We start from the raw sequence: 63,052 nt of genomic DNA on the forward strand, positions 1-63,052 counted from the left end.
GTCACCCGACCACGTGGACGACCTTCTTCTGAAAGAACATTTGCACTTGAATCGAACCACCATTCTGCCCGGACCCGTGCACCACAAGGACCGAAACTCTCAGATCCACAGAGAATTGATTCTTTCAAAGCAAACATGGAGCCGAAGGAACGTGTTGTGACAAACCCTCGAGAGGCGTTCGATGAAAAAGAAACAAACCATGACATGAGTTGGATTTTAAGAAGAAGCCTCACGACACACAGCATTTTCATACTTTGATTTAACCGTAGTTTCCTAATGTGTTACACACTCTTTTAATGTCTAATGTTCGACAACACACAGATAAGTTGGCCCTCGATCCACCGTCTCATTCATCTACTCATGATCTCTTTTATCGGAAACCCATTCAGACAAGAATCGCAGAAGAATAATATGAGTCTCGGTACACGATATACTTTCCTTAAAAAGCAGAAATGTATCGTCTTCTAGCCTTAAACCATCAACTTTAGGAATTTGAATCATGAAGTTTTTTGGGGACAATTTGAAAGAAACCCAAGTGCAGATGAACAATCTAGGGTAGACACAAGATCGATGCCATTGGCAACACAATTTACAGTAGACTAAAGTATCAAAGTGCACAATAAACACCAAATATAAGGAGTCCAATCTCTCAATCAATGAGTCCAAACTGAAAAATGTCCGAAAAATTCACCAAGTCAGGGGTAAAAACCAGGAACAGTTGATCTAAAAGAGGCTGCTAAGAAACCTTTTTTCATTGAAAAACTCTTTTAATTGTGGATTTTGAAAATTACTTTTAATCTTTTTTCTTTTTTCAAATTTTATTTTTAAAACTCTACACTTGGAGGTAATGTTTGACGAAAAGCGCAATATAAATAAAATGAATTATAAAGTAAACCACTTAAAGCGATAGAAATTAAAATTTAACTTATTTTATACTCCAAGGGTTGGGATTATTTTCAGAGTAATGTGATCTTTTTAGAGTTACAGACAAAAATGTTTGTTTATTTTAATGTAGCGACTGGAGCTCAGTTGTCTTCCTCTTCATCTTCGTCCAAAAAGACACTTAAAAACATCCAGATACCTTCAAACTGCTTGACTGTAACGTCCATCTTGTCTACTCTCGACACTGGGGTTTTGCGCGATATTATCCGGAGGGTTTCCTGTTATTGAATTATTATGAATATTAATATGACATATTTAAGTTTTCTCTGAACAATTTCTCATGTCGAGGCTTCAATCCAAGAGCGTCGTTACAGACGAGCAGTCTGGAGGTATTTGAAGGTTTTTAAATGTCTTTTTGGACGAAGATGAAGACGACGGAGCTCCAGTTGGTACATTAAAATGAACAAACATTTTTGTATAGAACTCTAAAGAGATAACTCTGAAGATAATCCAACATTAGTCCACATAAGAGTAGAAAATGAGTGAAGTTTTGGGTGAGCTAACGCTTCAGTGCTCAGTCACTGGGCTTTAAGGCAAAAATAATAGAAGAATCTCACGGAGTAATACTAAGGACACTTGCAGAGTATTACCACAGGGCCTGGCATAGTAATACTACGAAAACTGGCCAAGTAATACTTCAGAGCCTGGCATAGTTATAATACGAAAAACTTGCGGGTTATAAAACGGAGACTCGCAGAGTAATACTACGAAGCCTTGCAGAGTAATACTAGAGAGACTTTTGGAGTATTACAAAGAAACTTTGTAGAGTAACATTACTGAGACCCATGGTACAGGTTCTTAGTTTACCAAACATCCTGACAGATTTTTTAAGTGCTGTGTATCACATAAGATCTGTTGAAGGTTAGTCAGTAAAACCACAATGAGACGAGATGTCGATTTATGAGATAAATTAAAGGATTTTAAGTGCGCCTTCTAGTCCAAAAAATACGGTAGTAATAATAATCGTTAAGAAAGAGTTCAAACCTTCGATCGATCCAGTTTGAAGGTAAAAGGCGACAAAGCCAATCAGTAATGACAACAACAACAACAACAACAACAACAACATTAAGTGAGAAACTTGAATATTGATAGTCGCTCCATGAGTGACAGGCGATATGAGAAATATCACAGAAAAATAACAACGTAGCTTTACGGTTGTTTTCCATCCTCCCTCGTTTATATTAAACTTTTCCATCTCATATGAGTTTCATAACGTCTGATGAGTTTTTTTGATTCTTTCTGAAGCCCGGCTGAGATCAAATACTGATGTGCATTATTTGTTTTGTCAGAACAAGCCGGAGAGGGAGGGCGGTCGCCGTGTATCATCATATTTGATTCTTCTTTTTCTTCCTGCTATCACTCCCCTTCTCCACTCCAACGCTAACAGACAGGCTGCGGAGGAGCTTCTCTCTACCTCGGCTCATTATCTCGTCCACGGCGTCTATATCTGGATCCTTCTCCTCCTCACTCCGGCGAGATTTGGATGATGAGAGACGCCGGTGGAGTAGGTGTGTCAACACCTCTTGACATGTAATCCAGCCCGGCGTCAATATTCCCTCTTCACAGAACAAGCATCTGCAAACAGACTTTCTCATGGGTTATGGTTACTTCCTGTCGCACTGGATCATCGAGGACGTGTTCATGTCTTTTCATCTCTGACGATTTCCTCAAAAATCTCGTCTAAAAATAACTCTGGATGCTGGTGGAACATGTTTCCTCAGATCATTATGAAGGAGGATAAATGACATAATTAATACGTAACTATGTATTCCAACCAAGGAAATAGTCATGTGTTGATGAAGCTTCATGAAACAGTGTCATGTTGTTCAGAGGTCAGTAGGTGGCGCCATCAGGTTAAAAATGATGTTTCATTAGAACAGTTGTTCAAAACAAAGGAAAATAGTGGAGAAATGCCATCTAGTGGACTCTGAAGATAATGACACTGTTTCATGAAGCTTCATCAACACATCACTACCATCTAGTGGACTCTGAAGATAATGACACTGTTTCATGAAGCTTCTTCAACACATAACTGCCATCTAGTGGACTCTGAAGATAATGACACTGTTTCATGAAGCTTCATCAACATATCACTACCATCTAGTGGACTCTGAAGATAATGACACTGTTTCATGAAGCTTCATCAACACATCACTACCATCTAGTGGACTCTGAAGATAATGACACTGTTTCATGAAGCTTCATCAACACATCACTACCATCTAGTGGACTCTGAAGATAATGACACTGTTTCATGAAGCTTCTTCAACACATCACTGCCATCTAGTGGACTCTGAAGATAATGACACTGTTTCATGAAGCTTCATCAACATATCACTACCATCTAGTGGACTCTGAAGATAATGACACTGTTTCATGAAGCTTCATCGACACATCACTACCATCTAGTGGACTCTGAAGATAATGACACTGTTTCATGAAGCTTCATCGACACATCACTACCATCTAGTGGACTCTGAAGATAATGACACTGTTTCATGAAGCTTCATCGAAACATCACTGCCATCTAGTGGACTCGGAAGATAATGACACTGTTTCATGAAGCTTCATCGACACATCACTACCATCTAGTGGACTCTGAAGATAATGACACTGTTTCATGAAGCTTCATCGAAACATCACTGCCATCTAGTGGACTCTGAAGATAATGACACTGTTTCATGAAGCTTCATCAACACATCACTACCATCTAGTGGACTCTGAAGATAATGACACTGTTTCATGAAGCTTCATCAACACATCACTACCATCTAGTGGACTCTGAAGATAATGACACTGTTTCATGAAGCTTCATCAACACATCACTTTTGATAAATGCATGTGTAAATAAATATAATAATGTTGAAATGACTTCATGTGTGCATGTGTGTGTGTTTGTGTGTGTGTGTGTCCTGCATGTGAAAGTATCTCCTACTATTCCAGTCACATGCTTCCATTACACATTTACATCTTCCGCTGCAGTATTCCGCAAAGCCTGAAGTCATAATCTACATCAAACAGCTTGAAATTATTGCCACGGAATCATTTAAACATATTTTCATATTTTTGTCACTTCCTTCTACAGTAGAGATGAAACTGTCAACATTTTTCCTTCACGGGTTCCTTAAAATGAATCTATCGTAGTAGATGTTGAGGTTGAGTAAAGTTTTTAAACTGTGTTTGTTTTATAAACTAATCTGGAGAATTTAAAGAGATGGTTCCACCAAAACACACACAAAATAATCCATAAACATAGTCGACATGAGTAGAGAATGAGTGGCATTTGAATTTTGGGTGAAGTATCACTTTAAGTCACCAGATCATGTGATATATCAGTGCATTAAAAATAAGTTATTGTTGTTTGTTTAGATGGATGGATGGATGGATGGATGGATGGATGGATGGATGGATGGATGGATGGATGGATGGATGGATGGATGGATGGATGGATGGATGGATGGATGGATGGATGGATGGATGAAGAGATGGATGGATGGATGGATGGATGGATGGATGGATGGATGGATGGATGGATGGATGGATGGATGGATGGATGGATGGATGGATGGATGGATGGATGGATGGATGGATGGATGGATGGATGGATGGATGGATGGAGGATGGATGGATGGATGGATGGATGGATGGATGGATGGATGGATGGATGGATGGATTGATGGGTGGATGGATGGATGGATGGATGGATGGATGGATGGATGGATGGATGGATGGATGGATGGATGGATGGATGGATGGATGGATGGATGGATGGATGGATGGATGGATGGATGGATGGATGGATGGACGGATGGATGGATGGATGGATGCTAATGTGAGAGGTATATAAAACATGTTTGTTTTTTTTAACTAAATAACATATTAAAGGATCTTAAATAAAGATGAAAAAACTAGAGTTCCTTAGTATTTTTTAATGCTGGTCTTTTTCTTTGTAGGATTCAAGGCCGACTCAGACGGAGCTTCCATCATCCACCTTCAACAATCAGCGTCTAGTCCAACTACTAACCATTTGTAAAACAATTACCTTGAAAGCTTTTCAATGGCCCTAAACTCACTGCTGTGTTCCTCATGCTTGTCCTGGTATTAGAACCCACAACCTCTTCCTCAACAACACACAAGAACATACAAACTCCACACAGAGATGTTGGCCTGGAAGTGAAGCAGCAACCTTCTCGCTGTGGGGCGTCATCTTTGTGTAAACAAGGCTCCGTGTGGACGTTTTACAGATGAAACTTGTGCTTGAAAATGATCTTTATTCAGGTGGAAAAAAAAAGAAAAGAAAAATCTTCTTCCATCTAATATAATAGAAGACAAACTTAATTAAGTAGGTGAGCCCCGGGGGTTCCTCTCAAACGCCTCCCCGAGCAACAGCGCGGAGCAAGAATGACCCGCGGCTACAACAGACCTGCTTACTGATACAGAAAAGATGATTGCTTTTCATATTCCAGTGCATTTTCAACATTTCCTGTTTCACCTCGGGACACGAGGAGGAGCGAGAAGGGGGCGGTCCTGGTGGGCGTGATTAGCCAAATGAATATGAATAAATAACACGTAATGAAAGATGGAGTTAAATACCGGTGGAAGTATGCGTGGCGGATAATAGGATACGGCGGCGAGCAGATGAGTTTAAGGAGCTGTGTAATAATACATGTTCAATTTATATGTAAATCAATCCCGACTAATGGAATGACCTCCGCCAGGTGCTGCAGGAAAAGGAAAGCCATCCGCCCCGAACACGCCGTCTTTCAATTCACAAATCTCAGGAGCGTTCTTGAGGAAAGGAGAAGAAAAAAGAAGGAAAAAAAGCAGTGACAATAATCCATTAGAGGGCCCGTTAATGAGGTGATTTACTCCTGCTCCCGTGGGAACGCCGGGAAAAGTTGGAGACAAAGGATGGCGTCGATACCGACCGCCGACAGCGGCGAGGGATGACAGCACACGCCCAGGCCGTCCGACACCGGTTGTTCCTTGAAGACGTCTCCGGTGACATCAGTCACACTCGCTTGTTAGAGAGACAGTCGAGGATAATCACAGCAGAACAAATGATGTGCAGTCAGGTTCCAACAGGGCGACCCTTGACCCTGGAAGTACAGAAATAGAACCCACGAGTCATTCACTTTCTGGACAGTGTTGAAAGACCCTTGAAGTCTTCGGAGCGTTATTGTAACTAAGTAAGTAAGTAAATAAGTTAGTAAGTTAGTAAGTTAGTAAGTTGGTAAGTAGGTAAGTAGGTAAGTAGGTAAGTAAGTGAGTAACTAAGGAAGTAAACAAGTAAGTAAGTAAGTAAGAAAGTAAGTAAGTAAGTACCTAAGGAAGTAAGAAAGTAATTAAGTAAATAAGTAACTAAGTAACTAAGTAACTAAGTAACTAAGTAAGTAAGTAAGTAAGTAGGTAAGTAAGTAAGTAAGAAAGTAACTAAGGAAGTAAGTAACTAAGTACCTAAGGAAGTAAGAAAGTAACTAAGTAACTAAGTAACTAAGTAAGTAAGTAGGTAAGTAAGTGAGTAACTAAGGAAGTAAACAAGTAAGTAAGTAAGTAAGAAAGTAAGTAACTAAGTAACTAAGTACCTAAGGAAGTAAGAAAGTAAGTAAGTAAGTAAGTAGGTAAGTAAGTAAGTAAGTAAGTAAGAAAGTAACTAAGTAACTAAGTAACTAAGTACCTAAGGAAGTAAGAAAGTAAGTAAGTAACTAAGTAACTAAGTAACTAAGTAAGTAAGTAGGTAAGTAAGAAAGTAACTAAGTAACTAAGTTACTAAGGAAGTAAGAAAGTAAGTAAGCAAGTAAGTAAGAAAGTAAGTAAGTAAGTAAGTAAGTAAGTATGTAGGTAAGTAAGTAATTAAGTAAGAAAGTAAGTAAGTAACTAAGTTACTAAGGAAGTAAGTAAGTAAGAAAGTAACTAAGTAAGTATGTAGGTAAGTAAGTAAGTAAGTAAGTAAGAAAGAAAGTAACTAAGTAAGTACGAAAGTAAGTAAGTAAGTAAGTAAGTAAGTAATTAACTAAGTAAGTAAGTAACTAAGTAAGAAAGTAAGTAAGTAACTAAGTAAGTAAGTAAGTAAGTAATTAAGTAAGAAAGTAAGTAAGTAACTAAGTTACTAAGGAAGTAAGAAAGTAAGTAAGTAAGAAAGTAAGAAAGTAACTAAGTAACTAAGTAAGTAAGTAAGTAAGTAAGAAAGTAAGTAAGTAACTAAGTAAGTAAGAAAGTAAGTAAGTAACTAACTAAGTAAGTAAGTAAGTAACTAAGTAAGTAAGAAAGTAATTATTATTTGTAAAGATCTTTCTCAGACCAGGGTCACAAAGTACTTTAAGAATAAAAAACAATACACAGTAAAAATATATACTTTAATGAGTCAAGACTCATAAGACAAACACAAGAAAAACACACACTAGGGTTAATCATGGCTGCTGTGAAAAAGAAAAGAATAAAATACAAGCAATGATTAAATATGTTTGTGTAAGTAAATGTAATAACACACTTGAGCTCAGTATTTCTCAATGAAATTCAATATTTGCCAACAGTGTTTAATTTGGCGAAATTAAACACTGTTGGAAAAGCACATTTTACTTTCATAACTTGTCTCCTGCCTAAATGATCTTGTCAACAGGGGTTGACTTGATTAGAAAACGATCTTAAGCTCCGCCCACCGTAACCCCACCCACTCTGCTGTCATTGGTCACGCAAGGAGGTTTGTCACCGCATGTCATCAATCCCAGAAGTCCCCAAGGGACTCATTTTATAAACAAAGCAGGGCGTGATTACAGCTGGAGGACGAGTGAAGCCATTATTACTTCCTAATGGACTCTCGTAACCTCTCGTTCGTCCAGATTTCAGAGCAACTTTATTAAGTAATAAGTGTAAAACATGGTCGTGATGAGGAACTTACTGCGTCTTCAAGAGACTTCAACGTCGACTCCATGGAGAGTTGATCATTAGCTGACCTTTAAGAAGATTCAGTTGCGACAACACGTTGATTGATGGTCGAGACTCGCTCTCCGTTCCCTCAATTAAAAGTTTCTGTCTTTGATTTTCCAGCGAGCCGTCCATTCGTCACTGATCCTGTGGCGCGAGGGGAGGTCGGGACTCCGGCGTCTGGCGCCCGATAATGAATATGATGAAGATGAATAATGGTGGATCTGTCATGAAACGCCGCTCTCAGCGAGGGGAGCGAAAACACCAGTAATTGGGATCCGCGATAGGAATCAGTAGATGTTATTAACGACGCACACAACGGCGACAAAGTCGACAATTACCTCCGAGATGGCGTTTAATTGTGACTTGTATACGAAACAAGGCTCTCTGGCGCCGTCTCCTTCTCTCGGGCGTGTCGAACTGATTCATCATTTCGGTTCCGCTTGGCGAACCACCACGTTTGATTGCCTCTTTTCAAACAATGTTTTTCAATAAAAACACTGAAAGATAATCAACAGCAGCGAAGGGACTGTGAAATCCTCTCAGCCTTCCTTCAAACCCGAGCGTGTCCTTACGAGTCCCCGCTGCACTCTCACAACAACAGTTGGCTCGCATTGATATTCTCCTCACTAAATACACAGAGGGCAGTGAAAAAGCCTCACCGATGTTATCCATCACTTCTCCCTGCTTTATTTGGATTGTCACTTTGATTCCCTCCGTCTTGGCCGCGGCGACACAGATATTGATTATCCTCCAGCAGGGACCATTATCGCCACCTCTGTTGTTATTTCAAAAATGTTTTTTATGAGGAATTCTGATGAGATGGTCTCCTATGGAAGCAAAGTGTTCTCTTTATTAGAGACCAATGTGGCCCCGACATAGAAGGTTTCTTCTGCGAAAGATCATTTTTTATTTAAAAATAAAAATGTTCAAGCTCCTTTGTGTAATGTTTTTGATTGATGCAAGATTGGTTATTATTATTATATATTATTGATACTTTCTTAAGTTTTATTTTATAGATACTTGAAGCGGCTTATTTTTGATAGAAACAACTTTCTTTTGATTGAAAATGTGTTTTTGATTTACGCAACATTTTTAAAGTAATGTTTTCCTGATCCAATTTTTTTTTAGGTTGATCCAAAATATATCTTTAATGCAACTTTTTTTTTAATTGAGAATTGAGAATACATTTTGCATTTAAATGTCTCTTTTAATGAAGCAACATTTTTTTGTATTTAAAATATTTTTGATTGACGCAAGATATGTTTTTTATTGAAATCGTTTTGTGTGCAACTTTTTTGATTGAAAAATGTGTTTTTGATTGACCTATTTTTTCTTAATCAACTTTTTTTCCATCTGAAATATTTTAGATTTTTGATGATTTGATCTTTTGATCGTCGCAATACATTCTTATTGAAGAACATTTTTATCAAAAATATTTTTTGGATTAAAGCAACATATTTTGCTTTGAAATTTCTTCTTTAATGTACAATTTTTTTTGTATTGAAAATATTTTTGATTGACATTTTTACGTTTTTTAATTGAAATATATATTTTTATTATTGATCCCTAATATAATTTTTATTGACGCAACATATTTAATAGAAATATTTTCTCAACCAACTTGTTTTCCTTCGAAAACTTATTTGAAAAGACTCAACATATATTTTCTTTTATTGAGGCAAATATTTTTTCATTTAAATTATTTTTATTTCATTGAAATCATTTTATAAGCAACGTTTTTATTTAAAAAAAAAAAGTTTTTATTGAAGCAACTATTTTTTAAATGAAGAAACTTTTTTTTAACTAAACCATTATTTTAATTGAAAAAACAACATCTTTTTAAGGCAACTTCTTTGATTAAAAACAAATATATATATTTATTAAAGCAATTATTTTTTATTTTAAAGTAGCAACACATTTTTTTGGTTATTGATACAACTTGAAGTTTATTTTATTCTTTTAAAATGTTTTGATCCTAAAGAATCAAATGCACCTTCACAGTCTCTGTACGATGAAGTCTCCGGCGCTGATGAACGATCTATAGGTGGTTGTCCTGCAGGCGGGGGGGGGGGGATTGGGGGTCTAAATATGGGTGGGTGTCCGTTAATGACCATCTGCTCAGCGAGCAACCTTTTTTAATGAAGACAGATGTGAGCGCCATCAGACCAGGGGGCTTCGACAGGGGTCTAATGACACCCTCTCCGTCAGTCGGACCCTGGAGGTCGCAGGAACAGGCTGGTTCGTCCCAAACACTCACCAGGACATTCCAGCCTAACATCGACCCTTGACCTCCTTGGAAATACAAGTTCCTGGGGCCAGAAAACAAAAGCTGTTCACGTTATATTTACTCCAGTATGTGACTAAAACTCAAGCACGACAGATAGACGTTATTTGTTTATTTAATACTTCATATTGTTTAATACTGTAAAAAAAATACATGTTTTTATTAGTGTGTCTCGAAATGTTTTGGCGACGGTGCCACGTTCCACAAAGGGTTCTTCAGAGAGCAGCTGTGTCCAATAAGTCCCGGCAGACTTTTAGCCTCTAAGAACTCAATGAGACGTTAACCAAAGGTCGGCAGAAGGTCATCCTGTGATTTCTCAATCTCACCATTTGGGCCTGAACATGTATTGTGTTCTACCTGGTTTGACCTTGACGACGAGGAAGCAGCTGAAGTCACGGCGAGGTCAATGTTTTCTATGGGCAAAAAAAAAACACTTTTTGAAACGTTTAACTTGTATTAGTTGAATTAAATGATTTATTAACAACAAATACATTTATCTAAAGTACTTTTTCAACAAAAATATCATCCAAATATTATCTCCTTAACAAAAGTATGGCCCGTAAAAGTTCTGAATTCAGATTTTTTCCTCTATAAATACTTTATAACACAGGCATGAAGTTATTTGACCTCACACGTCCGTTATAACTCTATTATGCAACCAGACATTTTTAAGAAAGGGATAAAAAAATGTTTTTAAATGCCATACGTCAAAGCCTCTGTATGGAGGTAGTTTTGTTTCTTAATTAAAAAATGTTTCATGTGAAACCGAAGTTACTTAAATAAAACAATTTATGGTTAATGGAAAAAAACTTATAAATATTTTTGAAGTGAAAACGTTTTTGGTTTTTTTTGGACTAAAGCATTGTTTCTTTGGATTGAATAATAAAGAAACAAATCCTCCACAAACAATTGGAAATATGTCGATGTTAATTCCAAAAATATAGGAGATTTTCGTTACGAGTGTGTGTGTTTGTGTGAATGGTTGTCTGTCTTTGTGTGACAGACTGGTGCCCTGTCCAGGGTGTCCCCTGCTTCATGCCCGAAGAAACTGGGATTGACTCCAGTCCCTCCCATGACCCCATTAGGGATAAACCAAAGAAGTAAACTCCGACCTTGAACTTCAGGATACTAACTAACCAATTTTCCGCACTATAAGGCGCACTTTAAAGCCTTTAATTTTCTTAAAAAACAACAGTGCGCCATATAATCCGGAGCGCCTTATATACTGTATGAACATTACTTGGTGTGTGACTTGTTTACAAATGCCTTCATGACTCTGGGCCAACTGAGCCGACACGCTGTGGGCGGGATTGCGTCATTGCGTCATCACAGGGTGGGATTTATGACAAGCGTCAAATCATGGCGTACTTCTATGGAGTAAGATTACTGCGACCGGTTTGAGCGAGTGTGTCTTTGTTGTTGTACACTCTAAATATTTTTTTTTGCGTAAAATCACGCTGCTGCGCACTCAAGCAGTCTTACACATGCTCTCTAGCTGTCATACACGCGCTCAACTTCACTGCTGCTCGCTCAACATTTGTGAAAACAGTTCTAAAATAGGCCATTCATTGGAGGTGGGCCATATAGTGCCGAAAATACGGTACGCCGAGTTTGTTTTCCGGGGAACCAGAGTAAGATTCTTAAAGGCTTGCGTAACTGCAACGAAGATATAACGGCGAACTAACAGCTCTGGGCTTCAGAAAGGATTCAGACACACATGATGTCCTTCGATTCTCCTTGCAAGTAAAAAATGAACGACTTTAAACCTAATCTTTTTCATCTCTGAGTCAGTTTCTAATCTAAAGAATTTCCATGAGTTACAACAAATCCAGATCAAAGTTTGCCTCACGATCAGTGACGGTGGGTCACGCAAGACCCGACGACTCACATGCAATTTCCGAGGCGCAGTGAAAGAAAGAGCTCCTGGTTCCCCCCTCGGGCTTTTCCCCAAACGTGCACCTAAATTAAAAAGCCGCCGCCGGCCTAACAGCTCAACACCGGCGCTGTTGTGTCAGCAGTCTTTCACCGGGAGTCATCCTGTTCCAGAAACACAGCGGGAGGACGGACCCAAAGAAAGAGCAGAATTTATGGTCCAAAGTGTCCTTTCTTTTCTCATCAGACATCACTTGTCTGCAAAGGTTATTAGAGCAGTCGGTTCGGGATTGACGGATGGAGACGGAAGACGTTCTGAAGCTCCATCTCTCTCGCACTCATCTTCATCCGACCGCCGCTAATAACAGACGAGGTCCAACAGAGGGTGAGATGGATGACTGTGCGTCGCGCTGGCGGTGCGGAACCGCCCACTATTTATGGCCTTTTTTTACCCCAGTATTTTTGGCCCCGTCACGATCCCGGAGTCTTAATTTAATATCATCGCCTGTTGCACCAGCGGTTCCTAATGTTCAAGATGTGTAATCCGGGGCCAGGGTGTCCGGAGACACGGAGTCGGTCCCGGTGATAACGCCCGGAGAGGGTGCGGTGTGGCTAATGGCCGCCGTTCTAATGAGGGATGATACCGATAAATTGGAGTCGGCGATACTTAGCGCACTTCTTAAAAGGATTGACTCAGCCTTCACTAACCTTGTGTTTGACTCGAAACCGTGATTAGCAAATCAAAAGCACATTAATTAATCACGGACCTGCATTACCTTAAGTGACTATTGTCATATATAACCTGAAGAGAAATCACCCGCGATTTCCCTCCTTGACACCGCAATGGATGTGGTACTCGCAGGAGTGCTTGCGACTGTCATCGAGGGGCCAGCAAATGGATTCTGTAAGTGGAGGAGAGTCTATGAGTGCATTCGTTTAGCTCTTATAGGACGACTCTAATGACTCACCGCTTTTTTTTGCTTCCCCTCCTGATCCAAGAGTCTTTTGCACTTCTCTTGCTTTATCAACAGATGGAAATGTGAGACGACGTCACCCAAAACTGACTCTTGAATTGGACCGACCTGTAAGTAAGTACGTACGTTTCCAGACCAGGGTCAATTAAAACAATACTCAATAAAATACATACTTAAGATTAAGATAAATCCAAGACAAACTCAAGAGTCTCAGAAAATCCGGGAAAAGCACGAATAAAAGTGTGTTGAGATGTTTCTTGAAGGAGTCAGTAGATCATCAAACACAGATGTTTCTTGAAGGAGTCAGTAGATCATCAAACACAGATGTTTCTTGAAGGAGTCAGTAGATCATCAAACACAGATGTTTCTTGAAGGAGTCAGTAGATCATCAAACACATGTTTCTTGAAGGAGTCAGTAGATCATCAAACACATGTTTCTTGAAGGAGTCAGTAGATCATCAAACACAGATGTTTCTTGAAGGAGTCAGTAGATCATCAAACACAGATGTTTCTTGAAGGAGTCAGTAGATCATCAAACACAGATGTTTCTTGAAGGAGTCAGTAGATCATCAAAGACAGAGATTCATGAAACTGTATCAGAGCCCATGAGATGACACTCTCTGTTCTTCAATATATTATACAGCAAAAACAGTTCTGTTGAAACTTTACCTTATTTTTAAACTGCAGTGCCATCTACTGGACAAATGTTTGGACGTGTAACAACATTGTTTGTCCCCACAATCACAAGTAAGTAAGTAATAGTTATTTGTAAAGATCTTACTAGACCAGGGTCACAAGGTGCTTTAACAATCAAAAACAATACATAGTTAAAAAAAACATACAAATTTAAAAACTGCAGTGTAAATAACGTGAATGTGAAAATAATTGAATGTCAAAATTACCTGTTAAAAAATTCAGTCTGAGAAATTAAATGTATTTGGTTATTCAGTGTAAAATAATGTAACATAAAAAAGTCAGTATAAAAAAAAAGAATGTAAAAAATATTCAGTGTAAATTTATTAAACATAAAAAAAAAATCAGTCTAAGAAATACAATGTAAAAATTAATTATGTTAAACCATTTACTGTGATAAATTCAATGTTTAATCTGTGTAGTAATATCTATTACCCTTTTATTATTGATAAAATAGTCTTTTTTTTAACTTTTTTTTAAGTGCAAAAGGCTTATTTAGCATTTATTTCTTTATTAAAATTATTTTAAATCGTGTTCTCTCCTGTTAACACTAGAATTAAATGGCCACGCTGGTAAATTGAGCATGAAATAAAAATAAATACAGTATTTATTCATCAAATTAAGGTAAGGTAAGGTAAGGTAAGGTAAAACTTTATTGATTAAATTGTTTAAATTGATTTTATCTTCACGTATTTCTTCTCTTCTATTGTTTACAAATCCCGTTCTTATTAAACAATAAATAAACGACTGCCTGAGAATACAAATATGTCATAACATAAGTACTTCTAAAAAACAAACTTCTCGTGAAACGAGAACGAGTTTTTGTTGTACCTCGAGTTAATAAAAAGACAATTATTTAGGGTTCATTTCTAAAAGGTTTCTCTGTGAACAGACAGCACTCAGTGTGTAGTGGCAGCACCCCCTGCTGGCGACAGAAGAGAACAACATATATATATATATATATATATATATATATATTTAAAGTCACGTAACATGACGAGGACAATAAACCAGGAAGACATTTTAATAATGATCGTTTAAATATTGTAAGACTCAACGAAGGACAATATGTTTCTGTGCAATGAATTGCTGACCACCAGGGGTCCCCCCCCCCCCTCCCCTCCCACGTGACAGGTTTAATCATCTCAAACGTCCACTGGTCAATTTGGATAATTAAAAAAACACATGTGGTGTGTTTTTAATGTTGTCAAACGTCTTGATGTATTTTCACAATCATCGCCAACAGGTGCTAATAAATCTTAGCTTCTTTTTTTCCTCCTGGAGTGACCGTGGACGACCGTGTAATTCATATTTTCATAAGAGTAATCCCTTAATTTATGAGTTTATCCTTCACGCTGGTTTCCATGGCGACGTGGGGAAAGACTCGGCGTCCAGCGGCGAAGTGTCCTCGAGAAGATCCAACAGATGAAGTCTGACCTTCACCTGCGTTTACATGTTCATTTCATTAATCACAAATATTATCATTTATCAAGACAATTATTCTGCCATAGTTAGTCAGAGGATGCAACAACTATTACTATGATCGTACTAACATAATCATCGTTAGTACTTTTCTGTGTACTTAGTTATCATAATACAGTTGGTATAATTCAAACTAAACGTATTATAAATACTGATTTATTTCTGTCAATTTAGGTGGAATGATGTGGTGAAACAAGATAAGATGGAGAAAATATGTGTCTTTAAATGGGTACATTGGTTGTGGGTTTTATTGTGTTGCCGCTGTTAGAAAAACACGACACAGTTTTTGTTTTATTTGGAAAAGTTTTTGCAGCGAAGGGAAATACTCCATAACTTATAATGTAAATGCTCTTTTTTTAAAAGTTAAATATTAAAATGTATTTCAATTAACAAAATAAAAATGCATTTTAACCCTTGTGTTATCTCAGGGTCCCCTTAATCCTGAGATAACACAAGGGATACCACAAACACATTTTTATGGGGCCTTTGGATCACCTTGAACCTGATATAACACAAGGGATACCACAAACACATTTATAATGGGGTCTTTGGGTCATGTTGACCCTGAGATAACACAAGGGATACTGCAAACACATTTTTTATGGGGCCTTTGGATAACCTTGACCCTGGGATAACACAAAGGATACCACAAACACATTTTTTATGGGGCCTTTGGATAACCTTGACCCTTTGATAACACAAAGGATACGACAAACACATTTTTTATGGGGCCTTTGGGTCACCTTGACACTGAGATAACACAAAGGATACCACAAACACATTGTCAGACGATATGGAGAATAGTTTGTGTGTTTGTGTGAGACGAGTGAGAAGAGACGAAGAGATTAAGAGACGAAGAGATGAAGAGACGAAGAGATGAAGAGATAAAGAGATGAAGAGACGAAGAGACGAAGGGATGAAGAGACGAAGAGACGAAGAGATGAAGAGACGAAGAGACAAGTGAGAAGAGACGAAGAGATTAAGAGACGAAGAGATAAAGAGACGAAGAGACGAAGAGATGAAGAGACGAAGAGACGAGTGAGAAGAGACGAAGAGATTAAGAGACGATGAGATAAAGAGACGAAGAGACGAAGAGATGAAGAGACGAAGAGACGAGTGAGAAGAGACGAAGAGATTAAGAGACGAAGAGATAAAGAGACGAAGAGATGAAGAGACGAAGAGACGAAGAGACGAAGAGATGAAGAGATAAAGAGACGTAGAGACGAAGAGATGAAGAGACGAAGAGATTAAGAGACGAAGAGATGAAGAGACGAAGAGACGAAGAGACGAAGAGACGAAGAGATGAAGAGATAAAGAGACGTAGAGACGAAGAGATGAAGAGACGAAGAGACGAAGAGATGAAGAGATGAAGAGACGAAGAGACGAGTGAGAAGAGACGAAGACATTAAGAGACCAAGAGATGAAGAGACGAAGAGATGAAGAGATAAAGAGATGAAGAGACGAAGAGACGAAGAGACGAGTGAGAAGAGACGAAGAGATTAAGAGACGAAGAGATGAAGAGACGAAGAGATTAAGAGACGAAGAGATGAAGAGACGAAGAGACGAAGAGATGAAGAGATAAAGAGACGAAGAGACGAAGAGATGAAGAGATAAAGAGACGAAGAGACGAAGAGACGAAGAGATGAAGAGATAAAGAGACGAAGAGACGAAGAGACAAAGAGATGAAGAGACGAAGAGATGAAGAGATGAAGAGACGAAGAGATGAAGAGACGAAGAGACGAAGAGATGAAGAGATAAAGAGATGAAGAGACGAAGAGATGAAGAGATGAAGAGACGAAGAGATGAAGAGACGAAGAGACGAAGAGACGAAGAGATGAAGAGATGAAGAGACGAAGAGATGAAGAGATGAAGAGACGAAGAGATGAAGAGACGAAGAGACGAAGAGACGAAGAGACGAAGAGATGAAGAGATAAAGAGACGTAGAGACGTAGAGACGAAGAGATGAAGAGACGAAGAGATTAAGAGACGAAGAGATGAAGAGACGAAGAGACGAAGAGACGAAGAGATGAAGAGATAAAGAGACGTAGAGACGAAGAGATGAAGAGACGAAGAGACGAAGAGACGAAGAGATGAAGAGACGAAGAGACGAGTGAGAAGAGACGAGTGAGAAGAGACGAAGAGACGAAGACATTAAGAGACCAAGAGATGAAGAGACGAAGAGATTAAGAGACGAAGAGATGAAGAGACGAAGAGACGAAGAGATGAAGAGATAAAGAGACGAAGAGACGAGTGAGAAGAGACGAGTGAGAAGAGACGAAGAGACGAAGAGACGAAGACATTAAGAGACCAAGAGATGAAGAGACGAAGAGATTAAGAGACGAAGAGATGAAGAGACGAAGAGACGAAGAGATGAAGAGATAAAGAGACGAAGAGACGAAGAGATGAAGAGATGAAGAGACGAAGAGACGAAGAGATGAAGAGACGAAGAGACGAGTGAGAAGAGACGAGTGAGAAGAGACGAAGAGACGAAGAGACGAAGACATTAAGAGACCAAGAGATGAAGAGACGAAGAGATTAAGAGACGAAGAGATGAAGAGACGAAGAGACGAAGAGATGAAGAGATAAAGAGACGAAGAGACGAAGAGATGAAGAGACGAAGAGACGAAGAGATGAAGAGACGAAGAGATGAAGAGATGAAGAGACGAAGAGACGAGTGAGAAGAGACGAGTGAGAAGAGACGAAGAGATTAAGAGACGAAGAGATAAAGAGACGAAGAGACGAAGAGATGAAGAGACGAGTGAGAAAAGACGAAGAGACAAGTGAGAAAAGACGAAGACACGAAGAGGCAAGTGAGAAGAGACGAAGAGATTAAGAGACGAAGAGATAAAGAGACGAAGAGACGAAGAGATGAAGAGACGAGTGAGAAAAGACGAAGAGACAAGTGAGAAAAGACGAAGACACGAAGAGACAAGTGAGAAGAGACGAAGAGATTAAGAGACGAAGAGATAAAGAGACGAAGAGACGAAGAGACGAGTGAGAAAAGACGAAGAGACAAGTGAGAAAAGACGAAGACACGAAGAGACGAGTGAGAAGAGACGAAGAGACGAATGAGAAGAGATGAAGAGACGAGTGAGAAAAGACGAAGAGACAAGTGAGAAAAGACGAAGACACGAAGAGACAAGTGAGAAGAGACGAAGAGATTAAGAGACGAAGAGACGAAGAGATGAAGAGACGAGTGAGAAAAGACGAAGAGACAAGTGAGAAAAGACGAAGACACGAAGAGACAAGTGAGAAGAGACGAAGAGATTAAGAGACGAAGAGATAAAGAGACGAAGAGACGAAGAGACGAGTGAGAAAAGACGAAGAGACAAGTGAGAAAAGACGAAGACACGAAGAGACGAGTGAGAAGAGACGAAGAGACGAATGAGAAGAGATGAAGAGACAAGTGAGAAAAGACGAAGACACGAAGAGACAAGTGAGAAGAGACGAAGAGATTAAGAGACGAAGAGATAAAGAGACGAAGAGACGAAGAGACGAGTGAGAAAAGACGAAGAGACAAGTGAGAAAAGACGAAGACACGAAGAGACGAGTGAGAAGAGACGAAGAGACGAATGAGAAGAGATGAAGGGACGAGTGAGAAAAGACGAAGAGACGAGTGAGAAAAGACGTAGAGAAGAGTGAGAAAAGACGAAGAGACGAAGACTAGAAGAGACGAGTGAAAAAAGACGAAGAGACAGGTGAGAAAAGACGAAGACACGAAGACATGAAGACACGAAGAGACAAGTGAGAAGAGACGAGTGAGAAAAGACGAAGACACGAAGACATGAAGACACGAAGAGACAAGTGAGAAGAGACGAGTGAGAAGAGTTGAAGAGACGAATGAGAAGAGATGAAGAGACGAGTGAGAAAAGACGAAGAGATGAAGACACGAAGAGACGAGTGAGAAAAGACGAAGGGACGAGTGAGAAAAGACGAAGAGACGAGTGAGAAAAGACGTAGAGAAGAGTGAGAAAAGACGAAGAGACAAGTGAGAAGAGACGAGTGAGAAAAGACGAAGACACGAAGACATGAAGACACGAAAAGACGAAGAGACGAAGGGATGGAGAGACGAAGGGAGGAGGGACTGAAGGAATCCCAGTCACTCCCACACAAACACCCACAGAGAGCAGGTGTTCACACACACACACACACACACACACACACACTCCAGTCTTGACACGACGTCAGGTAAGTGATCGAACCACACAGACTATCAACTCTTTATTTATCAAATGACTTTTGACTTTAAATCTAAAACCACAAACAAAAATGTAAGCTTTGCCCCTCAGTGGTGTTAGCGTAACCTTTAGCTAATAGTTAGCTAATAAGCTAACTACTCTTTTTTTGTTATTATTATTTTAAGAAACTTGACATCTGAGATTCAAGTTTGAGTTCAAGAACCACAAGAAAACTTTGTTAGAGACACAACATATTTTAAGTTGCATTCTTATAAAAAAGAAGGTAAAAAAAAACGTTGACTTCATTTTCAGCCTGTAAACGATTCATGGATCGTTGACCCGCGACAAACTCACTGAAGGTGTTAGTGATTAAGAAGTAACTTCTGTAAGTGCTTGAGGATTGTTAGTGTAGAAGGAAGAAGTACGTTTTAGCTACATGCTACATTAGCAACCTTGTTAGCTGCATGCTACAAAAGCAACCTTGTTAGCTGCATGCTACAATAGCAACCTTGTTAGCTGCATGCTACATTAGCAACCTTGTTAGCTGCATGCTACAAAAGCAACCTTGTTAGCTGCATGCTACAATAGCAACCTTGTTAGCTGCATGCTACATTAGCAACCTTGTTAGCTGCATGCTACAAAAGCAACCTTGTTAGCTGCATGCTACAATAGCAACCTTGTTAGCTGCATGCTACATTAGCAACCTTGTTAGCTGCATGCTACATTAGCAACCTTGTTAGCTGCATGCTACAAAAGCAACCTTGTTAGCTGCAAGCTACAATAGCAACCTTGTTAGCTGCATGCTACATTAGCAACCTTGTTAGCTGCATGCTACAAAAGCAACCTTGTTAGCTGCATGCTACAATAGCAACCTTGTTAGCTGCATGCTACATTAGCAACCTTGTAAGCTGCATGCTACATTATCAACCTTGCTAGCTGCATGCTACATTAGCAACCTCATTAGCTGCATGCTACATAACCAACCTTGTTAGCTACATGCACCATTGGCAACCTTGTTAGCTTCTTGCTACATTAGCAACCTTGTTAGCTTCTTGCTACATGAGTATCCTTGTTAGCTGCATGCTACATTATCAACCTTGTGAGCTGCATGCTACATTAGCAGCCTTGTTAACGGCATGCTACATTGGCAACCTTGTTAGCTTCTTGCTACATGAGTAACCTTGTTAGCTGCATGCTACATTAGCAAGCTCGTTAACTGCATGCTACAATATCAACCTTGTTAGCTGCATGCTACATTAGCAACTTCGTTAGCTGCATCCTACATTATCAACCTTGTTAGCTGTATGCAACATTGGCAACCTTGTTAGCCTCTTGCTACATTAGCAACCTTGTTAGCTGTATGCAACATTGGCAACCTTGTTAGCTGCATTCTATATTAGTATCCTTGTTAGCTGTATGCTACATTATCAACCTTGTTAACTGCATGCTACATCAATATTGTTAGCTGCATGCTACATTAGCAACCTTGTCGGCTGCATGCTACATTATCAACCTTGTTAGCTGCATGCTACGTTATCAACCTTTTGAGCTGCATGCTACATTAGCAACCTTGTTAACGGCATGCTACATTAGCAACCTTGTTAACTGCATGCTACATTATCAACCTTGTGAGCTGCATGCTACATTAGCAACCTTGTTAACTGCATGCTACATTGGCAACCTTGTTAGCTTCTTGCTACATGAGTATCCTTGTTAGCTGCATGCTACATTAGCAAGCTCGTTAACTGCATGCTACAATATCAACCTTGTTAGCTGCATGCTACATTAGCAACCTCGTTAGCTGCATGCTACATTATCAACCTTGTTAGCTGTATGCAACATTGGCAACCTTGTTAGCCTCTTGCTACATTAGCAACCTTGTTAGCTGTATGCAACATTGGCAACCTTGTTAGCTGCATTCTATATTAGTATCCTTGTTAGCTGTATGCTACATTATCAACCTTGTTAACTGCATGCTACATCAATATTGTTAGCTGCATGCTACATTAGCAACCTTGTCAGCTGCATGCTACATTATCAACCTTGTTAGCTGCATGCTACATTATCAACCTTGTGAGCTGCATGCTACATTAGCAACCTTGTTAACGGCATGCTACATTAGCAACCTTGTTAACTGCATGCTACATTATCAACCTTGTGAGCTGCATGCTACATTAGCAACCTTGTTAACTGCATGCTACATTGGCAACCTTGTTAGCTTCTTGCTACATGAGTATCCTTGTTAGCTGCATGCTACATTAGCAAGCTCGTTAACTGCATGCTACAATATCAACCTTATTAGCTGCATGCTACATTAGCAACCTCGTTAGCTGCATGCTACATTAGCAACCTTGTTAGCTGTATGCAACATTGGCAACCTTGTTAGCCTCTTGCTACATTAGCAACCTTGTTAGCTGTATGCAACATTGGCAACCTTGTTAGCTGCATTCTATATTAGTATCCTTGTTAGCTGTATGCTACATTATCAACCTTGTTAACTGCATGCTACATCAATATTGTTAGCTGCATGCTACATTAGCAACCTTGTCGGCTGCATGCTACATTATCAACCTTGTTAGCTGCATGCTACATTATCAACCTTGTGAGCTGCATGCTACATTAGCAACCTTGTTAACGGCATGCTACATTAGCAACCTTGTTAACTGCATGCTACATTATCAACCTTGTGAGCTGCATGCTACATTAGCAACCTTGTTAACTGCATGCTACATTGGCAACCTTGTTAACTGCATGCTACATTATCAACCTTCTTAGCAGCATGCTACATTATCAACCTTGTAAGCTGCATGCTACATTATCAACCTTCTTAGCTGCATGCTACATTAGCAACCTTGTTAACTGCATGCTACATTGGCAACCTTGTTAACTGCATGCTACAATATCAACCTTATTAGCTGCATGCTACATTAGCAACCTCGTTAGCTGCATGCTACATTAGCAACCTTGTTAGCTGTATGCAACATTGGCAACCTTGTTAGCCTCTTGCTACATTAGCAACCTTGTTAGCTGTATGCAACATTGGCAACCTTGTTATAGAAATTCTATATTAGTATCCTTGTTAGCTGTATGCTACATTATCAACCTTGTTAACTGCATGCTACATCAATATTGTTAGCTGCATGCTACATTAGCAACCTTGTCGGCTGCATGCTACATTATCAACCTTGTTAGCTGCATGCTACATTATCAACCTTGTGAGCTGCATGCTACATTAGCAACCTTGTTAACGGCATGCTACATTAGCAACCTTGTTAACTGCATGCTACATTATCAACCTTGTGAGCTGCATGCTACATTATCAACCTTCTTAGCGGCATGCTACATTATCAACCTTGTAAGCTGCATGCTACATTAGCAACCTTCTTAGTCTTGTTTTAGCTTGTTTTAGCTTGTTTATATATATATATATATATATATATATATGTGTGTGACAGTAACGTCAAAGTAATGTCAAAGTAAAAGTATCATAGTCACCAATTATTAGTACTTAAAAGTAATAAGTAACAGAACGTGTTTGTCTCTGCAGTACTCTTCTTGTTTTGATACTTCATGAAGAAACAAAGCCAACATGAGCGGAAAAGGTTGTCAACTGCTGGCGACTCCATCGAGCGCGTCTCCGTCTCTGAGCCTGATCCATCGCTCCAAGTCCTTGAGGATACCCATGTCTTCCCCCCAACGCCCTCAGCAGAGCCCCTCACTCGTCACGGGCGGCGGGATGATGGCGGGAAAACAGCCGGACCACCACAGCGCGATGTCTGCTCTGAGTCTCCACAGGACGTTGATGAAGGACAGGAAACATGGAGTCAAGCCTCGGCAGCAGGTTCCTCTTCCACCTCCGGTGACCAGCAGGTCCAGTCAGACCGGGGTTCGAACCGACAACTTCAGAGGTAACAGGGAGTAGATCTCGTGGATCTCAGGGTTAATGAAGTCTTAACAGTGCTGTTTAAAAGTTTCAAATTAAATCCGTATGTTTTGATATTCATTGATCATTAAACCACACCAGGATCACATGAGCAGAAGTGTCTGAAGCAGGCGATAGATTAACACGCCTGAAGGTACCGGAGATAAACTGAAAGAACATGAGTATTACTATGTTTGCTACTATTATTATCATTATTACCACTAAATGTTGGGATCATAGTGTTGTCGGACAATTCATCTTTATATTGAATTTCAAAGGCTCGGGAAAATGTGTTTTTTTTATTATTAGAAATATTATCTCAAACTATATTTTTGAAAAATTACTTTCTGGATACATTGAAAGTTTGTATTTTTGTTTCATTTTATAAATTTAACTTGAATTTGAATATTTCAGTATTTTTATTTTTATTTTTTTAAATGTTGGTATAATACTGACAGCATGATGGAAAGTTTGATCCAGTTGCTCGGTGCTCTGTTGGTAATGTCTGGAACTATTGTAACAATATATTTTTTATATTGAATGAAGTATTTTGAATTTCTAGAATTAAAATATTAAACACATAAAATCAATCATTTTAAAACATTTTTATGTTTAGTTAAATTATGTATATAGTATATTATTATTATTATTATTAAATGAAAAAACTCAATCTTGAATATTTATGTATGTATATATATATATATATTTATATCTACCACATTTATATATATCACATACTGTATATATATATATAATTATTTAACTTAAATTTAACATAATTTGGCTAAAAGGACAAAGTAAACCATTATAAACTAAAAATGCTAATAAAGCAAAACAACCCCAATAGCTCATTGAAATATTATTATTAACATTTATTTTTGTTTTTTGGTTGGAAATCTGTGTTTATTTGATTTAAAAAAAAAACTATTTTGCAGGGAAAAGTGTAAGGATTTTTATTTAAGCTCAATATTTTAAGTTTAAATGTTTTTATAATGTTATATGAAGGTAGATGTTCTGGTGTGAAGGACAACATTTGGAGAAAAGTATATCAGTGTCATCGGAATATTGAATGAATGTAATGTTGAAACGTTCGATTTTTTCTTTTATTTAAATTAATACTTTGTTTCTTTAAAGTTTGGATCTTATTTAATCAAGTCATTTAATGTGTATTTATAGCGATAGAAATTGTTTGTGTTTTCTTCTAAATAGTAAATAAATGGATTACACATATACACACATACAGATATTTAAAGTCTAAATTAAAAAATTAAAAAATAAATGTCCTTAGTTTCATATTTAAAAAAGTCGCCTCCTTTTAAATTCAATATAAAAACATTGTAAAAATAATGCTCTGTGATTGGCTGAAAGTTAGATCAACATTTAATTCAATCGTTCAATATTCTGATCGCACTGATATACAAAACTTTTCGCAAGATCTTTCAAATTAACAAAATTAGAGTGAAATCACAAAAAAATGTCGGATTCTGGTTCCTTAACAGTTCTTATTGTTCCAGGTTCAACGGGGTCAAAACCTGTCATTGAAGTTTTCGGCCAGACCGCCGGTACAAACGCGACTGATGATCCCACAACCAATCTCACTCATCAACCACAGACCGCCCCTTACGGTGCGATGGCACCCACTGCCGATGCGAGGTACCCTTCTTTAGTCTCTCCTACGGCGCGGCGAGGATAATATTTCAACGTGTTTCAGATCCTTGCTCTCCAGGGAGTCCCTGGCATCGACCACGCTCAGTCTTTTCGACACCCAGTCGGTGCTGAGCAGCAAGCAAGACTGGCCGTTCGGCTACCGCATCCTCCCTCCGCTGGGGCTTCCGTCCGGCTCCGCCCAGGTCGGCGAGGGATGCGACCCCCTGGGCTTCCCTCCCCCGACGGCCATGTCCGGGACCACGGCGTCGGGCGGGACGCCCGCCTCGCTGCCGTCCTACCTGTTTGCGGGCGACGCCGGAAGCCCTGGTCGCAGCCGCGCGAAGAAAAGAGCCCTTTCGGTTTCCCCTTTGTCGGACGTGATGGGGGTGGACTTCAACTCCATAATACGCACGTCGCCCACCTCGCTCGTGGCGTACATCAACGGCGCTCACCGTTCTCCGGCTCCCCAGCCCACAACTGCCACCCAATCCGAAGGGTACGGCCACTGCCCGGGTGTGAAGGGCAGCTACTTCCCTCAACACCACCACCAAGTGTCCACCCGAGGGGTGGCCCAGCTGGAGGAGATGCTGGAAGAAGAAGGCGGTCTGGAATCCCAGATGGCAAACATGATGGTGGAGCAGCAGCATCTTCCCGGTGACCGAAGCCAACGAGGGACGTTGGAGACGAGCGGCCACACCAGGGTCCTGCCGCCCGTGCCCATGACCACGATCGACGAAACTTCTACGCCATCGGGTAATCCGCCTCCCTACCACTCGCATCCGCACGTCTACGTCACCAGATGCCACGGCAGGACCCTTCCTCAAGATCCGACCCAGCAGCATCCGGTCCACGCGAGGCACGGACTCCACTTCCTGCCGCGGGTGCCGATGCTGGAGGAAGAAGAAGGGGAGCCGGACGACTACGAGGGCCACTGCTGCAGGTGGCTGGACTGCAGCGCCGCTTACGACCAAAAGGAGGAGCTGGTCAGGCACATAGAGAAGCTCCACGTGGACCAGAGGAAGGTGGAGGATTTTACCTGCTACTGGACCGACTGCCCCCGCAAACGTAGGCCCTTCAACGCTCGGTACAAGCTCCTCATCCACATGAGGGTCCACTCGGGAGAAAAGCCCAACAAGTGCACGGTACTCCTTTTTTTTTTGCCTCTCTGTACTTGATTTATAAACAAGTGTCCCCTTTAGGAAACCTCTATACCTCCTTGTGCTTCGACTCAAATGATGTCAGTTTCATAAGAGCTATGGTGCCATGTTGGGATCAAATCGTTTCCAATACTTCGTCAGTCACGATACCGAACATGTTGGACCAACAGGTTTTTGGAACAAGACTCCCTGAAGCAGTTGGTTTTTTAGCCACAGATTATAAAATTAAGGAATCGATGTTTTTTTTATGGCTGTAAAGAGAAACTTTTTCTCTAACGTTTGAAAACCGACGATGGATTTTGCCAGATATAGGACTTTATTCTGCTGGAGTCGTCGTTATGTTTATCGTACAAAACTGTTTTTTTTAATAGGAAGTTAAATACATTCTAAGTTTTAGGGATTTTGCAACACGAAAAAATATCCAGTAAATTGTTTTGAAAGTAAACTTGCATTTGATGATAACCATAGTTTAACACAAGAGTGAAAGTTTATATGATCATGGATGTGAGTATTTTACACACAACCTGCAGATATTTAAACTAAAGTGTGTATGTTTGTGTGTGTTGTTGTGATGTGTGACTCTATTGTATCATCAGTGTGTGTGTTGTTGTGATGTGTGACTCTATTGTATCATCAGTGTGTGTGTGTTGTTGTGATGTGTGACTCTATTCTGTCATCAGTGTGTGTGTGTGTTTTTGTGATGTGTGAATCTATTGTATCATTAGTGTGTGTGTGTTGTTGTGATGTGTGACTCTATTGTATCATCAGTGTGTGTGTTGTTGTGATGTGTGACTCTATTGTATCATCAGTGTGTGTGTTGTTGTGATGTGTGACTCTTTTGTATCATCAGTGTGTGTGTTGTTGTGATGTGTGACTCTATTGTATCATCAGTGTGTGTGTTGTTGTGATGTGTGACTCTTTTGTATCATCAGTGTGTGTGTTGTTGTGATGTGTGACTCTATTGTATCATCAGTGTATGTGTGTTGTTGTGATGTGTGACTCTATTGTATCATCAGTGTGTGTGTGTTGTTGTGATGTGTGACTCTTTTGTATCATCAGTGTGTGTGTTGTTGTGATGTGTGACTCTTTTGTATCATCAGTGTGTGTGTTGTTGTGATGTGTGACTCTATTGTATCATCAGTGTGTGTGTGTTGTTGTGATGTGTGACTCTTTTGTATCATCAGTGTGTGTGTTGTTGTGATGTGTGACTCTATTGTATCATCAGTGTGTGTGTGTTGTTGTGATGTGTGACTCTATTGTATCATCAGTGTGTGTGTGTTGTTGTGATGTGTGACTCTTTTGTATCATCAGTGTGTGTGTGTTGTTGTGATGTGTGACTCTATTGTATCATCAGTGTGTGTGTGTTGTTGTGATGTGTGACTCTATTGTATCATCAGTGCGTGTGTGTTGTTGTGATGTGTGACTCTATTGTATCATCAGTGTGTGTTTGTACAAAACTCTTTTTAATGATATATTGACATTAGAAAAATGATCTTAAGCTCCTCCCACTGAAAACACTTTGTTGTTGTGGAGATTAATTCTTGTTGACCATAACCACACCCACTCTGCTGTCATTGGTCAGGCGTGGAGGTTTGTCACCGCGCGTCATCAATCCCGGAAGTCTCCTCCTCCAAGCGTCTCGTTGTATAAACAAAGCGTGATTACAGCTGGAGGAGTGAAGCCATTATTACGTCATAATTGACTCTCGTAACCTCTTGTTCGTCCAGATTTCAGAGCAACTTTATAAAGTAATAAAGTGTAAAACATGGTCATGATGAGAAGTTACTGCGTCTTGAAGAACATTCACTACATGACACCAGAGTTCACCTCAAATAATAACACGTTTGGTTGTTTTTTAGTTGTATTTTAAGGGAGTCAGACTTTCTTAAAGAGTATTTTCTAAAACTACAACTACAGGTCGATGAAGTTAATAACTTAAGCTCTGACCGTATCATCAGCTCTTCTTGACCTACATTCTCATCGAAGCTCTCGATCAACGGCTGCTCGTCCAGGAATAGACGAGTCTCTTCGTTCAAGTCCATCATTAACCACAAGCATTCCTGCGCTCGACCTTTTGTTCCAAAAGACTTACTTATTAGCGGCGTCTGGTTGCTAGGAGGCCCGTCTCAGCACCGCGGTTCTGTGTGACGACTCAAAATAGAACCGTGGAGTTCAAGCGTGAAAAACACTCTCAAGAAAAACATGAGCTGAGAAGATGAAAGTTCAACCTCTGCTCACTAACAACACAACGGATTTATGTTTTACAGGATTTATATGTGTTTAGCACCAGAGAACAGTTAGAAATAGACGTTATTTTCATTTCAGGGAAGTAAATAAAAAACACTGTGATCTAAAGTAAATTTTCTAAATTCACTGTTTGTTTTTTTCACAAACATATTTAGTTAAATATAAATTATTTTGAGGATTTTAAACGAACAAATATTGAATCTTTAACATTTTCTTTAATTATTGGAATTACAATATAAAACTGTGTAAAAAAACATAAATTCTTAATTGAAAAGTTGAATTCGTTTTGATTTAAGGATTAAATGTAAATGTAAATATTTTTAATTTATATTTAAAGAGTTTATTTGCAGTTTTGAATAAAACAAACAATTAATTTGAATATTTCAAATTTTTTATAACCTTTTAATTTCTATATTTTCTAGTGGCATTTTTTTTTACCAACTTTTTATATCGGATTTAATTAAATAATTAAAAATTATAATAAATATTGGAATAATATCAAGATCTATGTTTAAAAATATTTATATTGAAAGGTTGTATTTGTTTTTTGGATTCATTATTTTATTTTATTTTTTTAATATTAATTTGTAGCATCATAAATTCAATATTTAAAAAATACCTTAAATTAAAAAAATATTAAATTAACAACGTTTAATATTGAATAATTGGAATTACAATATTAAGCTTTTCATGTAAATAAAAAACCCCAAAAACATTAATTTTTAAATGATTTCGACGTTTTATCATTTTAAAATATCAACTATTTAATAAAGATATTATTAAATTAAATTATTTAAAAATATATATATATTTAAATGTTTTTTTTAGTTTAATCCTTGAATTAAAAGTTTGGAATATTTAAACTTTTTTTTTTTATTTGTCGCATTTTAAATTAAATACAAAATGTTGATAAAATAAAGACTACGGATGAAAAAAAATGAAACGCTTATGTTTGAATAATTTAAATATTAAAATTAAAAATATACGCTTAAAAAAGGGAATAGTTGTTGAAAAATGTAATATTTCTATATAGAAATTATTCAATTAAATAATTTAAAAGAATTATAATCCATAAAAAATGAAAAGTTTCCACCACTGAATATTGTGAGTATATACTATAGTACTATAGTGTTTCTGCAACAACCTGGTCTCATATAGAGTTTGTGTTCGACTCCTTCACAGGATTATTTTTAGCAATATTGTGTAAAATCACATCATGATTCAAAGTGAAACACAGACTTTAACGATGAATATTTCTATCAGGTCGTGCTGATGGTCTTTCATGTCGTCGCTCATTAACCAGTTGATCCTAAACCAGTGACAACAATGGTCTCAGACAACAACAGTTGAATGATTAGCATCAGGACAATAACGAAGGCTCAGGTCTCGCAGCAACACGACAGGCTCAGACTTGCTGTCGCTGCGTCACCTGTTGACCAGGATTGAACACTTGAAGCCTCGACTCCCTCGACCTGTTTGAGGTTCAAATCATCTGCAGCCTGTCACTCAATTATGATTGATGGACCGGATTACGTGTGTTTTCTTTTTTCTTTCTTTTCATCAAATGTGGACGACGTGAGACTGTTCGGCTGTGAGTTACTGTCAGAGTTTGAACTTCTTTTGTGACCGAAACACTTCAGTAGTTCAGAGATTAATGCTTCGTTTTCAACGACATGTGTCAGTACATAGATGTCAATCATGTCATCAACACTTGATCATGTTTATGTGATCAATGCAGGAAAAATACATGTTTTACCAGAGATGTTTTGTGGTCCTGCGGTGGGTTCACGGGCATGAATATATACATATATATATGTGTATATATATATATATATATATATATATATATATATATATATATATATATATATATATATATATATATATATATATACATATATATATGTGTATATATATATATATATATATATATATATATATATATATAGATAATGTGTTTCTTTTAACTGTACTTAATATTTTGAGTAGCAAAACCCAAACCTTTGTTTTCACCAACTCCAACTTAATCTACAATTTGGCTGAAACTATTTCACTGAGGACGAGAGGATACAGTGAGTCCAGCAGCTATTAAAGCTGATGTTTGGACATATTTTGGTTTGAAAACAAATGAAAACAGTGACGACTTCGTCAAGAGTGATGTGGTCTGTAAATACTACAACACCAGAGTCAAGTACTGGACAATACTACACATATATACTTGTTACTACACTATCACAACACCAGAGTCAAGTACTGGACAATACTACACATATATACTTGTTACTACACTATCACAACACCAGAGTCAAGTACTGTACAATACTACACATATATACTTGTTACTACACTATCACAACACCAGAGTCAAGTACTGGACAATACTACACATATATACTTGTTACTACACTATCACAACACCAGAGTCAAGTACTGTACAATACTACACATATATACTTGTTACTACACTATCACAACACCAGAGTCAAGTACTGGACAATACTACACATATATACTTGTTACTACACTATCACAACATCAGAGTCAAGTACTGGACAATACTACACATATATACTTGTTACTACACTATCACAACACCAGAGTCAAGTACTCGACAATACTACACATATATACTTGTTACTACACTATCACAACACCGGAGTCAAGTACTGGACAATACTACACATATATACTTGTTACTACACTATCACAACACCAGAGTCAAGTACTGGACAATACTACACATATATACTTGTTACTACACTATCACAACACCAGAGTCAAGTACTGGACAATACTACACATATATACTTGTTACTACACTATCACAACACCAGAGTCAAGTACTGGACAATACTACACATATATACTTATTACTACACAATCACAAAAGCAGAGTCAAGTACTCGACAATACTATACATATATACTTGTTACTACACTATCACAACACCAGAGTCAAGTACTCGACAATACTACACATATATACTTGTTACTACACTATCACAACACCAGAGTCAAGTACTCGACAATACTACACATATATACTTGTTACTACACTATCACAACACCAGAGTCAAGTACTGGACAATACTACACATATATACTTGTTACTACACTATCACAACACCAGAGTCAAGTACTTGACAATACTACACATATATACTTGTTACTACACTATCACAACACCAGAGTCAAGTACTGGACAATACTACACATATATACTTGTTACTACACTATCACAACACCATAGTCAAGTACTCAACAATAGAACACATACGTCCTTGTTACTAAACTATCACAACACCAGAGTCAAGTACTGGACAATACTACACATATATACTTGTTACTACACTATCACAACACCAGAGTCAAGTACTCGACAATACTACACATATATCCTTGTTACTACACTATCACAACACCAGAGTCAAGTACTGGACAATACTACACATATATACTTGTTACTACACTATCACAACACCAGAGTCAAGTACTGGACAATACTACACATATATACTTGTTACTACACTATCACAACACCAGAGTCAAGTACTGGACAATACTACACATATATACTTGTTACTACACTATCACAACACCAGAGTCAAGTACTGGACAATACTACACATATATACTTGTTACTACACTATCACAACACCAGAGTCAAGTACTGGACAATACTACACATATATATACTTGTTACTACACTATCACAACACCAGAGTCAAGTACTGGACAATACTACACATATATATACTTGTTACTACACTATCACAACACCAGAGTCAAGTACTGGACAATACTACACATATATACTTGTTACTACACTATCACAACACCAGAGTCAAGTACTGGACAATACTACACATATATACTTGTTACTACACTATCACAACAACAGAGTCAAGCACTGGACAATACTGCACATATATACTTGTTACTACACTATCACAACACCAGAGTCAAGTACTGGACAATACTACACATATATACTTGTTACTACACTATCACAACACCAGAGTCAAGTACTTGACAATACTACACATATATACTTGTTACTACACTATCACAACACCAGAGTCAAGTACTCGACAATACTACACATATATACTTGTTACTACACTATCACAACACCAGAGTCAAGTACTCTACAATACTACACATATATACTTGTTACTACACTATCACAAAACCAGAGTCAAGTACTCGACAATACTACACATATATACTTGTTACAACACTATCACAACACCAGAGTCAAGTACTCGACAATACTACACATATATCCTTGTTACTACACTATCACAACACCAGAGTCAAGTACTGGACAATACTACACATATATACTTGTTACTACACTATCACAACACCAGAGTCAAGTACTCGACAATACTATACATATATACTTGTTACTACACTATCACAACACCAGAGTCAAGTACTGGACAATACTACACATATATACTTGTTACTACACTATCACAACACCAGAGTCAAGTACTGGACAATACTACACATATATACTTGTTACTACACTATCACAACACCAGAGTCAAGTACTGGACAATACTACACATATATACTTGTTACTACACTATCACAACACCAGAGTCAAGTACTGGACAATACTACACATATATACTTATTACTACACAATCACAAAAGCAGAGTCAAGTACTCGACAATACTATACATATATACTTGTTACTACACTATCACAACACCAGAGTCAAGTACTCGACAATACTACACATATATACTTGTTACTACACTATCACAACACCAGAGTCAAGTACTCGACAATACTACACATATATACTTGTTACTACACTATCACAACACCAGAGTCAAGTACTGGACAATACTACACATATATACTTGTTACTACACTATCACAACACCAGAGTCAAGTACTTGACAATACTACACATAAATACTTGTTACTACACTATCACAACACCAGAGTCAAGTACTGGACAATACTACACATATATACTTGTTACTACACTATCACAACACCATAGTCAAGTACTCAACAATAGAACACATACGTCCTTGTTACTAAACTATCACAACACCAGAGTCAAGTACTGGACAATACTACACATATATACTTGTTACTACACTATCACAACACCAGAGTCAAGTACTCGACAATACTACACATATATCCTTGTTACTACACTATCACAACACCAGAGTCAAGTACTGGACAATACTACACATATATACTTGTTACTACACTATCACAACACCAGAGTCAAGTACTGGACAATACTACACATATATACTTGTTACTACACTATCACAACACCAGAGTCAAGTACTGGACAATACTACACATATATACTTGTTACTACACTATCACAACACCAGAGTCAAGTACTGGACAATACTACACATATATACTTGTTACTACACTATCACAACACCAGAGTCAAGTACTGGACAATACTACACATATATATACTTGTTACTACACTATCACAACACCAGAGTCAAGTACTGGACAATACTACACATATATATACTTGTTACTACACTATCACAACACCAGAGTCAAGTACTCGACAATACTACACATATATACTTGTTACTACACTATCACAACACCAGAGTCAAGTACTGGACAATACTACACATATATACTTGTTACTACACTATCACAACACCAGAGTCAAGTACTGGACAATACTACACATATATACTTATTACTACACAATCACAAAAGCAGAGTCAAGTACTCGACAATACTATACATATATACTTGTTACTACACTATCACAACACCAGAGTCAAGTACTCGACAATACTACACATATATACTTGTTACTACACTATCACAACACCAGAGTCAAGTACTCGACAATACTACACATATATACTTGTTACTACACTATCACAACACCAGAGTCAAGTACTGGACAATACTACACATATATACTTGTTACTACACTATCACAACACCAGAGTCAAGTACTTGACAATACTACACATATATACTTGTTACTACACTATCACAACACCAGAGTCAAGTACTGGACAATACTACACATATATACTTGTTACTACACTATCACAACACCATAGTCAAGTACTCAACAATAGAACACATACGTCCTTGTTACTAAACTATCACAACACCAGAGTCAAGTACTGGACAATACTACACATATATACTTGTTACTACACTATCACAACACCAGAGTCAAGTACTCGACAATACTACACATATATCCTTGTTACTACACTATCACAACACCAGAGTCAAGTACTGGACAATACTACACATATATACTTGTTACTACACTATCACAACACCAGAGTCAAGTACTGGACAATACTACACATATATACTTGTTACTACACTATCACAACACCAGAGTCAAGTACTGGACAATACTACACATATATACTTGTTACTACACTATCACAACACCAGAGTCAAGTACTGGACAATACTACACATATATACTTGTTACTACACTATCACAACACCAGAGTCAAGTACTGGACAATACTACACATATATATACTTGTTACTACACTATCACAACACCAGAGTCAAGTACTGGACAATACTACACATATATATACTTGTTACTACACTATCACAACACCAGAGTCAAGTACTGGACAATACTACACATATATACTTGTTACTACACTATCACAACACCAGAGTCAAGTACTGGACAATACTACACATATATACTTGTTACTACACTATCACAACACCAGAGTCAAGTACTGGACAATACTACACATATATACTTGTTACTACACTATCACAACACCATAGTCAAGTACTCAACAATAGAACACATACGTCCTTGTTACTAAACTATCACAACACCAGAGTCAAGTACTGGACAATACTACACATATATACTTGTTACTACACTATCACAACACCAGAGTCAAGTACTGGACAATACTACACATATATACTTGTTACTACACTATCACAACAACAGAGTCAAGCACTGGACAATACTGCACATATATACTTGTTACTACACTATCACAACACCAGAGTCAAGTACTGGGCAATACTACACATATATACTTGTTACTACACTATCACAACACCAGAGTCAAGTACTTGACAATACTACACATATATACTTGTTACTACACTATCACAACACCAGAGTCAAGTACTCGACAATACTACACATATATACTTGTTACTACACTATCACAACACCAGAGTCAAGTACTCTACAATACTACACATATATACTTGTTACTACACTATCACAAAACCAGAGTCAAGTACTCGACAATACTACACATATATACTTGTTACAACACTATCACAACACCAGAGTCAAGTACTCGACAATACTACACATATATCCTTGTTACTACACTATCACAACACCAGAGTCAAGTACTGGACAATACTACACATATATACTTGTTACTACACTATCACAACACCAGAGTCAAGTACTCGACAATACTATACATATATACTTGTTACTACACTATCACAACACCAGAGTCAAGTACTGGACAATACTACACATATATACTTGTTACTACACTATCACAACACCAGAGTCAAGTACTGGACAATACTACACATATATACTTGTTACTACACTATCACAACACCAGAGTCAAGTACTGGACAATACTACACATATATACTTGTTACTACACTATCACAACACCAGAGTCAAGTACTGGACAATACTACACATATATACTTATTACTACACAATCACAAAAGCAGAGTCAAGTACTCGACAATACTATACATATATACTTGTTACTACACTATCACAACACCAGAGTCAAGTACTCGACAATACTACACATATATACTTGTTACTACACTATCACAACACCAGAGTCAAGTACTCGACAATACTACACATATATACTTGTTACTACACTATCACAACACCAGAGTCAAGTACTGGACAATACTACACATATATACTTGTTACTACACTATCACAACACCAGAGTCAAGTACTTGACAATACTACACATATATACTTGTTACTACACTATCACAACACCAGAGTCAAGTACTGGACAATACTACACATATATACTTGTTACTACACTATCACAACACCATAGTCAAGTACTCAACAATAGAACACATACGTCCTTGTTACTAAACTATCACAACACCAGAGTCAAGTACTGGACAATACTACACATATATACTTGTTACTACACTATCACAACACCAGAGTCAAGTACTCGACAATACTACACATATATCCTTGTTACTACACTATCACAACACCAGAGTCAAGTACTGGACAATACTACACATATATACTTGTTACTACACTATCACAACACCAGAGTCAAGTACTGGACAATACTACACATATATACTTGTTACTACACTATCACAACACCAGAGTCAAGTACTGGACAATACTACACATATATACTTGTTACTACACTATCACAACACCAGAGTCAAGTACTGGACAATACTACACATATATACTTGTTACTACACTATCACAACACCAGAGTCAAGTACTGGACAATACTACACATATATATACTTGTTACTACACTATCACAACACCAGAGTCAAGTACTGGACAATACTACACATATATATACTTGTTACTACACTATCACAACACCAGAGTCAAGTACTGGACAATACTACACATATATACTTGTTACTACACTATCACAACACCAGAGTCAAGTACTGGACAATACTACACATATATACTTGTTACTACACTATCACAACACCAGAGTCAAGTACTGGACAATACTACACATATATACTTATTACTACACAATCACAAAAGCAGAGTCAAGTACTCGACAATACTATACATATATACTTGTTACTACACTATCACAACACCAGAGTCAAGTACTCGACAATACTACACATATATACTTGTTACTACACTATCACAACACCAGAGTCAAGTACTCGACAATACTACACATATATACTTGTTACTACACTATCACAACACCAGAGTCAAGTACTGGACAATACTACACATATATACTTGTTACTACACTATCACAACACCAGAGTCAAGTACTTGACAATACTACACATATATACTTGTTACTACACTATCACAACACCAGAGTCAAGTACTGGACAATACTACACATATATACTTGTTACTACACTATCACAACACCATAGTCAAGTACTCAACAATAGAACACATACGTCCTTGTTACTAAACTATCACAACACCAGAGTCAAGTACTGGACAATACTACACATATATACTTGTTACTACACTATCACAACACCAGAGTCAAGTACTCGACAATACTACACATATATCCTTGTTACTACACTATCACAACACCAGAGTCAAGTACTGGACAATACTACACATATATACTTGTTACTACACTATCACAACACCAGAGTCAAGTACTGGACAATACTACACATATATACTTGTTACTACACTATCACAACACCAGAGTCAAGTACTGGACAATACTACACATATATACTTGTTACTACACTATCACAACACCAGAGTCAAGTACTGGACAATACTACACATATATATACTTGTTACTACACTATCACAACACCAGAGTCAAGTACTGGACAATACTACACATATATACTTGTTACTACACTATCACAACACCAGAGTCAAGTACTGGACAATACTACACATATATACTTGTTACTACACTATCACAACAACAGAGTCAAGCACTGGACAATACTGCACATATATACTTGTTACTACACTATCACAACACCAGAGTCAAGTACTGGACAATACTACACATATATACTTGTTACTACACTATCACAACACCAGAGTCAAGTACTTGACAATACTACACATATATACTTGTTACTACACTATCACAACACCAGAGTCAAGTACTCGACAATACTACACATATATACTTGTTACTACACTATCACAACACCAGAGTCAAGTACTCTACAATACTACACATATATACTTGTTACTACACTATCACAAAACCAGAGTCAAGTACTCGACAATACTACACATATATACTTGTTACAACACTATCACAACACCAGAGTCAAGTACTCGACAATACTACACATATATCCTTGTTACTACACTATCACAACACCAGAGTCAAGTACTGGACAATACTACACATATATACTTGTTACTACACTATCACAACACCAGAGTCAAGTACTCGACAATACTATACATATATACTTGTTACTACACTATCACAACACCAGAGTCAAGTACTGGACAATACTACACATATATACTTGTTACTACACTATCACAACACCAGAGTCAAGTACTGGACAATACTACACATATATACTTGTTACTACACTATCACAACACCAGAGTCAAGTACTGGACAATACTACACATATATACTTGTTACTACACTATCACAACACCAGAGTCAAGTACTGGACAATACTACACATATATACTTATTACTACACAATCACAAAAGCAGAGTCAAGTACTCGACAATACTATACATATATACTTGTTACTACACTATCACAACACCAGAGTCAAGTACTCGACAATACTACACATATATACTTGTTACTACACTATCACAACACCAGAGTCAAGTACTCGACAATACTACACATATATACTTGTTACTACACTATCACAACACCAGAGTCAAGTACTGGACAATACTACACATATATACTTGTTACTACACTATCACAACACCAGAGTCAAGTACTTGACAATACTACACATATATACTTGTTACTACACTATCACAACACCAGAGTCAAGTACTGGACAATACTACACATATATACTTGTTACTACACTATCACAACACCATAGTCAAGTACTCAACAATAGAACACATACGTCCTTGTTACTAAACTATCACAACACCAGAGTCAAGTACTGGACAATACTACACATATATACTTGTTACTACACTATCACAACACCAGAGTCAAGTACTGGACAATACTACACATATATACTTGTTACTACACTATCACAACACCAGAGTCAAGTACTGGACAATACTACACATATATACTTGTTACTACACTATCACAACACCAGAGTCAAGTACTGGACAATACTACACATATATACTTGTTACTACACTATCACAACACCAGAGTCAAGTACTGGACAATACTACACATATATATACTTGTTACTACACTATCACAACACCAGAGTCAAGTACTGGACAATACTACACATATATATACTTGTTACTACACTATCACAACACCAGAGTCAAGTACTGGACAATACTACACATATATACTTGTTACTACACTATCACAACACCAGAGTCAAGAACTGGACAATACTACACATATATACTTGTTACTACACTATCACAACACCAGAGTCAAGTACTGGACAATACTACACATATATATACTTGTTACTACACTATCACAACACCAGAGTCAAGTACTGGACAATACTACACATATATATACTTGTTACTACACTATCACAACACCAGAGTCAAGTACTGGACAATACTACACATATATACTTGTTACTACACTATCACAACACCAGAGTCAAGTACTGGACAATACTACACATATATACTTGTTACTACACTATCACAACAACAGAGTCAAGTACTGGACAATACTGCACATATATACTTGTTACTACACTATCACAACACCAGAGTCAAGTACTGGACAATACTACACATATATACTTGTTACTACACTATCACAACACCAGAGTCAAGTACTCGACAATACTACACATATATACTTGTTACTACACTATCACAACACCAGAGTCAAGTACTCGACAATACTACACATATATACTTGTTACTACACTATCACAACACCAGAGTCAAGTACTCTACAATACTACACATATATACTTGTTACTACACTATCACAAAACCAGAGTCAAGTACTCGACAATACTACACATATATACTTGTTACAACACTATCACAACACCAGAGTCAAGTACTCGACAATACTACACATATATCCTTGTTACTACACTATCACAACACCAGAGTCAAGTACTGGACAATACTACACATATATACTTGTTACTACACTATCACAACACCAGAGTCAAGTACTCGACAATACTATACATATATACTTGTTACTACACTATCACAACACCAGAGTCAAGTACTGGACAATACTACACATATATACTTGTTACTACACTATCACAACACCAGAGTCAAGTACTGGACAATACTACACATATATACTTGCTACTACACTATCAATACAAATAAATAAAGTCAATAAATAATGATATCGATAACTCGGGAGTGCAATTCATAAAACACTTTGTCTTACACGAAAATGCTTAAAACAACTTGATTTTTTTCTGAATTAAAATGAAAAGGAAGTCATGAGTGATTTGTTTATTTGTATAATATGATGCTGACGTTGTTCGCTGGTTCAGTGACGTAGATTGTTTTGAAAGTATTTTCCATTTAAGAACCGAATTAAGGAAAGTATTTTGATTACTAAGCAGGTTTCTGGTGATTTTTTTTTTAATTCTCCAAGTCATCATTAAACTCATCAAAACATGTGAGGAATGTTGGTAAATAATTAACATTAAAAATGTCAGAGGCAGAGGAAGGTATGCGAGGAATTCACGGTCAGTGTATGAATAACAAAAGTGTTCCTCATGAACCATGAGCGTCCTTATGTTCTCACCTCCTGCAGAGAAGCTTTGAAGATTCCATGTTTGAGCTTCGACTGTTGAGCTGGATTACTGTAGAATTAACGTCTTGACGAGAGAGTTTGAGAAAGTTGGGAAGATTTTCACGTAAAAAAACAACCATCCGCGTGTCAACACTGACCCCTGCTGGTGACTCGACAAACGCAGGGATTTGAATATGTTTTCAACATTTTTAGACGTTTCTGTCCAAATTTAATTCAGTTTTGCGTCTCGTACATATTTGACAGCAATAAACAAAACACAAAAATAAATTAAAATAATGTATTTTAAATAAAATTAAATAAATTAAAAACATTGATGAATAATGTATTAGTTTCCTGCGTTAAATATTATTTATTGAAGTTTATTTTAGTTTTTTTTTTCTTGTACTTATTGATTTTCTACTGATTTTTAAACTATATTCCTAAAACTATTTCCCACTCGTTTATATATGTAATTTCAAAATCAAAATGATAAAACTTTCGATTGAAACCACCAAGTAAATCAAAAAATTAAAAGAAATCATCTAAATTAAATTAAATTAAAATAAAAATACAAATTAAACAAGTTGATGAATTAATAATACGATCGAAATAGGAACTTCATCCAAAAAAAGCTATTAATAAACACTGCAAATTGTTGTTTTAAATTAATACTTATATATTTTTATTAAACGTGCAAATTGTCTAAACAATTATTTTGATATATATTTGGATACATCCTCATATTTATATATACATATATTCAGATAATCATATTTAAACTTGCTTAATTGTATTGATTGTTATTATTTTTAAATTATTATAATCATTTTTAATGTCTATTATTTTAATGGTTATTATTTTTTGGTCTATTAATGTTTTGGTAATTATTTAAAAACGTGTACTGTGTGTCTTAGTATTTGTTTAGGTTTTGAAAACTGCTGTGACAACTTCAATTACCTCAACATGGGAAGAATAAAGGTTTATCTTAAGATAATCCAGGGTTCAATGAATCAGTTACACTGTAGATCTATAGAAATAATTCTTGTCAAATCTCACTTCTTCACCTACATTTACAGAAGCCTCGCGGGCTCTGTCTCTGAAAGTAAATAAATGTTGTTCTCGCTGGTTTATATTCGTCTCCTCAGCCAACGAACCTCCATCAGCACTTTAAGTTCCAGCGAAGCATCTTAATCTTCCGTCTTCACCCTCGGCTTCCCTCCCACTCGCAGCCAAACATCAAGTATCGCGAGGACGAGCCAGATTCTAAAGGTAGATGTGAGAGAAAAGCAAATTTTTAGAACAAACTTCTGGATCTGGATCTGACTCCCTTAAGACATAATGATCATGTTGTGGCAGGAACTAGGCGATGGTGGAGTCGACTGTTTATTAACAGGTCACTGGATCAGAGCGAGAATGTCTTCCATGATCTGGACCCTTTAATCCATGTGTTTGTGTCTTCTCGTCTGGACTATTGCACGTTTGTTTTCATGTCTAAACCAGAAGGATGTGTCTCGCCTGCAGTTCATACTAAACTCTGCAGCCAGAATTCTGAGCCGCTCTAGTAGAAGAACTCACATTTCTCCTTCAAACTCTTCACTGGCTGCCAGTTTCTTTCAGGATCATTTTAAAATTCTGGTTCTTACTTTCAGATCTATTCATGGTCAGACCTTCCATCAGTGATCTGATCCAGACTTACACCCCAGCTCGGGCTCTGAGGTCTGTGGATCAGAATCTACTGATGGTTCCTGAACTTCAGGACCAGAGGAGAGAAATCCTTCCAGACTGTTGCTCCTAAGCTTTGGAACCATCTCTGTGTTTGATGATCTACTGACTCCTTCAAGAAACATCTGTGTTTGATGATCTACTGACTCCTTCAAGAAACATCTGTGTTTGATGATCTACTGACTCCTTCAAGAAACATCTGTGTTTGATGATCTACTGACTCCTTCAAGAAACATCTGTGTTTGATGATCTACTGACTCCTTCAAGAAACATCTGTGTTTGATGATCTACTGACTCCTTCAAGAAACATCTGTGTTTGATGATCTACTGACTCCTTCAAGAAACATCTGTGTTTGATGATCTACTGACTCCTTCAAGAAACATGTGTGTTTGATGATCTACTGACTCCTTCAAGAAACATCTCTGTGTTTGATGATCTACTGACTCCTTCAAGAAACATCTCAATATACATTTTAATCAAATAATGCATGGGAATTGGCACCAAATAAAACTTTTGTAATTTTAAATCTTTTTTCTTTAGATCCTCAATAGAAAAAAACACTTTTTTATTTTTATTTTAAGCCGCTTTACTTTTGCACTTATTATTTTTTAACACGTTTACTGATGTTTTTCCTGTTTGACACATGTGGGAGCTTGATTTCTCCACCACATTAGCTGAAAATATCAAAGGGACTTAAGATGCTGAATGAAAATAAACAAACCAAAAGGTTTTTTTAAAAACATTTACTAAACTACTTACTACTAGAGAAAAATAAAATGAATAAGTAAAAAATAAAACCCGTTCAGACACAGAATAGAGCGATTCACGGAACAAACACACAGTTCATTTCAAAGGTGTACTAATAATATTTATATATTAAAAACTTTTTGAATGTTTATTTCAACTACTTTATTAACTGAGTCTTATTGATACACTTTTGCTTTTCTTCTCACATTATTGTATTTTTTCCCAATGTGTGCTTATTGTATAAATATATATTTTACACTGATATCATACCATTTTAATTTTAATTTTTTTTATTTACAAAATCAGAACATTTTAATTATCAGCACAAAGTACTAGAGCATATAAAAGTACCGATGAAGGTTATCAAAGTTTAGAAAATGATGAAGTTAATATTATAATAAAGACATTTTAGAATTGGCAGAAACACTAAAAGAAACTGATTGAAATTAAATTGACTCGGAATGAAACGTCTACTTTCTTAGAGATCCTTGAACCTTGTGTTATCTCAGGGTCAAGGTGACCCGAAGACACGGAAACAAATGTTTTTTTAGTTTCAACTTGATCCACAGACAACACAAGGGTTAAGAGAAGAAATCACCTTTTTCAGTATAAACTACTTTCCCCCTTTTTTTTCTTAAAAATGTGGGGGGCTTGATTTCTCCACCACAGCAGTGTAAGATTAGAGAAAAAAGTGGGGAATATCATGAACAGCTTTTAGGATTTTCTTTGACACCCATTCATGGGAGATACCTGTTAATTTTCTGAAAACCTTTTTTCTTCCAACGTGATTATTTATTCCATGGTCACAGGTTTTTAATTGTACCTCGTGAATAAAAGAATCGCTCGTTCAATTCCTTAATAATCCCCTCATCTTCCGTGGACAGTTCGAGAGCTGCAAGAAGGCGTTCTCTCGCCTGGAGAACCTGAAGATCCACCTGCGCAGCCACACAGGAGAGAAACCGTACGGCTGCCAACACCCCGGCTGCGACAAGGCCTTCAGCAACTCCAGCGACCGAGCCAAACACCAGAGGACACATCTGGACACGGTGACACTTCCTGGTTTCAGCGAGTCAAGAGAGTGTTTCTTGATCCCTTGTCTCGTTCGGTTACAGAAGCCATACGCCTGCCAGATACCAGGCTGTGAGAAGCGCTACACCGACCCCAGCTCCCTGAGGAAACACGTCAAATCCCACTGCTCCAAAGACAGACAGTCCCGGAAGAAGGTCAGGAATATGTCACTTTCAGTGTATATTACAGTTTCTGGTTTTTGGAAATACTCCCATCAGTATGTGTGAATGGCTGTCAAAGCGCTTTGTGACCCTGGTCTAGAAAGGCGCTATATAAATAGAGATTATTATTATTAAAGGTTAGGTTAGGTAAAACTTTATTTATTTTATTTTATTTTTTTCCAATTGAACACAGCAATACAGCAATTATTCATAAAAATAAAATAAGAACAAGGACAAAGAGAAATTAAGAGAAAGAACAAGATGATACAATCTTAGTCTAAAGATAGAGAACATAGATCAAAGAAAAATAACAAAGACAAAGGATACAAATGTTAACATAGAACAGAACATTATGATACTTTGACTCCACTCCTGCCCCTGAAATATATATTTAAATATTTGTATTCGAAATAAATTTACAGACCACATGACTCTTGACGAAGTCGTAACTGCTTTCATTTGTTTTCAAACCAAAATATGTCTAAACATCAGCTTTAAAAGCTGCTGGACTCACTGTATCCTCTCGTCCTCAGTCACCATTCGCCTTTAGCTGCATTTAATTACAGCACAAAAATGGACAAACGCCATGAATAATTTTCATTTTAATTGTAAATAAGAAACTTGACAATAATTTCATCATATACACAATTAATCATTTAATAGAAAATATAACCTTAAAAGAACCATAATAACAAATAAAATACAATTTGAAAGACAAAAAGAAAGTACATGTACTGAGGTACGTCTCCTCAACAGCCACAGGCACGTTAGAGGTGTGTATTTTCAAGAATCTTAAGATACATATCACGATACAGGGTCAACGATATGATATATTGTGATAGTGTAGTAACAAGCATATATGTGTAGTATTGTCCAGTACTTGACTCTGGTGTTGTGATAGTGTAGTAACAATTAAATATGTGTAGTATTGTCCAGTACTTGACTCTGGTGTTGTGATAGTGAAGTAACAAGTATATATGTGTAGTATTGTCCAGTACTTGACTCTGGTGTTGTGATAGTGTAGTAACAAGTATATATGTGTAGTATTGTCCAGTACTTGACTCTGGTGTTGTGATACTGTAGTAACAAGGATATATGTGTAGTATTGTCCAGTACTTGACTCTGGTGTTGTGATACTGTAGTAACAAGCATATATGTGTAGTATTGTCCAGTACTTGACTCTGGTGTTGTGATAGTGTAGTAACAAGTATATATGTGTAGTATTGTCCAGTACTTCACTCTGGTGTTGTGATAGTGTATTAACAAGTATATATGTGTAGTATTGTCCAGTACTTGACTCTGGTGTTGTGATAGTGTAGTAACAAGTATATATGTGTAGTATTGTCGAGCACTTGACTCTGGTGTTGTGATAGTGTAGTAACAAGTATATATATGTGTAGTATTTACAGACCACATGACTCTTGACGAAGTCGTAACTACTTTCATTTGTTTTCAAACCAAAATACGTCCAAACATCAGCTTTAAAAGCTGCTGGAGTCACTGTATCCTCTCGTCCTCAGTCATCATCTGGATCCTTTAGCAGCAGAGAACGTAATAGCTGCTAGAAATTTAACTGCAAGACAAATATAAACAAACACAATATTTGCATGTTAATCATTAATAAAATCCAAATGTTTTATTTCAAACACCTTTAAGCAACACAGATACATCGTTAAACTGGTTTGTTGTTAGAAAACATGAAAGGTCTTTAATTAATGTACTGGATTTTAATGAATATCACGACATTATATTTGCCCACGTCAATGCAATGCAACTTATTTGATCATATTTCATTCATTTTATTCTATACCGTGACCAACACGAGACGAAAAAAAAGTTTCCGACACTGGAAATAAACTGGTCTGATACACATGAATATAAATATAATTACTTGTGTATGTGATGTTTCTTTGTTTGTCAGAATCTTCTTTTTCGCTTCATCTACTTTTCTTCTTCAGTTAATTGTTTCTGTTAATTTCTTTTACACTAGATTTCTTGTTCTTAAACTCCACAAGCGTTGGTCGCCATAGATACAGACAGAAGTTCATAAGTTGCTAAAAAAAGCAACATTTTTCCAACGACACCCATATGTGACAGAGGTTTGATGAGACACGTAAAATCGTGATTTTTCAGGATTAGAGACACTTTTTCTCTTCGTGCCGCTGCATTGTTGCCTCTTACGTCCAACACTTGTTGATTTTTATGATCTATTTATTCACTTTTTATGAATTAATTTCTCTTTTTTTACGCCATTTGTACGTATAGTAAATATCAACAGGTTTTGCATCTTAAAATGTTTTTCAGATAAAAATAATTGATCGTTTTCTGCGTTTGCAGAGTTTGTATTTCACTCATTTTCACAAGTTTACAGGTTCATTTTTTTAATAAACTTGACTAAAACAAGTATCTTAACGTGTCAAGAGCCACAAACTTGTTTTACTTTGCAGAAAACGTCTTTTTTTATTAAAAAACGAAACACATTTCAAACAGACATAATCAATAATACAAGTTGTTATTCTTTCTGTGCGGGTTGAAGGTTAAATTTTTAATGAAAACTACAAAACTCAAGCAAGTTTACATGAGATGTTTCGAAGCTGGATTGATAAAATAAAAAACACACTTTAACAAGCAGCTCTTCAGTTTTATCTCCTGGTCAGGACGATGTTTGCACTTGCGATGTTGACCTCGGCTCTCAAGGTGTGTCCAGTGTTTGAAAAACAGATTTATTGGAGATAAGATAAGGAGAAAAATATGATCACGATTCGTGGAAACACTTTTCATCTGAACGTGCAGCTGATTTTGAAGTTTTCTTGTATAAATTTTGGGATTTTTGTGAAAGCAGAATAAGCTATTTGTTATTTTCAATTATAGATAACAAACATATCCATCTTAACCCTTATGTTTTTGTGGTATCCCTTGTGTCTGGGTCAAAGGTCAACTATCTCCCTGGCTCCCATAGATACATATGCAGTGGTGAAGGTCGTTGACCATGACCCTAGAGACAACACCAGGGATACCACAAACACATTTGTTTTCAGGCCATTTGGATCACCTTGACCCAGAGACAACAAGAGGGTTAACCAAAAGAAGACACTATTTTTCTACTGCAGATAAATTTTTATTGTTTTTTTATTAGGAGACTTGAAATAATACAAAAAGATTTATTGACAGAAAAAAGTGAGAAATTAATCAAATACAAAGAAAAGGGTAAATTATTGATAAGAAGGTCAAACTCACAGAGATGATTTAGTTTTTGAAAACACTTATATGAAGAGAACACACATAGTAAAAGAATTAGAACTAAATAATAATAATAAAATAAATAATAATAATGCTAATATATAAATATTTATATATACCTGAATTAAAATCAAAGGAAAGAAAAATATATAAAAAATAAAAAATATAATTTCTTTCTCCTCAAGTTGAAATCCTACAGTGCGACCCAGGGACCTCTGTCCGAGTGTTTGAGCATCCAAGCGGTTTTTCCTCCCCCGGTGAGAAACGACATCGGATCTCACGAGTCGTACACAAGTATGTTCAGGTGTTTTTTTTTTAATAAATTAAATCTGTGATTCTGAAGAATCTGCTCTTTGTTCGACAGCGTCTCCCCAGAGAGAAGCATCCACTCGTCCTCAGCTGCCGCCGTCCTTACAAGACGACTACAGGTACCTTTCGATACTTTTACTATGAGAAAGAAAATTAAAACTCCTGTAAATTGTTTCTATATAAAGGTAATATTTGTAGTATTTGTAAGTAAGTAATATTTGCAGCACTTTTCCAGACCAGGGTCAAAAAGCGCTTAAACAATCAAAACAATACTCGATAAAATCAATACTTTAAAAGATCAAAATAACACAGAGACAAACACAAGAGACTCAGAGAATCAAGGAAAAGCTCAAATAAAAGTTACTTGAGATGTTTCTTGAAGGAGTCAGTAGATCATCAAACACAGATGTTTCTTGAAGGAGTCAGTAGATCATCAAACACAGATGTTTCTTGAAGGAGTCAGTAGATCATCAAACACAGATGTTTCTTGAAGGAGTCAGTAGATCATCAAACACACATGTTTCTTGAAGGAGTCAGTAGATCATCAAACACAGATGTTTCTTGAAGGAGTCAGTAGATCATCAAACACAGATGTTTCTTGAAGGAGTCAGTAGATCATCAAACACAGATGTTTCTTGAAGGAGTCAGTAGATCATCAAACACAGATGTTTCTTGAAGGAGTCAGTAGATCATCAAACACAGAGATGTTTCTTGAAGGAGTCAGTAGATCATCAAACACAGATGTTTCTTGAAGGAGTCAGTAGATCATCAAACACACATGTTTCTTGAAGGAGTCAGTAGATCATCAAACACAGATGTTTCTTGAAGGAGTCAGTAGATCATCAAACACACATGTTTCTTGAAGGAGTCAGTAGATCATCAAACACAGATGTTTCTTGAAGGAGTCAGTAGATCATCAAACACAGATGTTTCTTGAAGGAGTCAGTAGATCATCAAACACAGATGTTTCTTGAAGGAGTCAGTAGATCATCAAACACAGATGTTTCTTGAAGGAGTCAGTAGATCATCAAACACAGATGTTTCTTGAAGGAGTCAGTAGATCATCAAACACACATGTTTCTTGAAGGAGTCAGTAGATCATCAAACACAGATGTTTCTTGAAGGAGTCAGTAGATCATCAAACACAGATGTTTCTTGAAGGAGTCAGTAGATCATCAAACACAGATGTTTCTTGAAGGAGTCAGTAGATCATCAAACACAGATGTTTCTTGAAGGAGTCAGTAGATCATCAAACACAGAGATGTTTCTTGAAGGAGTCAGTAGATCATCAAACACAGATGTTTCTTGAAGGAGTCAGTAGATCATCAAACACAGAGATGTTTCTTGAAGGAGTCAGTAGATCATCAAACACACATGTTTCTTGAAGGAGTCAGTAGATCATCAAACACAGATGTTTCTTGAAGGAGTCAGTAGATCATCAAACACACATGTTTCTTGAAGGAGTCAGTAGATCATCAAACACAGATGTTTCTTGAAGGAGTCAGTAGATCATCAAACACAGATGTTTCTTGAAGGAGTCAGTAGATCATCAAACACAGATGTTTCTTGAAGGAGTCAGTAGATCATCAAACACAGATGTTTCTTGAAGGAGTCAGTAGATCATCAAACACAGATGTTTCTTGAAGGAGTCAGTAGATCATCAAACACACATGTTTCTTGAAGGAGTCAGTAGATCATCAAACACACATGTTTCTTGAAGGAGTCAGTAGATCATCAAACACAGATGTTTCTTGAAGGAGTCAGTAGATCATCAAACACAGATGTTTCTTGAAGGAGTCAGTAGATCATCAAACACAGATGTTTCTTGAAGGAGTCAGTAGATCATCAAACACACATGTTTCTTGAAGGAGTCAGTAGATCATCAAACACACATGTTTCTTGAAGGAGTCAGTAGATCATCAAACACAGATGTCTCTTGAAGGAGTCAGTAGATCATCAAACACACATGTTTCTTGAAGGAGTCAGTAGATCATCAAACACAGATGTTTCTTGAAGGAGTCAGTAGATCATCAAACACAGATGTCTCTTGAAGGAGTCAGTAGATCATCAAACACACATGTTTCTTGAAGGAGTCAGTAGATCATCAAACACAGATGTTTCTTGAAGGAGTCAGTAGATCATCAAACACAGATGTTTCTTGAAGGAGTCAGTAGATCATCAAACACAGATGTTTCTTGAAGGAGTCAGTAGATCATCAAACACAGATGTTTCTTGAAGGAGTCAGTAGATCATCAAACACACATGTTTCTTGAAGGAGTCAGTAGATCATCAAACACAGATGTCTCTTGAAGGAGTCAGTAGATCATCAAACACACATGTTTCTTGAAGGAGTCAGTAGATCATCAAACACAGATGTTTCTTGGGATTTCTCTCCTCTGGTCCGGAAGTTCAGGAACCATCAGTAGATTCTGATCCACAGACCTCAGAGCCCGAGCTGGGGTGTAAGTCTGGATCAGATCACTGATGGAAGGTCTGACCATGAATAGATCTGAAAGTAAGAACCAGAATTTTAAAATGATCCTGAAAGAAACTGGCAGCCAGTGAAGAGTTTGAAGGAGAAATGTGAGTTCTTCTACTAGAGCAGCCAGTGAAGAGTTTGAAGGAGAAATGTGAGTTCTTCTACTAGAGCGGCTCAGAATTCTGGCTGCAGAGTTTTGTATGAACTGCAGGTGAGACACATCCTTCTGGTTTAAAATAAACTGTTACAATAGTGTAAACGACACATGGATTATAGGTTCAGATAATGTTGTGACAAACTTCTCCAAAATGTAAAGATTTTTCCTCAGTTGAAGGAAACAGTTTCTTAAGTGTTGAACTAGTCCTGTGTAAGTCCTTGCACTTAGATGTGATTAGAAAATAGAACGAGACCAATAATTAGTCCATTTCAAATAAAATAACCGAATAAGATAACACACAAAATATATATATATATATATACACACATATACACACACCACAGTATATTATGACTATTATATATGCTATATAATTGCTAAAATATATTAATCTAAATGTAAATCGATGAGCTGAGTGATAATAAATATTCATAAAAACACATGTTACTAAAAAATGACATTTGCAAGGATTTTTGCTGGGACAGTAAAATAATCTTAATTCAAAAGGAAAAGATTCAATTTTTTTAATTAAAATTATCTCGAATTAATTATCTATTATCTTGGAAAATATTGAAATAATATTTGCACCAAAACAATACATAATTCTTATATAAATAAATAAATATGCTGTAAAATAATGAATATTTATAAAAGAAATTGTGTTTCTAATAAAATGGAGAATTAAAAAGAAACATCGTTGGTTGTTAGCATCTTGGTTTCCATGGTAACATGAGGAATGTCCATTGGTTTAAAGTCGGGCTGAGGAATGGTTTTAGTGAAAGTGTGCAATAAAGAGTGCGATAAAGGATTTCTGTCGCTCGGAGCCTCGACCACCTTCTGTTTCTGATTATCCTCCTGCGGCCGAAGAGTCACTGCAGGGTTCAGAGCAGACAAATGTCCTGTGAAAGAAGAGCTCGTCTCTCCTCGGCTGGTGTTCATGGAGCCACTGACGCGAGGAGCCCAAGAATTCAATAAGTGAATCGTAAAGTCTGGAGAAAGTGCCATTGAAAGTCCTGACGGCGAAAGAGAGACACGAGTGTTTTCTCTCCGTGGATCGATGGACGATCGTCGCCACGATCTGAGCTTTTCCTCTCGGATCCGATGGAGGTTCGACTGTCCGTGAACTGCACGGTCGAGACTCGAGACGTCGTGTGAAAACGATGAATTTGGTCAAATTTGTTTGTGTTTTTCAAGAGTTAAATCAAAACCGTTTTATAGAATTGTTGAAGGTGTATTTTTAGTCTTTTATCACAGCAAAATCCAAATATTTTCAAATTTAAACTTATTTTATTAGATATTATTCTCTTTTTGCACATTACAACTCTTTTCCACTAGATGGTAGTGATATGTTGATGAAGCTTCATGAAACAGTCTCATTATCTTCAGAGTCCACTAGATGGTAGTGATGTGTTGATGAAGCTTCATGAAACAGTCTCATTATCTTCAGAGTCCACTAGATGGTAGTGATGTGTTGATGAAGCTTCATGAAACAGTCTCATTATCTTCAGAGTCCACTAGATGGTAGTGATGTGTTGATGAAGCTTCATGAAACAGTGTCATTATCTTCAGAGTCCACTAGATGGTAGTGATGTGTTGATGAAGCTTCATGAAACAGTCTCATTATCTTCAGAGTCCACTACATGGTAGTGATGTGTTGATGAAGCTTCATGAAACAGTCTCATTATCTTCAGAGTCCACTACATGGTAGTTATGTTTCGATGAAGCTTCATGAAACAGTGTCATTATCTTCAGAGTCCAGTACATGGTAGTTATGTGTCAATGATGACGATCTGAGCTTTTCCTCTCGGATCCGATGGAGGTTCGACTGTCCGTGAACTGCACGGTCGAGACTCGAGACGTCGTGTGAAAACGATGAATTTGGTCAAATTTGTTTGTGTTTTTCAAGAGTTAAATCAAAACAGTTTTATAGAATTGTTAAAGGTGTATTTTTAGTCTTCTATCACAGCAAAATCCAAATATTTTCAAATTTAAACTTATTTTATTAGATATTAATCTCTTTTTGCACATTAAAACTTTAGATTTGTTACATATTATCAATTTAAGTGTCATATTTTAAATATTTATCTAATATATCAAAACAGAATCTTAACAGATCATGATTGTATATTTAATGTTTGATTCATGTTCTGGTTCAACAACGCTGTTCACTCCTGAAGGTATTTTGCACCAAAATCATCAAAATGATTTGACACATTTTGGACAACATTGTAAATTGAGTTTCTTATTGAAATGTATTTTATTGTGTTAAGAAAAACCTTATTGTACTTAGTCTGCTTGTGTTTACTGTTATGTTTCCTAATGTTTATGACTCCAGATTTCAGCTTAAAATGTTAAATATAGCTCAAGATGTTTTTGAAGATAAACCATCCATGATTTTTTACAGCTTACGCCCCTTTATTCTTCCTAAACCAAAAATCTTTGTTCACGGAACCAAAAAATGTTTATCCAGGAGTTATTAAATTATCTTTTAATAAATCATCAGTTTAAATATTATTCTGACTATTATAAGTCTCTGTATAATTATAAACACCCATAATATCTGTTTCTGATCTTATCTTAAACACCTCTTCTTATGTGTAGTGATGTGTTGATGAAGCTTCATGAAACAGTGTCATTATCTTCAGAGTCCACTAGATGGTAGTGATGTGTTGATGAAGCTTCATGAAACAGTTTAATTATCTTCATAGTCCACTACATGGTAGTGATGTGTTGATGAAGCTTCATGAAACAGTTTCATTATCTTCAGAGTCCACTAGATGGTAGTGATATGCTGATGAAGCTTCATGAAACAGTGTCATTATCTTCAGAGTCCACTAGATGGTAGTGATGTGTTGATGAAGCTTCATGAAACAGTTTCATTATCTTCAGAGTCCACTACATGGTAGTGATGTGTTGATGAAGCTTCATGAAACAGTTTCATTATCTTCATAGTCCACTAGATGGTAGTGATGTGTTGATGAAGCTTCATGAAACAGTGTCATTATCTTCAGAGTCCACTAGATGGTAGTGATGTGTTGATGAAGCTTCATGAAACAGTTTCATTATCTTCATAGTCCACTAGATGGTAGTGATGTGTTGATGAAGCTTCATGAAACAGTGTCATTATCTTCAGAGTCCACTAGATGGTAGTTATGTGTTGATGAAGCTTCATGAAACAGTCTCATTATCTTCAGAGTCCACTACATGGTAGTGATGTGTTGATGAAGCTTCATGAAACAGTGGCATTATCTTCAGAGTCCACTACATGGTAGTTATGTGTCGATGAAGCTTCATGAAACAGTGGCATTACCTTCAGAGTCCACTACATGGTAGTTATGTGTCGATGAAGCTTTATGAAACAGTGGCATTATCTTCAGAGTCCACTACATGGTAGTTATGTGTTGATGAAGCTTCATGAAACAGTCTCATTATCTTCAGAGTCCACTACATGGTAGTGATGTGTTGATGAAGCTTCATGAAACAGTGTCATTATCTTCAGAGTCCACTACATGGTAGTTATGTGTCGATGAAGCTTCATGAAACAGTGTCATTATCTTCAGAGTCCACTAGATGGCAGTGATATGTTGATGAAGCTTCATGAAACAGTCTCATTATCTTCAGAGTCCACTAGATGGTAGTGATGTGTTGATGAAGCTTCATGAAACAGTTTCATTATCTTCATAGTCCACTAGATGGTAGTGATGTGTTGATGAAGCTTCATGAAACAGTGTCATTATCTTCAGAGTCCACTAGATGGTAGTGATGTGTTGATGAAGCTTCATGAAACAGTCTCATTATCTTCAGAGTCCACTACATGGTAGTGATGTGTTGATGAAGCTTCATGAAACAGTGTCAGTATCTTCAGAGTCCACTACATGGTAGTTATGTGTCGATGAAGCTTCATGAAACAGTGGCATTATCTTCAGAGTCCACTACATGGTAGTTATGTGTCGATGAAGCTTCATGAAACAGTGGCATTATCTTCAGAGTCCACTACATGGTAGTTATGTGTCGATGAAGCTTCATGAAACAGTGGCATTATCTTCAGAGTCCACTACATGGTAGTTATGTGTCGATGAAGCTTCATGAAACAGTGTCATTATCTTCAGAGTCCACTACATGGTAGTTATGTGTCGATGAAGCTTCATGAAACAGTGTCATTATCTTCAGAGTCCACTAGATGGTAGTGATATGTTGCTGAAGCTTCATGAAACAGTCTCATTATCTTCAGAGTCCACTAGATGGTAGTGATGTGTTGATGAAGCTTCATGAAACAGTCTTATTATCTTCATAGTCCACTAGATGGTAGTGATGTGTTGATGAAGCTTCATGAAACAGTGTCATTATCTTCAGAGTCCACTAGATGGTAGTGATGTGTTGATGAAGCTTCATGAAACAGTGTCATTATCTTCAGAGTCCACTAGATGGCGTCTCTGCACTATTTTCCTTTGTTTTGAACAAGTGTTCTATGCTTTCATATCTTTATATGTAGACATAGACATAGACGTAGATAAGACATAGATAAAACATAGATAAGACATAGATAAGACATAGTTGAAACATATATAAAACATAGATAAAACATATATAAAACATAGATAAGACATAGATAAAACATAGATAAGACATAGATAAAACATAGATAAGACATAGATAAAACATAGATAAGACATAGATAAAACATAGATAAGACATATATAAGACATAGATAAGACATAGATAAAACATAGATAAAACATAGATAAGACATAGATAAAACATAGATAAGATATATAAGACATAGATAAGACATATATAAAAACATAGATAAAACATATACAAGACACAGATTAGACATAGATAAGACATATATAAAACATAGATAAAACGTAGATAAGATATATAGAAAACACAGATAAGACATAATTAAGACATAGATAAGACATAGATGAAACATATATAAAACATAGATAAAACATAGATAAGACATAGATAAAACATAGATAAGACATAGATAAAACATAGATAAGACATAGATAAGACATAGATAAAACATAGATAAGACATATATAAAACATAGATAAGACATATATAAAACATAGATAAGACATAGATAAAACATAGATAAGACATAGATAAAACATAGATAAGACATAGACAAAACATAGATAAAACATAGATAAGACATATATAAAACATAGATAAGGCATATATAAAACATAGATAAAACATAGATAAGACATAGATAAGACATAGATAAAACATAGATAAGACATAGATAAGACATAGATAAAACATATATAATACATAGATAAGACATAGATAAGACATAGATAAAAAATAAATAAGACATAGATAAAACATAGATAAGACATAGATAAGACATAGATAAAACATAGATAAAACATATATAATACATAGATAAGACATAGATAAGACATAGATAAAACATAGATAAGACATAGATAAGACATATATAAAACATAGATAAGACATAGATAAGACATAGATAAAACATAGATAAGACATAGATAAGACATATATAAAACATAGATAAGACATAGATAAGACATATATAAAACATAGATAAGACATAGATAAGACATAGATAAGACATAGATAAAACATTGATAAAACATAGATAAGACATAGATAAAACATAGATAAGACATAGATAAGACATAGATAAAACATAGATAAAACATAAATAAAACATAGATAAGACATAGATAAGACATAGATAAAACATAGATAAGACATAGATAAGACATAGATAAAACATAGATAAGACATAGATAAGACATGGAACTGTTGTTTTGTTGTCAATGTTTCTTATCTGTGTCTCAGGTTTGTTGAGCCCTCCCTTCACCTGCTCTTCTCGAGGGACCACCACATTCCCACCTGTCCACCACATCCCTTCGTCGGGACGTCACGGCGGAAGACGAACTCTGTCCAGGATGTTGATTTCATCAGCGACGGTTTAGGTGCTGAACAATAAATCACAGTCTTGAAGGAGAGAAGGTTAGGTTAGGTTAGGTTAGGTTAGGTTAGGTTAGGTTAGGTTAGGTTAGGTTAGTTTAGGTTAGGTTAGGTTAGGTTAGGTTAGGTTAGGTTAGGTTAGGTAGAACTTTATTGTTTTTCCAATTAGACACAGCAATACAGACGAGTATTCATAAAAATAAAAATAAGAACAAGAACAAATAGAAATTAACAGAAGCCACAGAAATGGTTAAGAGCGAACGTGTGGGCGGTTTGACAACCTGTTGGAACAGACTTTCACTTGAGTGGTGCACTATATCTGCCATGATCTTAATAAAGCATGTGCTGGTTTCCTACTCAAGCAATTACAGTCACCTATAGCACATAACCCCCCCACCCCAGGGACCAAGGGAGCCCTCGCAACAGGGTGTGAAAGAATAGAAATAAAATCTTCTACAAATCATCATTTAAAATAAAATACCAATGACTAAAAAAGCTTATTTGGCGCCGTAGATCTCACGAGGAAGATGAAGATGCCTTTTCCCTCGCTGCATTACGGAGATATCCTGGAGTCGACCAAACACCTGATGCACGTGGAGGCCTTCGGTGACTCACTCTCAGCGGTAGTCGACGATCCCAGCGGAGCCGGAGCCGCACAAACATCGTGCTCCTGCTTCACAGGTAATGAAAACACAATCTGAACGCGACCACTTGATCTCTATTGGTGTCACAGCAGGGGATCCAGAGGATGTACAGTCTCACAACGGACCGAACCACTACACCCACCAGGGCTGACCGAGGTTTCCTGAGGACTGAAGGGTCTTTAGAATTAATAGAACGTTGTTTGTAACGACACACAATCCTTGAATAAAACACTTGATACGTATAATTTGTGTGTCCTGATGGTTGTGTAGCACTTAACCTACAAAAAGCAGGGATTCCCTGAAATTCAAATTCTTGGTTGAAACCGAAACCCCCCAGATTATCTAACATACTCCAGATTCTATGAATGGCTCTACTCCTTGAGGAATAACCAATAGCGAAGCTCAGTTAGAGGGCGTAGCACCATGAAGTAGAAGCACCAGTGTATCCAATATAACCCAGGTTCTATGAATGGAACTACGCCTTGAGGAATGACCAATAGCGAAGCTCGGTTAGAGGGCGTAGCACCACGAATTAGAACCACCAGTGTATCCAATATAACCCAGGTTCTATGAATGGCACTACGCCTTGAGGAATGACCAATAGCGAAGCTCAGTTAGAGGGTGTCGCACCATTAAGTAGAACCACCAGTGTATCCAATATAACCCAGGTTCTATGAATGGCACTACGCCTTCAGGAATAACCAACAGCGAAGCTGAGTTAGAGGGTGTAGCACCATGAAGTAGAACCACCAGTGTATCCAATATAACCCAGGTTCTATGAATGGAACTAAGCTTTCAGGAATAACCAACAGCGAAGCTGAGTTAGAGGGTGTAGCACGATGAAGTAGAACCACCAATGTATCCAATATAACCCAGGTTCTATGAATGGAACTACGTCTTCGGGAATAACCAACAGCAAAGCTGAGTTAGAGGGCGTAGCACCATGAAGTAGAACCAACAGTATATCCAATATAACCCAGGTTCTATGAATGGAACTACGCCTTCGGGAAAAACCAATAGCGAAGCTCAATTAGAGGGCGTAGCACCATGAAGTAGAACCAACAGTATATCCAATATAACCCAGGTTCTATGAATGGAACTACGCCTTCGGGAATAACCAATAGCAAAGCTCGGTTAGAGGGAGCAGCACCGTAAAGTAGAACTAAAGTCAGGTAACAAAAAAAACGAAACACTAAGATCATTTATTATGCTAGTTATTGGTTACATACCTTCTATGGCTATTGCCTTGTACTTATCCCACTAAAATAAAGGCAATTGTTTTAAATGTTCAAAATGAAGCTATATATATTAATTAAAACTATATCATGGTGCAGGGAGGTGCAGTGGTCCGCACGATGGGCAAGAAGGTTGTCAGTTCACTTCCAGGTTGATAGCCAACTTGTAAGGTAAGTAAGTAAGTAAGTCATTTTTATTTGTATAGCGCTTTTCCAGACCAGGGTCACAAAGCGCTTAAACAATCAAAACAATATTCAATAAAATATATGCTTTATAGGTCAAGATAAAACTGATAACACAACAGGAGTTCCAGAAAATCAAGGTTGATTGAGAACTGAATTGGGAAATTGTCCGTAGGTATGAGTGTGTGTGTGAATGGTTGTCTGTCTTCGTGTGCCCTGTGACCGACTGGAGTCCTGTCCAGGGGGTCCCTTACCCCTTTCGCCCAATTAAACTGGGATAGACTCCAGACCTCCTGTGACCCCCATAAGGGATAGAAAATGAATGAATGAATGGAATTGGCATTTCAAAATTGCACTATATTAAACAAAAACTTACTAATTTATTATAATGAAAAACGAATTAACGTGAATTAACAGGCCATGTGTTTTCTGTCTGTTTTTAAATAAGTAATTGAAGTCCATACCGTTCAGTTACGCATGTTGTTACAATAAATCGAACGCTCTTAAACGCACAATAACATTCCAGATTCATTAAACTAACAAGACCACAGGAATGAATCAGCTCCTAAACTGGAACGTCTTCTTTCGCAGGAATACCGTAACCATTTTTTGTGTCATCCCAACATCCTGATGCGTAAAGCTGCAAATGCACTTTTGGGCCATTTTCAGCAACCGAAAAATTCAGTCAATCCTTAACACAAACATGATACAAACAGACAAAGGTTGTAATTCTATTCACCATAGAACATTCCCCAGGTGCATCTTGTAGTTTCAGTCAGTGGCGTGTGGTGAGGGTCATGGCTGGTGAGGCACTGACTCCTTCAGTGTCAGATTTACAAGTATATAAACACAAAAGGGAAACTTATTCAAATGGCTATTGTTTATTTCATTCTGAGCCGCTTCTCCGATCCTTAAAAATCTTCACTGGCTGCCAGTTTCTTTCAGGATCATTTTTAAATTCTGGTTCTTACTTTCAGATCTATTCATGGTCAGACCTTCCATCAGTGATCTGATCCAGACTTACACCCCAGCTCGGGCTCTGAGGTCTGTGGATCAGAATCTACTGATGGTTCCTGAACTTCCGGACCAGAGGAGAGAAATCCTTCCAGACTGTTGCTCCTAAGCTTTGGAACCATCTCTGTGTTTGATGATCTACTGACTCCTTCAAGAAACATCTGTGTTTGATGATCTACTGACTCCTTCAAGAAACATCTGTGTTTGATGATCTACTGACTCCTTCAAGAAACATCTGTGTTTGATGATCTACTGACTCCTTCAAGAAACATCAGTGTTTGATGATCTACTGACTCCTTCAAGAAACATCTGTGTTTGATGATCTACTGACTCCTTCAAGAAACATCTGTGTTTGATGATCTACTGACTCCTTCAAGAAACATCTGTGTTTGATGATCTACTGACTCCTTCAAGAAACATCTGTGTTTGATGATCTACTGACTCCTTCAAGAAACATCTGTGTTTGATGATCTACTGACTCCTTCAAGAAACATGTGTGTTTGATGATCTACTGACTCCTTTAAGAAACATCTGTGTTTGTTGACCTACTGACTCCTTCAAGAAACATCTCTGTGTTTGATGATCTACTGACTCCTTCAAGAAACATCTCAAGACACTTCTATTTTAGCTTTTCCCTTATTTTCTGAGACTCTTGTGTTTGTCTCTGTGTTACCTTGATCTTTTAAAGTATATATTTTAACTGTGTATTGTTTGTGATTGTTAAAGAACTTAGTGACCCTGGTCCGAGAAAGATCTGTACAAATAACCTTTACTTTCTTACTTTCTTACTACTTACATTCTTCACACACTACACACACACACACACACACACACACACACACACACACACACACACACACACACACACACACACACACACACACACACACACACCCATGGTCTTGGGTGCCATTTTTCTACGATTTTATGAAAATATCATGTGGTTTTAAAAAAATATTGTTTAATTAATACGCGAAGGTATTGCAATTGGGCCGCAAAATAGTTTCCAAAATGCTATCATTTTTTTGTGGGAGGGTGGATGTAATTATATAAAAATAAAAAAACACAGAATATTTTTTAAAACGTTAAAACTAGTTAAGTTTAAAATGATATTAAACATTTTCAAATATTCTTTTCCTTATATTGTTTTTCCTTCGAGTATTATACATGTGACAAGGAAATGAGAACGTATTATGATGCCTTCGTATTTATGGGGTCGAGGTCGGCCGCAAAGGTTTTTGAGCCTTAAAAGTGGGCCCTGAGTTGGAGAAGGTTTGGGAACCACTGCTCTAGATCTATGACAGTCATCGATTGAGGATAAATCTTGATTTATAGCTTCATAAACCTGTCATCTTTGACATTGACGTAATATATACAAAATATTAATGATCAATTAAATGATCAATTGGCTGATAATCGAAATCTAAATTTGTTTTAAACAATCAATAGAAAAAGATGAATAAACTAATAAATATTTTTTTTAAAAGGGATTAGAAAACGTGTATTTTAAACAGTATAGAATTATTTGACCGTGATATTAAAGGATTACAAGGATCACAGCGAACCCGAATGTTCCCCACCTACGTTCTTAGTTTAATAAAAGGAAATTCACAGAGAAAATGAGACACAGATTGTTGCCTAATGATACACAACTGTGCACATATTAACACTTTTACTCCATCAAAACAAAAAAAACAACTCTTGGGAAACAGCCAAGCTCCACATGTATGACTCTGTAACCTCTCGTGAGTACAAACTACATCGCGGATGCAAACGAATGTGTTTTTTTCCTGCGTCTTCCAAACGAGAAATCATTAAAAACTTCACGCCCAATCGTTTCAGTTTGGAGTGAGTGAAGTCGAGGTTAAACCGACTGAAAACAAGCCTTCAAAACAAACGTCAATCTTTTCATTGAGTTGGTTTGAAGCTAATGTTTCCTAATGTGCCCCGAACTCAGTTGTCGTTAGCTTGGAGTCGCTGCCATGGCGACCGTCGCGGCAAAAACACAACTGAATCCGCACGGCTTTGTCAGAAACATGTGTCTGGAACTCTGGTGGTTACACCTCGTACTTATGTCGGGGATCAGGAGCCGAGGACCCAAGAAAGGATTCTTAAACCGTGCTCGGACCACATGGCAACGACACCGACCCGGAGACCTGCGAATATGAAACTGTGTCCAATAATATTTAGTTGTTAAATAAATCTTGATATGATGTTTTTCACATTCATAAACTGTGAGCTTTCAAATAAACAAGAAACCAGTTAAACTCTCACTGTTGTTTTGTTCTTGTCTTGAAAAAAAAAAAGGTCAAATGGTTTTTTTGAAAACATTTCTTTATCAAAGAATATCATGCTTCAGAAAGTGGTTTTGAGTAGTTGCCTAGCAACAACAACAGCTTTCCCAAAAAGCATCTGTTTCATTACGACCGAACCGAAAAAAGATTTTTTTTTGTACGACGAGCAGGAGTTTAATCCGAGGGAATAGATTTCGACTTTCATGTCAAAGAGACGTTTAAAAGAAAGTGAGAGACCCTCCAGTAAACGAGGAACAACCTTCAGAGCTTCCAACCCTCGGCCCGAACCCGACCATCTGCTGTGCGGGATGAGACATACTGGACCGTTGGTGTTCAGACTCACACCAGCAGAAAATGTTACCAGGCCACTTGTTATGTTGTCAACATTTTGATGAACAGATTGCTTTACGCCTTTTTCTCTTTCCATGCATATTAAACCGAACCTTCGACAAATCCATCTACGGTTCAGCTTCTCCTGCCACATCGTCCATGTTCTCGCCCCTGGAGCGACGGTGGGAGTGAGAGGAGGGGAAAAAAAGGGGGAAGAATAAGAAGGAAGAAGTTCCGTTTGTATTTGGTATCATATTAAAGAATGATTGTTTGTTGTCATTTGTTACACAACACAAGGGAATATGGACGTATATCAGAGTCATAATAATATTGATTATTGGAACGTATGTGAGTAAGTAATATTTGTAGAGCGCTTTTCTAGACCAGGGTCACAAAGCGCTTAAACAATCAAAACAAAATATATACTTAAAAGATCAAGACAACACCGAGACAGACACAGCAGCGACAAGAAAGTTAAGAAAAAAACTCAAATCAGTGTCTTGAGATGTTTCTTGAAGGAGTCAG

At 37.1% G+C, this 63,052-nt stretch overlaps 1 protein-coding gene across 3 annotated transcripts; it reads left to right on the forward strand.

The window, feature by feature from the left end:
• Positions 1 to 19,309: 19,309 nt before the first annotated feature.
• Positions 19,310 to 57,695, forward strand: LOC148079089 (uncharacterized). Of its 3 annotated transcripts, XM_087790574.1 has the most exons (11): positions 19,310 to 19,362; positions 22,900 to 23,260; positions 24,789 to 24,927; positions 24,986 to 26,063; positions 44,340 to 44,501; positions 44,568 to 44,678; positions 48,110 to 48,218; positions 48,289 to 48,352; positions 56,696 to 56,832; positions 57,341 to 57,508; positions 57,561 to 57,695. In XM_087790574.1, exons 2-11 carry the CDS (start codon positions 22,942 to 22,944, stop codon positions 57,620 to 57,622), a joined length of 2,349 nt encoding a protein of 782 aa, XP_087646700.1. In that variant the 5' UTR covers positions 19,310 to 19,362; positions 22,900 to 22,941; the 3' UTR covers positions 57,623 to 57,695. The 3 variants fall into 3 exon arrangements, with proteins under 3 accessions (XP_087646700.1, XP_087646698.1, XP_087646699.1); XM_087790572.1 differs by having other exon boundaries at positions 44,340 to 44,678; XM_087790573.1 differs by having other exon boundaries at positions 44,340 to 44,678; positions 57,564 to 57,695.
• The last annotated feature ends 5,357 nt before the right edge of the window (positions 57,696 to 63,052 follow it).

This window comes from Callionymus lyra, chromosome 5 (genome assembly GCF_982586985.1).
Source record: "Callionymus lyra chromosome 5, fCalLyr1.hap1.1, whole genome shotgun sequence".
In the NCBI taxonomy this organism is placed as follows: domain Eukaryota; kingdom Metazoa; phylum Chordata; class Actinopteri; order Syngnathiformes; family Callionymidae; genus Callionymus; species Callionymus lyra.

What these genes read in the sequence shown, in the direction of transcription:
- LOC148079089 (XM_087790572.1), top strand. Translation starts at nt 22,942, where the DNA reads ATGAGCGGAAAAGGTTGTCAACTGCTGGCGACTCCATCGAGCGCGTCT. An exon ending in TCGAACCGACAACTTCAGAG is followed by an intron (nt 23,261 to 24,788) that starts GTAACAGGGAGT and finishes TTATTGTTCCAG; the next exon opens with GTTCAACGGGGTCAAAACCT. An exon ending in ATCGTGCTCCTGCTTCACAG is followed by an intron (nt 57,509 to 57,560) that starts GTAATGAAAACA and finishes TTGGTGTCACAG; the next exon opens with CAGGGGATCCAGAGGATGTA.